Genomic DNA, 62,102 nt, shown 5'->3' with positions numbered 1-62,102 from the left:
CCCAGGCCATTCTATGATTCTATGATTCAGGAAAACTTCTTTATGTATTCCCTGGAGAAGAGGCAGCATGGCATCATGCATTAGAAGCGTGGGTTAGACATCAGATGATTATGACATGTAAGTTAAGCGTAGCTGATCTTGCAGTAGGCTAGTGGGGAGTTAAACACAGGTTTTTTTCATGCTTTAATCTATAGATTGAGTGGCTTAAAAGAGATGGGCTACAAAGCAATGTTAAAGGATCATAAAGATGAAGAGCTTGAAAAATGGACATTGACATTGTTCAGAGGGAAGGAAAATGGAAAAAGGATTAGTAAACAGTCTTAGTAACGTCATTTTGAATGGATAGAAGTAGGATGAATTTCTAAAATGTCAGGCAGGAAAAGAGATGCCTTACTTAGAAAAAAATACCCGAGTTCCTGAACTCTCATTTGCATTATTTGACTTTAAAAAAATATGCGTTTATGCAGTCACTCTGCAAACAGGATTGAAATAATGTCAGCACTTGAAATTTCTTATGCAGGAAAAAGTTAAATAGCTTTCCCTAACACTGTGGCAAATTCTATCTCTACTCAAGCTTATACTTTCTAAATCATAGGATTAGAAATTCAAAGCTTAATTGGAATTGACAGAAATTTGCCAAATGTTCCATAACTAAAAATTCTTATTGAAAATACTTTGCAAGTGCAAAACATCACTGTTTTATGAAAAAAATAAATTGCTATACTAAGCAAATACTAGGAATGATAGGAAGGAAATGGAAGAAGCTTCATGAATTATTTTGGAAGTTATTCCAAACATACAGGATGAAATAGGTCAGGGGAGCAGAACTTGTAGAAAGACATTTGTAATTTGTTTAGTTTTAAGGCAATTCCTTTTTATTTTTCAGATCTTTAGTTTAAGGTTTTGCCCAACATGTTTTCTCTGGCCAGGATTGAGGTAGGCTAGTTCCATGTCAGGATTACTTGTGTTTATCTGTGTAGTTCTCAAGGATGTATTTCACTTTCAAGCCAAATTACTTGCAGTCACCACGTGAAGTTCTTGCAGCTTCGGCAGTTTTGGACGAATGGAGGCCTCTGGCTTTGTACAAGGGGATTTTAACCTCTACTTGTCAGAAACAGCACAAAGTCCACAGTCACATTCCTATTCTCTTTTTATAAAGGATAGCATTATGAGGCTATTGAAAGAATTTACCATAGTCATTCAATAAGATTTATGTGAGTTCATAGAGTTTAAAAAAAAGAAGCAACTATGGTATTAATTTGGTTTCCTTCACAAAACTGGAATGTAAGAATTCAGGAAAAAAGTTTCATGAGAGTTGTACAAGCTGATAAGCTAATTGGTGTAGATAAATACTGACATGAAAATGCTTGTCAGGGAAGAACTGCTGCCAGAAAGCAGAACTTGGACTTGATTAATGTGAACAACGATTACTTTCTAAATGTGTAAGTCAGCAAATAACCTCTTTAAATTCTGCATTGTAAGATCATTTAAATTATTATTTAGCATGTCATTAGTACAGGTAAACAGGTATTACAAGTACTTCAGCTGACTTCCCCTCCACAGCTGCTCTTTCCTTCCAGCCAATATCCTGGATTTGTTTCATAAAACTTCAGTACTTTATGAACTTTTTAATTCATTGTTGACCACATTAATCAGTTGTATTTTCAGTGTGTCAATCAGCTAATACCTAAAAGGTAAGAAAGGAAATGTCAAAACTTTGGCGGAGGGACAAAGGACATGCTTCTCACATGGTATTTTAAAATATTCTGCTGAAATCTTAGAAGGAATGGAGTGAGGCTCTCAAATGCAAAAGACATAGTGTACATTAGAAAAGGAAAAGCCATTTTTTCATCAGGTAAGCTTCTACAATGGTCTGAAGGTTGGTCGAAAGAACATTTGTCACAAATGAATGCTTTTCACTTGAATCTGTATTAATAATCTTCCTGGAAGGGGCAGGGCGTTTGTCTGGGAGAGGGTTGGTTTGACACTGGCAGGAGAGGGGAGGCTGGAACCCACAGCTCACACTTCGGGCAACTGCTTTCATTATGAGGGGTTTCTCATCCTTTGCTGTAAGAGAACACGTTGTTTAGCCTCAGAAGAGACACTCCATTTTGAACAGAAGCTTTCCCCTGCAGTTCCCAGTGAGCTGTCCGTGCCATAGGGTTTGGCTTCCTCCAGGTACTTCCAGTGCTGGTGTCGGTGAGGTGCAGGCAGTGGCATGCTGCATACACTGTCCTGTGCACCCCTTGCTTAACTTTCTGGGTTTTGCCAAACTTTCTCAGCTGCTGTCTGTGGTGGTTTAGTGGTTCAGTGGTATAGATGGAAAAAGTTAACTTTTTGCTGTGCAAGTCCTTCAAATTTGAGGTAGAAGCTGTAGTGTTGAAAGTCATTATCTCTGGGTTTCACTAGTTATCAGTTACATCATCTTTGAAAGAAAAAAACAAAATGTTGGTTGATATGGGGGCGAGGGATAAGAGTGAGTGGAGTAGGTGCCCGTTATTTAGGAAAGACCACAAAGGTCCTTCTTCTGCTTACAAATATTAACTCTCTCTGTACTTCTTGAATTCATTGGGTTCTGATATGTTTCTGTGATTGGCTTAAACAGTTTAAATGTGGGCTGTTGCTTGAAGTAATCCTACTGCTGTCCCTTCAGGCCTCTCTCTCTGCTTTCTGCTGTGTGTACATATGCACTCAGCTGAATGAGGAGACCTAATTATTTTAAAACCAATCCTAACAAATATATAATTTCCATAGTCATAGCCGTGCTAACGCTAAAGCAAGGAGCAAAAAGCGCAGATGCATAACTTAGGGAAGCACCAGCGGACTTACACTGATTTAAGCCAATTGCGAAACAGTTCTATAAGTGTTGTGGCAGAGTGTTCAGCTTTGAGGCTTTGAAATCTTTATTGTTTTGACTCTTGGCCAGTTGTTAACTTAGTGTTGGTTAAACCATGTGAAGTTTAAAAGCCTCTGCAAAGCTGAAGAGTGAGGTCTATGTTTCTGGTCTGCCACCCTGTAATTTATTTTCATGTAAATAGTTTGAAATAGTGATATTTATAACATAATAAAAAAGAGCTATGTACGCCTGATTAATTTTTCCACAAAGGAGGATAAAAATGAGCAGTAATACAGACATACTGTGCATAGCCATGCTTCCCTTTAAGATGAATAGGGATAATGCAGGATGACAGCTTTGTAAGGCAAATATCTGATCTGGACTCCGTTGAAGGTTCTGTAAGTTTTCTTACTTATTTCAGGGTAGTGGATGCTTGGGGCTGGCTGTCTTCAGTATTGGTATTGGTTTTCATTTTCCTTGTCATGTTACAGTCTAAAGACTGTGTCAGCTAATATAAAGGGTTAGAAAATTGCACACAAGTATGCTACAGGTACCTCATGTTTCCTGCAGTTAAAACAGAATAGATAGCAAGGTAGCAGAGGGATAACTTAAGGTTCTTTGAGATTATTGTTTGTGGGTCTAACTTCAGAAATGCCTTAATTTGCAGCCTCTTATTTCATTGGAAGTAGATGGTAAAACCTGTCTTGTTTTTGTTATGGCTTTGTCATTGATGTATGGTCTTCCGAACAGCTGTATAAAATGTCCACTGAATGACAAGTGAGGAACTTTTTAGATACTTCAGTTCAAAAAAAATAAAGACGTCTACTGGTGGATTATTGCATCTGAGTTGAGGTGCCTTGTATGAGTTTTTCTTAAACAGGGATGTTTATATGTAAGGCTTCTGCCTGCTGTTTTGCTGTACTTGTGGGCTCATGCTGGACAGTAATACGTCACATATTTGCTTTGGTTTCTATGCTGGTGTTGTATCGGTATATTTGTAGTGAAGTCAGTGGAGCTGCCCGTAACAGATACCACACTAATCAAAAGCAGAAATGAGCATTTTCTCTACAGTGAAGTGAAGACAAGACACCAGAGTAATATTACATCCAGACCAAAGTAACTCCTTTAAATTTGTCAGCTATTTCCATGCATTCTTTCTTGGTTTTCCTCTGCAATAGCAAAAACCTGGAATGTATGGATTCACAGAACAACTTAAAAGTATATACATAAGAGTGACTCAGTGTGAAAATAATATGTTTCCTTACCAGAAGCAATGTGTTGAAATTTCAAGGTCAACTTGTGTTTTTAAGTCGTCTTTTTATTCTCTAAATTTTCATAAGCAGGCAGTTTTTCCTTATTAAATTATAACAGAAATCTGTCGTAGTTATGACAAGGGGCAATGGGTTCAGGCTGGAACATAGGAGGTTCCACTTGGATATGAGAAGAAACTTCTTCACGGTGAGGGTGACAGAGCACTGGAACAGACTGCCCAGAGAGGTTGTGGAGTCTCCTTCTGTGGAGACATTCAAAGCCCACCTGGATGCGTTCCTGTGTGATCTGATCTAGGTGTTCCTGCTCTGGCAGGGGGATTGGACTAGATGCTCTTTCGAGGTCCCTTCCAATCTCTAACATTCTGTGATTCTGTGACTTTAATTTCATGGAAATGTTACTGCTTTTAAGATAGAATTATTTTAAGTTTCTGGTGGAAGGGAGAAGGGTTTTTGGAGATGTGTATAACTGGTATTGGAAACTGTTTATTTATTCTGTCTGACCTTGCTGTGAATCTGCACTGTGCTTCCTGCACAGACCTGTCAGTCAAAAGGCACTTTTAGTTGCTTTTGCCATAGCTGTGCTAGCTGTGCTCAAGGCATAGGTGTAACTGAAGTCTTTGTGCCTGCAAGAGGTGGGTTTTACTCCATATCTACACTGTTCGAGCATGCTAAGCTTTAGTATTGCACCGTGTGCTGGTGGCAGGAAATGATCAAAGTAGAAAGTATGTGAAAGGTAGGTTTAGGAGAAACGGCCGAGCTGCAGTTCAGGTTTGTTTTTCTAGTGCAAATAACAGGAGAAGCTGTAAAATTCAACAGACTTCAAATTGCATAATTCTCTACACAATGTTGTGACCTCTGCACACTCTGGAGTTTGACAGCTAAAGGGAAACATTTCGGGGGGGCTTGTATAAGCCTGGTGGTTTAAGATTCTTTGGAGGAGAGGAAAGCTTCCAAGTCATCCCAACCTTCCTACATTTGCTCAAGACATAAAAAATAATACCAAGCTCCACATGGTTGTATGCAACTTCAGTAAAACAGTGTTCAAGTATTTCAGTTAAATCTTGCACAATGTTAGTTCATGACAAGTTTTAAAATTAATATGATGCCTTTTAAAACACTGATCAGTGACCTTCTATTTTAAAATTTCTAAAAGAGATACCACAGCTTGACTGTAGGACTAGCAGAAAGAGTTTGAAATGTTTTTTATTGGAAAACATATTGGCAGAATGTAAGGTTTCTGTGGGAATATGTGTCAGTGAAATTTCTTCCAAAAAGGCCAACTGAATTTAAAAAAATAATCTTTAGAAGCTGATTTCATTTTCCTTAAATTTCAGGAAGTAAAACTAGGAGGAGAAGACTTAAATTTTCTCAAAATAGGATGTAAAACATAGTGGTTTCATCAGAAACATTGAAACTTTGGGTTTGCTCTGTTTACAAATGTCTGAGAGTTTCTCACAATGGCAATTCAGAGAGGTTGAACAGAAAAGCACTTTGTTACTGAAGGATTTAACATTTTTCTTGTGGAAACAGCAGGATATTTGTAATTTAATTGTATCAAGGCAAACATAGGTTTTGATCCTTTGGTAATTGAATATGTCTTGTAAGCTAAGTCAGTTTTACTGCTTTGTTGATAGCTGCTCTTCATGTATTGCCTAATGTCAGTGATTTATTACTTCAGGGAGAGTCATGTACATTCTTTTCTGTATGTGTTGCAGTTTTTAATTATATGCCAATAGAAATACAACCAAAAGATAAGCGGTCAAGGAGCGAGTGTTGCACAGAGGAAGGAGACAGCAGGGGCCATGCAAATTTCTTGATTTTCATAAACACATCTACTCCCTATGCTTGGGAGTATCTGACCACCAAAAAAAAAAAAAAAAATCCAAAGTGTTCTCAAAATTTTGACATTCTTTTAATATATATTACTTTTAAAATTTTGTCATTTTAAAAGGAGGGTTGGCTTCCTCATTAACTTTACGAAGAACCAAGATCCATGTGTTGATGTCTCAGCTGGGCAATGTTGCTTTTAAGTCCCTGGTTGGGTGCATGCTTCTCGGCCAACATGGCTTTTGTAAGGCCTTTCTTCTTAGGCAGCTGGTTGCCCTTATGGGTCTTGCAAAGAGCCTCCAAACCCAGTCTGGCTTCAGGTTCTAGAACGGGTAGGCAAAGGGGCTGCAGATAGGAAAACTGGATATTGAGTATGGATCGTTTGCTGCATGGGTGTGTAGCACAAGGCCTTCCCATCGGGAAGGGAGTTTTTGCATCAGTGCTATTCAGATGTGAAGTGGGGAATCTGGTATGTGGTATCTCAGAAAAAACCAAACAAACACACATGGTGTTTGTCTTCTTATGACTTGATTTTCAAACTGGAAGAGGATTGACTTTGCTTTCCTAGATCCCTGTGAAGTCATCCAGATAGAAGTGCACTGAGTTTTAAAGGCAAATTTGTGTCATTTCCATGGGCATGAGCTGGATCTAACTTACTTTTATACCATTTTTGTCCACAAACATGTTTTCTCTAAAGTCACTTACCTTTATGCTCTACTCTGGTAGTTTATGTAGTTCAGATAGCTAAGAATAAAAAAATAGCTTGGTCCAATTTTTAACAAGCTTGAAGGAAGCTAAAAATGAGAAGGTTGAGTTAGCAACAAAAACTTTATGGTGCTGCCACTTGGCTATACTGCAACACTCTATCCATTAGTTGTTAGTCAAATAATTCAGAATGACAATATGCCACTATTTCCATCCGTTCTTTCCACTCTTTCTACTGTCCCCCAAACTGGCAAGGTGAATTAAAGTAGCTTTTTTCATATGAAGTAGTGACCAGCAATTGTCCTTGATGATATCCAGGAATCAGACATTGTATATTAGGCCATTTTATTTACATAGAAAAACATTCAGGCTTGAATTTATGGTGTGAACTGGAAACTTAAGTGTTTTAAAGCACTATAAATCCGTGATTTCCTGCATCATTTTGGTCTAAATATATGAAGGGGAAATGTTCTGCCTTCCAGCATGTTTTTCCAGAGCCTGAGCTAGCTTTCACTGATCAGACTTCAAAAAAAGAAGTTTTTGCTCTTCTTTGCTAGCTCAGATACATCTTTTGGTGTTAGAAAAAAAATTAAAGCAGATGTATTGCATTGTATTAAGGTTTCTTTAGTCTTTTTGAGGATCCTAGAGTAACTCCATGGATACTCCACATGTTTTAGTGTAAGGCACTTCTGACTCCATCATTTACTGAGGGACACTCATATGTTTGACAGTATTAGTTACATTTTTTCTGTGTCAGATCTATGATAAGCTAATGCTGGCATACTAATTTTAGAATTGTTTCTGGTATGGTTATACAAATTTGCAGTCTGTAGTTAAGGAAGCCAACTAATGCTGCAGATCAGCCCTCAATGGGGGTGGGGGGCCGGGGGGGAGGGCGTGTGAAGTGATAACCAGAAAAAAGCCAGGACAGTAAGGAGATAAGAACTTTTTTTATTAGAAAGCACTGTAATATCTGCCTCAGAACTAGCTGCAAAACCTTGAGAGAGAACAGTAGGAAAAACAGTAAATGTTAAAATACTAGATTTATAAAATTACTAAAAAATAAGTACAAAATGGGTGTAACATTAAAAAATAGATACCAGTATCCTCCAAGTTTTTGTTTCAGATCTGTTCAGACAAGTTATTGAAAAGTTTGGGGTGTTTTGAGTGATTTTTAAACTGTACTGTATCACACTGTCAAAATTTTTAATGAAGACTTAAATAATAGCCCAAGACTTTTAAAAATCTTCTCTTGTTAATCTGATTTCCAGTGCACTACTCCTTACCTCTGTTTTGCCTGTTTGTTAAATAACTGCTTGTACGGCAGAACTGTTTAATGGGAGACATCTTGTTAAATTCTGTCAGCTGAGCGCTCAGAAGCTCTGTGAAGCTTGGCTTTCTGTATTGAAAGCTAAGAACAACATGGTGACTGACAGATTTTGTCTGCCTTGAGCAAATACTAAGTATAGACTGAGGTAGCTGAGCTTGAGATATTCTGTAATGGTAGTCACAGAAATATTGGCTCAAATTAAGATCAAAACTCTTCTTAAGGGATAGGTTTATGCCCAAAATGTTGTTAAACTGATAGTTTTGTTAGAATTTGGTTCTTTCTTTCTTCTCTTTGTCATATGTAATTTTCTTCATATTGAGATATTTTCTAAAAGTGGTTGATAAATCCATCGCGTGAAACAGTTTTCATGCTTGTGTTGCCGTATTTTGTTATGAAACATGGCATATTGCATGATCTTTAAGGTCACTTACAACCCTAACCATTCTATGATTCTGTGATTGTATGTTTTGGAACTCCAATTTCTTTGTCCTGTTTTTCTCTTTTAGATTATGTGAAGCACCTTGCAAGATATTCATAGTCCTTTTTGCTTGTGAATATCATAGAGCAGTCTGCTCTTAATGGTTTCAGGACACATACCATTCCCTCGCTAATTTTACTTTTTCTAGAGAATTGGTCTTTCTGTACATGCAGTTTATCCACACCCTCTGCAGATTATCTGTTGTATCCTTTTTTGTTCAATTCGTAATTCATTGATTCCTTGGTTATGTTGGTAAAAGATACTGTCCAGCATATTTAAAAACTTTTGTCTACAAAGTTTGCTAGCACCACTTACCACTTTTAGCTGGATTAAGAGAATTGGTGGTGGTACATTGTACCTAAATTTGTCCAGCTAATGAGAAACTGGAAACACGAGACTTGAAACTGAATTACTGGCTTTAACTGAAAATCTCCGAGGCGTTTCGTTGTCGTGTCTCCGCTTGTACTTGGAAAAATAATTCCTGGAACTGCTCTTAATTGTTGTTCTGGGAACTGGGACTATGTAAATCAATTAGAAATGAAACTGCTAGAAAGTGTGATGTGGTATTGTGACAATCTGTTTGATTGTTACCATGGTGACTACATAAATAAATTCTCTTTACTCAGATAGGCATTTTGTGAGCCAAAAATTCTGCTGAAGAAAGTAGTTGAGTGGTATTTTGCTTCTGAGTGTAATGTTTCATGTATGGAAATAACTATAGAAGTATTGTTCTTAATACTATGTGATGTCAGTTAATGTAACAGTCCTGTAAAGCATCTCTTCTCTACTTCCTGTACTGAAAAAGTCTGCAAACGCTGTAGTGTTTTCACAGGTTAAGGTTGCTATAATTCTCAATCTCAAGGTTCTTGGCAGGACATTTTGTTGCTGGCTGATGTATTATCATTTCCAACAGTCAAATGGTTTGCATCGGGTGGGTTTTAGTTTATGTATCGTACACAATTTCTTGTGCAGAGAGGGGGAAACTGGCATCAGTACAGTTTGTCTTTGAGACCTTTGGCTTTCACTTAAAAATCTTGAGAAGTAAGATTTGTCCAAGAATTAGTCATACTGAAGCCTGGTTACAGTGGGGAGCTAGGCAATAAACATGCTAATTACTGCAGGTATAGATTGTTTTTGTAGCACCACTGCCAATGGAGACCACAAATCCATCTGGAAGAAGCTCGTAACAATTGCTTTGGGGAAAAAACCTGTGCAGGACTAGCCTACAATGCTATTTTCTTACATAATGTTCATCAAGAAATATATAGTAAAGATTATTGTATTCTGTAATGCTTTGTGGACCTACGTGTGCAGTTGGTTTTTGAAGTAATGTGTATTTTCCACATTCACAATGTTTTGTAGCAGTTATTTCTGCAGCTGAACACTCAGGCTGTATGAAAAACTAGTTGGTTTTGGCTTTCAATCCTATAGCCTAATAATTTAGTTTGGTGACTCTGATGATCCATGGGCTACTGTACTGGCATAATGATAACTCTGTCTTACTATTTTGCTAGCAATTCTTTGAGCTTTGAGTTGGTGTTTTCAGAATTACTTACACTAATTCTAAATATATTTTTAGAGCCCTTTTTAAAAAAATCTAAAGGTCATTTTTCCTTTGCTTATTGTTTTTGCTTTTATCATCATTGACTATTACAGTTATTTTCTCATCCAGACACTTAAAGACCTGAGATCTTTTTGCAGTGAGTTTTTTTCCTAAAACAGAATAATTTTGTGCTTCTAGCAGCCTTCTCTTCCCTGCCCCTGCCACATTTCTGTATAATTTGTGAATACTAAGCAGCAGCAGTCCCAGCAGAGAGCATGAGACTTCACTGATAACCTCTCTCTACTATGAAAATTGACCATTTATGCATACTTTAAATACCTGTTGTTTAGCCAGTTACTGCATTCCCGTCTGCCCTGTGGCAGCACTTTCCTTAAAGAGCCTTACCTGAAGGAGCCTGTCAAAGCCTCTGATCTGAAGATCTGGAGGTCTTCTGCAGGATCACCCTGTTCACAGATGCTTTAGAGGAGAAACCTGGGAATTGGTGAGGCATGACTTCCCTTTCTCAGCCCTGGTTCTGCTGTTGAAAGGTGGTGTCTCATGTCATCCACCAGCTGCTCGTTTCTGTCTCTTCGTTTGACCAGCATCAAACCACATGTATTGCCATAAGGTGAACTGGATATGTGAGTTGCTCTGAATGTAAAACTAAGGCCTCCTCTGCTATACCTGTTTCAGCAGAACAACAAAAAACCTGCAACTAAATAAAACCAACAACAACAAAACCACAGTGGAGGGGTTGAAAATTGTGGTATTGATTGTTCTGAAATTATGTCTGAATTTGCCAGGTCTCTCCACAGGCTTTTGAGGAAGGCTAGATTATCACAAAACTGTAAAGAGAGTGGCTTTGCAGAATCATCTAAAGCAACACAAGTTTAAGATGAATACCCAGGCTGTGGCAACCTGGCTTTCCTTCTCTGACCAGAGAGATGTGAACTCCTTTTTCACTAGGTCTTCAAGTAGCTTTTGATAGGAAATCTCAGTTTCTCCCATTAAATGGTAAGATGCTTGATTTCATATTAATAAGTATCTGTATTCACTAGAGGCTGCCTAAATCAGTTCTACATTTCCACATGTGTCCTATATGCCAGACCAGAACCAGTTATTCTTTTTCTGGTGCAATAACTATTTTTTTTTTATTTTAAATTTTATAAGAAACAGGAACACGAGAGAAATAAACTTGAAAATTCTGTACGGGGTTGAGGCTAGGACACTCATTTTCAGGTCAGCTGCTCATATGCTTTGCATCAAGGGCTTCAAATAATGAGAGTTTTCATGATTTTTATGTGCATCAGTATGTGCTTGTCACTTAACTCCGTAGCTTACGTCTTTCTAAGCCTCTTGTGTGAGGAGGAAAAGCCCGTCAAAATATGGCTCTCAAATTACCAGAACTAATTAACAGTCACTGTTTCTTTTCTGCCTTTCCCCCCCCCACCTCTGCATAATATGCATTTAGATAAAAGGAGATCCTCACAAAGCTTGATGACAGTATTTCTTGTTCTTAAATGCTGGAGATCAGTAAGGTAGGAATAGGACTTGTATTAAAAATATATTTGCTCTAAGGACATAAAAGTAGATCTGTCAGTATTCTTCTATGAATTAAATTATTAACACTGTGGTTGTTAATGTTTTTCTTTATAAATTTTGTAAAAACAAGCTCTAATAGGACTGTAACTTATATAACGTAACTCATATGTATGAAATTAAAACATGGTCCTTAATATTATTGTTTTTTCATAGTAAATGCTGTTTAAATTTAGACTATAAAGTATATTTTGTTTTGGCAGGCATAAATTATTTCAGAAATCTGAATACAAATTTTCATGTGGAGCTTGTGAAAATACAATTGCAAGCAGAAGTCAGCTATCTAGGCGTGTAATTCTGTGATGGGAAAGAAGAGTAGAAATAGTTTGTGCCAGTCCAGTTGCTGCACTTCCGTTCCAAAGCTGTCCATTCTAAATAGGCTTTGTTTTTGCTTGCAAAATCACAACCATCTTTTAGCATATTATGAAGAACACTTCTTAAAGTTATGTAATCGTAGAATCATCTGATGGCCTGGGTTGAAAAGGACCTTGAAGATCATCTAGTTTCAACCCCCTGCTGTGGGCAGGGTTGCCAACCACTAGAGCAGCCTCCCCAGGGCCCCATCCAGCCTGGCCTTGAGTGCCTCCAGGGATGGGGCATTTTGACTGATTCAGTAATCTGAGGTGATGTTGATTACATATTAAAAAAAACAAACCACAAACACCCCAAAACACACTCATAAGATATCCAGGCATTGAGATCCCCACATAGTTTGGTGATAAACTTTGCATTAAAATTTACTGTGGACCAATAACTAAAACCTGAAAATCTATTAGGAAGTTATTGTAAAGAATGGAAGTATAAAGCAATAGAAAATAAAGACAAAAGCAGTTTTTAAAATACTATGAACTGCTGACTAGCACTGCCTGAGAGTAAAGCTGCTCAGGGACTTCTTCTGTAGTCACGAATTCAGTACACCCAAACCCCAGGGCAGCTGTCCTCCGTATTTAAGGATTTAGGTCTTTTGTGTAATCTTTTAATGGAAAGCAAAGTCCATGTAAACATGCTGTTGGGACAGAGCTGATGTAAAGATCAGGAAGCTGGGAAGCACCTATGTGGTCTGTAGTTTCACTATAGCCAAATAAAGATTAGCCAACAAGAAGTTCTGCCTGTTTTGTCCATAAAAAGAGCTTTCAGTCTGGGGAAAATCACCGCAGATGCTTTTGATGCAGGTGTTGCTGCAGGGAAGCATCGTGCAGAAGCTCCCTTAATGAAGCCCTGCTTCTTTCATGGAGTTCAGCATTGCAGAGCTATAGTTAGCCCGGGATAGTGTGAGAGGGGACTGGGTCAAATTTCAGTCTTATTCTTCATTCTGATACCAGTGGCCATTTGTCCCTGAGAAATTTTAGGCCTTAATCACTTTCTCCCTTTTTGCACTAATAAAATGGGCCTTCTCTAGTCATCAGAGGGAAGTCTCATATGAGAAGCAACATTTTACTTAATTAGTAAAATTTATTCTATGGCTGCATCTAGTAACATTAATCACTTACTGAGCGTGAAGTTAAAGTAAAAACTTCAAAACTCCTTTCATGTGGAAGGAATGCGTTGGAGGTGACCTATTGACCTGAAATGCTGCTTAAAAGCTTTAAAAAGCAACATAAAATTTGTAAAAGATAGTGTGAATAATGTCGCTTTAGAAACTAGTTACTGGTAAACATTCCTGTTCGATAAAGCTGGACCCAGGGGTTAAAGTTCTTTTGTGACTGTTACTTAGAGGACCTGTAATTGTCTGGTTAATGACGTTATATTTCGCTCATTCAAGTGAGAAGCAGATTGTTGAATACCAAATAGTGGGACTAAAGCTGAACAGAGTTTGCCCTGATAAGCTTGAAACTCCCTGGAAGCTGCAGAATGTGCTTCGGATTCCCTAAATAGAAGTCTTTTTCATGTTTAAATATAAAGAAAGGAGGCAAAGTTGTAATTAAACCCATTGGTTTTGCAGGGGGGAGGGTAGGTGCATTTGAGAAAACCTGATTCTGCGTATTTTTACATCATGGCATACTCTTTTTTTTTGTGAGGCACCGGTATCCTCAGTGTAGCACCTACTTCTCCACCTGCATGGCATGTGGAAAGATACCAGCGACAGCAGTAGGGGTCTCTGGGGAAAGAGCACAGAGGGCTTCATCTAAGGCCCCCTCAGCTGTAAGATGGAAATTGTCATCGGCAGAATGCCCACCTTAAATTTCACGAGGTCTGAAAACCGTTTCCTGTTTGTGTGACTGCAGCACTAACAAAGTTTCTGCAGTCGGGGCAGGCAACCCAACCGTGATTTGCCAAGGGCACGCGTTGAGTCAGCGCTTTCACACATCCTGCCATCGCTGGTGCTGGCTGGTCTCCGCTGCTGGGTGACAGTGCCCCATTTATCTTGGCACTTTTCTAACCACAGTGTCAGTTAGGATTAGTGGGAGCCAAAAAAGGTGTTTTGGACTCGCTGCATCTGGCTCCTTGATCTCTGTGAGCAGATGTTTCTACACAAAGTATCTCCTTGTGATAACTGTAGTTCATCTCACTGATGGAAAGCAGCAGTTGGTTTCATGGATCCTCTGGGGTGAAATTTCACATGCCACTCAGCTGATTGAACAGGTTGTTGTCAGTAAATGCAGGGCATCTCATACTCCTCATTTTCTGCTCTTTCCTGCTGTGTTCCCAACCTCTGTGGTGTTGCTGCCCTGTCTTTTCTTAATGCCTGTTCTGGCTGTGCTTGTGATTCTCTGCAGAGCTGGCTTAAATCTGTTTTTTTGCTTTTTCTGTTAATTTTTTGCTAGTTTAGGGCATTGAATTTTGACTTACGTGGAGGTTGCTGATTGTCAGTGCAAGTAGAAGAGGAGTGGAAATGATGCAAAAGTGGGCAGGTCCCTTCCATAGGTAGCAAGCTACTGTGTCCCCTCTCCTTACCTAATGAAATCGCACTCTGTAGTGAAAATTGGAGCAGGGTTGAGAGAGGACCTGAAACAGCTGCTCTCAAGTGCTAGCTTTAAAAGTAGTAACTTTTGCTTCTGTTTCTTGACCTCTCATTCCCCTTTATCAATCCTTTTTCCTCCTATTGATGCTTCATTGAAGACAATGCTTTTTCAATCATTGATAGCTAAAATGTGAAATGAATGAAGCAGAATTCACTCTTAGTCAAGGAATCAAGAGATGTTTTAGGATTGAATTAGTGATTGCTCTGGGAAAGAAACTTGAATTCTTCAGAGCATAGTGAAATGCTGATGGGAATAATAGAAAGGAAGAGGCCAAGAGGCTGGAAGAATGAGAAATGGAGAAGGTCATGTCTCTGCATTTCCAGCAAGGGCTGCACTGAAAGAAACGAGTGAGAAGTGCGTGCACTTCCTAAGTAGAGGGAATGATGATGGAAACCAGCCCAAATGCTGATCTGGTTGAGAAATAACTATGTGGTTATGAGTCAGTAACTGATGTTTTTCTGTTATGGGTGAAACAGTGCCAGTATTGCCACAATCGTAATTTAAAAATTACACAATGTGAAAAATTGTAAATCTCAAGTCACTCTCATCTTGTTGCTCTGAAGTTTTGGTTGATGCATTTCAGAAGTGTTCTTTTTATAGAAATAAGGCTGAATGAGGAGAGTCTTAATGCTAGTTTTAATTCTAGTAAATTTAGTCTAGTTTTACTAGGCCTTTTCTTATTGCCTTAGCCAGGTGATGCAGCTTGCTTTACATGTGTGCTGTTCTCCTGTTTGCTATTGTAGCTACGAATTTGTCATCTGTGCCATCATATTTTAATATTAGTAACGCACATTTGTAGAATCAGATAGACCTTGGACAATCAGATGATGAATTATGTACAAAGTGTTGAGCTGATTGTTTTTACTGCTGTCTTTTGGGGGGATCATTTGGGGGAAAATGCTGAATGTCTGGTTTTGCCCACTTCATTCCCAGTCTTCTGGACACTGCTTTCCCCCTGAGAAGGCAGATATTTGCTAATCAGTTGTTCTTCTGTTGCTTCTGGAATTGTGATGCTGCACTGTTGGAAGGCAACATTGTGTTCAAGGATGAGTCTTGTGCTTAAAGAAAATTAAAAAAACAGAAGCCAGCAACCCTGTGTTTTCAAAATTAAGTATAAGTACGGTACCAAAATATTTTCCTGTGCAGTCTTGCTGTTTCTGCATAATTCTACTCTGTACGTGACATACAAGCAGCAAAAGCCTGGGACTTTTGTTTCTGCAAAACTGCTGTTTATTTCTAATGTCAGCAGTGGTACCAATGTTGTTTCAGCCAGAATCTTCTCCAATCCACTCACATGCTCTCTGCATCGCCTCCTACCTCAAGGTCTTGATAAGTTCAGATGTGTTCCAGATGCCTTGCCTGAAGTACTGATAACTGACCTAAAATCAGAATGGTTTTTGGTTTTGGGCATGAGGGCAGAGACTTAATGTGAGTGACTAGAACTCTTGCCAGAGGTAGCTCTGGAACATGATACAGTAGAGATCTGAATAGTCCCCAGTGCAGGTAGATGAGTTATGACTGTGTTTTGTGTATTATGATGTGTGAAATACTGGGTATTGTAGCAGAAATTGATTGACACTAGACAGAGCAGTAATTCTTAGTCAGCTGTGCGGCGTTTTTTTCTGTAAATGAGACGTTTTATGTATTTTCTTGAATTGTTTGCTCTTCTTTTCAGAATGCCTATTTAGTAGGATATAGTAAGAGACTCTAGAATACAACCGTGTCTCAACTCTGCAGTTAGCCTATATCTAATGGACTGCTACTGAAACAGAAAAAGTGTGTCGTGTATATAATTGTTAAAATTTGTCAATTAAATAGTTAAAATTTATCTGGTAAAATATGAGTGTTCTGAAGTATTCCAAAGCATTAATCTTCTGTTCAAGATCATATTTTGGAGGGCGCTTTTAGAGAAGGAACAAAATCCATCCAGCGTGGTTGTCTGCTCTCAGTATAATCTACTGTTGCTGTCATTTTTCTAGGGGTCACCTCTGTTCGATCTTATCAAGCAGTCAAAAGAACGAGAAGGCCAAACTGATCAACCTGAGCCTACTTCCACTTTCAATGTGCCTTTCCAACATAATCACACTGCAGCAGACCTGTAAGTGATGTGCATACTTGAGGTCTAGTAAAATGTGAAGTTAATATTGCCCTTAATAGTTAAATCCACTTGTGTTCTGTTTTCTTACTTGTTAGGCTTGGTACTTAGGTTATGTTCAACTGTTCTATTTACTGCTGCTTATTATACATGTAAATTTTGCTAAAACAAATTCTGAAATATTCTTTTCCAAGCCCTATCAAACTTGTAATTGCAAACTGTTATCTTGCCTAGGAATAAATAAGTCACTTTATGAGGTATTTAATCAATAACTTGGATTTTTAGTTCCTGATATGGGAATAACAGGTTACGGTAGCAATTAATTTCTTCTAATGGAGGAAGAGGGAAGAGTTCCTGCAAATATTATTTATGTAAAATTGTTCCTTTATCTTTAATGATAAGTGCTTAATATATGTTGACTCTCCAGCTATCTTTCTCCTGTGAGATCTCCTAAGAAGAAAACATCTGGACCTTCTCCAAGTGCTACATCCACTCCAGATGCTCAGCCAGGTGTGAACCCCCAGACACAGAAACCACAGAAATCTACCTCCCTATCTCTGTTCTACAAAAAAGGTTTGTTGCTTCTGTATGTGCTGAAATAGCAAAATTATATCTTGTTATTTATCCTTTTTTGGGTTTTGGAGTTCAACATTTCTTAAAAGGCTATAATAGAATTTGTAGTAAGCACCGTGCAAACCCTCAGCTGCCGTTGGAAGAAAACATAAAATGGTGCCAGCAGGCTAATGCATGCACTTTACACACTTCAAACGGAAAACTTATCTACTGATTGTAAGAATGGCCATATGGGCTCAGATGAAGGGTTCATCTATCATAGTTTCCTTTATTCAACAGTGACCATAAACAGATGTCATAGGAAGCTTAAGAACTGGGCAAGCATATATGGTGCTTCCCTGGATGCTTTCCCAATCTTTGACTTTCTTCAGCTTGGAGGTTTTCTTAAGCTTTTTGTGATGTGTCTGCTTAGTAACTCTCAGTAGATTTGTGTTCGAAATGCTTGTTCAGACTCTCTTTGAATCAACATAGACCTCCGTGTGCAGCATTGTTTGGTGTGGACTTCCATGTGTCCACTACCTGTTGTATGAAGAATCTTTTCCATTTATTTTGAATATGGCTTCTATTACCTTCATTTGATGGCTCTTGTAGTTCTTGTAGTGGGAGATGGTGAACGTTCAATTGCTGTCCATCCTCCATAGTGCTCCTTTTATTTTGTGTACCCCTATTTATTACTATTTTGATTTATTTTTCTTCTCTCTTTCTGAAGTGTATCTACTGGCCTATCTTCGACTACGTACCCTATTCTTTCGGCTTCTGTCTGAACATCCTGACCTGGAACCCTTGATCTGGACCCTCTTCCAGCATACACTCCAAAATGAGTATGAACTTATGAGAGACAGGCACTTGGACCAGGTAACATTAACGAAAAAGTTTTTAAAAGTTTAAAAATACTCTCTGGAACAAATGTTTCTTATACATTCTTTAGCCATTAGAAATTGTAATCTGAGTTTTTATTTCTCTATTGATCACTCAAAGGAAAAATTAATTTAGAGTGAAGTCTATCATCTCATTTTTTTTAAGTAGTGGCAGTTACTTACTATGGGATCTTCAAATAACATTTACAGCTATCTTCAAAATAATGAAGACACAACAAATTTTCCAAAAATTTGCATTAAAAAATACTGATTTTTCTGTGGGAAGACAATGTGGGTGGCTGATAAATGTTTTGTTATTCTGCTCTAAATTGCAGCATGTGAAATGAATTTGAGAAGATACTATCAGCTCCAAATGGTTGATTGTCATACAGAGCTGGAGGGAACAGTAGTTGATTTATATTCTGGAAGTTCTTATGAAGTTGAGTTGCATGCTATCTCACAGAGCACAATCAGTACTAGAAAGCTCATCTATTGATTTATTAACTTGAAACAAAGAAGCTGAATTAATTTTCTACATTTCCAGTTGTCTTGTCTTGTTTCTTTAATAGATCATGATGTGTTCCATGTATGCCATATGCAAAGTAAAGAATGTAGATCTTAGATTTAAAATGATAGTTTCAGCATACAAGGAGCTTCCCAACACAAATCAAGAGGTATGGAAATTCTCTAATGTTATCCCTCCATAAAAATGTTATAAACTAACTGTTTCTTTCTGTTTGTCTAAAACAAGAAAAACCCCAAACTACACTTGAAGATACAAAAGAAAACTGATTCACTGCATCTCCATTTTGTGGAGGAGAAAGCTGGCTCCAATACTAAATGTCTCTTTAAACATCTTGCACAAATAGTTTGGTAACTCTCTTCAGAAAGCAAACTTCATTCCAGTTTTCTACTTAAAGATACTAAATAATGGGTTATGATTCTCTTTGGAGACTAGATGAAAGATTCAGGTCTAGTGTTAATAGGATTTTCAAAGACAACCCAACTTCTTTTAGGAGTTGTCTACCTTAGTGTTAAGGGGAGATAAGCAGATAACTTTCTGTAGAAGCTTTCAATAGAAATAAGATATCAAATAGAGATGTATGGTTATGTGTCAATCACATATGTATGTATTAAAGTTGCAGGCTTAATTCTGATACTACATTCCTTTCTTTGTAAGGGCCTTAATGTACTTACATTTTTGCATAAAATGATAATTAAATCAATAGACAAACAGTTAATTGAATTGTAGACGTAGGCATCCTTTTAGCAGCAGAATTTCTCATAGTTGTGTTTATGTGTCTTGGCTAAACTCCAGGCTTTTGTCTCCAAGCCTAAAGAACTATTTTATCCACCTCGGGTCAGTAATGATGTTTTTAGCCTTCCAAGGCATGCACAGTAGCGAAGCCCTTGACAATTGTGTGTGTGAAAGTAAATGGAGCTTAAATTTGGAAAATGTTGTTATAGTACTGATGAACTGCTTTTGCAATAAGGGGCTGTTCCAGTTAATTAAGTAGGTGCCTCTACTGATTTTCATACATATTTGGGAAAAAAAAGTTAGAACAGTTCTAAATAGCAGTTACAATGGCTTGTATACAATACCCATGCCATCTTAGCTCTTACCTAACAGGTTTTTTTTGAATGGCTTTATAGCTTGTCAAATATAAAATTATCTTTTTTTAAAAAACTGTGTATGATCTTCTCACCCCATGTAGACTTTCAAACGTGTTCTTATCAGGGAAGAACAGTATGACTCCATTATAGTCTTCTACAACTTAGTGTTTATGCAGAAGCTGAAAACAAACATTTTGCAGTATGCCTCCAACAGGGTAAGCTGTTGTTTGGTATTAATTATTTAATAGAATAGGAATATAGAGACAATAAAACCTTATGATTATTTTATTATTTTTATAGCCTCCCACTCTGTCACCTATCCCACACATTCCTCGCAGCCCTTACCAGTTTTCCAACTCTCCTCGGCGTGTCCCTGCTGGCAATAACGTCTACATCTCACCCTTGAAGAGCCCATACAAGTTTTCCGATGGGTTTCAGTCACCCACAAAGATGACTCCAAGGTCTAGGTAGGTTGCTGACAAGCATTTATTTGACTAAATTAAAGGTATTTTGGGGATTTTAGTGGAAGCAAGTTAGAAAACAACACAGTCTAGTTAGTTAATAGTCTGTGATTATTATATATTTTCTGTCTGAAAGTTTGTGTCCTGTATTTGTAATCTTTATTCATCTTTGAGTGCTTTTCTGTTTCTGTTTTGTCAGTGTGCTCAAGGAGTTCAGGGGATTTTTCTTTTTTTTTTTTTTTTTCTTTTTTTTTAGAGTAGTCACATCCAAGAGGGTTTTTCTGACCTAGTTGCTTAAATGTTGTTGGCTTTGACTCTGGATCACACTCCTGGAAAACATAGATGAGCTTTGTACACTTGTTTAAAGGGCAAATACTTTTGGAACAAAATGGTTCAGAGTATTTAGTTGACTGAGCAGAACATTTCAAACTGTTGGTCACTAGTTCTCAGCAGATGAGGATGACAGCAAATGTGCAAGTCTCCAGTGGCTTTTCCAAACTAGGATCAAGTGAGTTCCATTGCACCTGGCCACCTTTACAGAAAAGTTAAAATATCATTGTATATTTCAGGCTGAAGTCCTGCATGGTTTTGATTAGCAAACACCTAATGATGGAAGGATGATTATCTGAGCACCCAGCACTGAAACGTCTTCCTGATGATAAGGGATGGACTGTGGAGGCCTCTGAGTCTTTCAAGCCACAGTTTCTTTTCTGTCTGTATGGGATGGTTGATTTGGCGATTCAGCATTCACTGGCCCAAATGGAAACCTGAACAATCTCAACACAGTGAAATGCAGTCTGGGTGCGCACTGTTAATGCCGAGAGGAAGAGACTTTGTTAATGTCTTATGCTAGCTGTGCACATTAGTGGATGCGTCTGTCATTGTTAAATGTATATTAATCTTAAACACTTCTTTATTTGGCAGAATTTTGGTGTCCATTGGTGAATCATTTGGGGTGAGTTTTAACATTTTTAATGTCTGGTCTTGAATGCATGTAACTTTTGGAGGAATGGGGTAGCCTGCTGACACCTGCAGAGCTGGCCAGTGAGTGTCTGTTTTAATGTAGTGTTCTATGGGATCTGTAAGCACAAAGATTACAGGGGTGTCCTGTTAATTCTTTTCAGATATCCAGTGTTTTGCATTTTATTTTAGTTGCTTTGAAAGAAGGTAGAGATCTTAAAATGCAGAGTTTTAGAACTTCTAATTTTTTTTAGTGGATAATCTGGAAAGTCTGAGTAGTTTCAGGATTTACTGGCAATTATTTCTTTATTTTCTTGTAACTTCAGACTTCTGAAAAGTTTCAAAAAATAAACCAGATGGTGTGCAACAGTGACTGCCAGCTAAAACGCAGCGCAGAAGTAAGTGCTGCTCCTAAGCCACTGAAGAGGCTGCGCTTTGATATAGAAGGGCAAGACGAAGCAGATGGCAGGTGAGAGATTGTTCTTGGCTTTTCAGTTAACTTACATAAATTTGGTTCTCAGGGCTTTCCATCCTGATTTCTTCCTGACACCCTAACTTCTGTTAATTTGTGAACTTGAGTAAATATATTAAATGAGAGATGGTAGCATAATACTTCTCAATTAGACACTTTGATGTCAGAAGCAATGATTTACTCAGTGCCTATACATCCAGCATCCAAGCGTTACTGTTGAGTGCTAAACCTTGCTGTCGTCTTTAGTCAGTCTTTTAAAAAAACAAACCCCAAATTTTTTAGATGTATGAGAAATCAAGCAACTCTTTACTGTGGAGGAAAAAAGAGTTTGCATCATTGTAAGAGAAGGCAGTAGCACTGAAATAAGCTAGCCTTGTATGGTTAGGTTTACTAGGATAAAAAGCTAGGTTTGTTGTTTTGTTTTTTTTTTTAACTTAATCAAATGTTTTCTGTCTGCAGCAAACATCTACCCCAGGAGTCCAAGTTCCAGCAAAAGCTTGCAGAAATGAGTGAGTATTATTTTTTTATTAACTGCACAGTTGTGAGTGCCTCGGATAAAACAGTTTGTGCCCACTCAGATAAAAACATTGCTTAACATTGATATCATTTCAGTAATTTGCTTGGTTTTTTGTACTTGCTCCATTTAATCTTGAAAATGCAGATGATAAACTGGAAATCCTCAAAAGCTTTTTTGAGGACATTAAATGTCACAGCAGCATGAAGGTGCTGTATTACATGTGAATAAGAAAAGGAGCATGACACATTCTTCCTAGAAACTCTAGAATTCTTGAAATGGAATTAAAAGCTTGACAAAGCTTTTCCATTTGTTCCAGTGACAGACCCTTAGCTGACAGCTTGCAGGTAGAAATCAGTAGTAATCACAGCAGCATTTAGTTGACCAGAACACTTTCTAGGTGATTACAGTAAAGGTAAGTTATATACACAGGAAAATTGCATGTAATTTTGTTTATTGCTTTGCTGTCTTACTAAAATGCTGGAGACTGCATTTTCTTCTACTGCTGATCCGCATTTCTTTCAGATTTTATGGGATCACTTTTCTGATTTTCAAATACAATTGAAATCTAGCTCATGAAAAGCAAAATGTCCTAGTCCCCACAACTGAGTTTGTATTTTCCACTCCTGAGAAGGAACACGCTTGGTCTGCCCAGGCATTCTCACTCTCTGGTAGAATCTGATCTCTGTAGCTGAGTGGGTTTCCCCATGAAAAATTCTTACCTAGCAAGTGTTTGTTCAGGTATGAGTACAGATCCAGGCACCTCTTGTTTATTTTAGGATAGGGGAAATGTTTCAGTGTTTACTTGTGGCAGATGTTAAGAAGGGATGTTCTGCTTCACGTCCAGTTGTGTTAGCGTGTCACTGGGGGGAAAAGGCATTTCCTGGGCAGGCTGGCTGTGGGATGTGGGGACTGGTCAGCACATAGCATCTGCCTGGCAACAAGATGAGATCCCTACGTGACACAGCCCATTGGCTTGTCTTAAGGATGAAAACAAAGTGAAGGTACAGAAGCAATAAGAACTTCAGTGAATGGTTGGAATGAATTTATTAAGATGTGTGAGATTGAGCAGAAGTTGCTGAAGCAACACACTAATTACATGTTTACTTTTAAAATGTGGGATTTATTTTATTTAGAATAGTGTAATTAAATTATTTGTGTCATTAGGAATTTTTACAAGAAATAATCATGTCCAAAGTAATTCTGAAGAAAGTATTTATTTTTTCATTTTTTATTTTTTAGCATCTACTCGAACAAGAATGCAAAAGCAGAAACTGAATGATGGAAATGATACCTCAGCCAGTGAAGAAAAGTGAGATTCTTCTCAGGACCAGGGGCTGCACTGCAGACCCTCTTAGATTGTTTTTGTTTTACAGCCTTCATTAATTGAGTTGCTTTTTTAGTTGCTTTTTATTCCAAACTGCTAGTTGAAAGCATTTGGACTTTTTAAATTTTTAAATGTTTTTCATGATACTTTTGCCTATGATGTAGCATGTATACAATGTAAGCCACTGAATTTAATTTATATATATATTTTTTGAGGATTTTAAAACAGACTTGGAAGGTGTCTTAGTTTCCTATTGCAACATTACTGATTTAAGCCAATTCAGTCTACCTTGACTGAATTTTTCTGTCTAAAGTCAAAATATTATCTAGAATGATTTGAAATGCACTAATTTTGTTTCTTAGATTTCATTTGTAGATTTTCATTACTTGCAAGTTTTGTAAATGAGGGGCCAGATACTGCAAAGATTTCTGTCTCTGTATATAATTAGCGCATCAAATTCCCATTAATTTAAACTGCACAGCAGTCGAAGACCTTGCAGAGTCAGGGCCTCACATTAGAAGTACAACGTGAATTCAAGGTGAACTCATTGCATAGCTGTACTACTGAAACCAATACTTAGCGTTTTGTAGTAGCCCTTGCCGCAGTGTAATTTCAGAGGGCAGTTACACTGTCCATCAGTTTGAATTTCATGGAATGTGAATCCCACAGAGATTCCTCCCAGAAGCTGAGGCTTCTTACCATATGCCAAGTACTTGATGTGCACTTTCTTACCTTGGAAAATCTCAAATATTTTAAAAAAAACCCAAACAACCCTATACCTAAATCATACCTGGTATATGTAAGATTTCAAAATTATAATGATGTAGAATTTTCTTGACTTCTTCAAATTTTTGCCTAACTGTAGGCAAGTGAAATAGCTTGAGACAGGCACCGAACCTGTTTCCTACAGCTGAGCACCAAGTGTCTCCAGTTGGGCTCCAGGTAAGAGTAGCCTGGTCTCTGAAAGCACAGGGCATCTCCCGTTGGCCTTACTGCAGCATCTGCACAAAAGCCGAAATTGATGAGCCCGTGTTGGGAAACTCATTCTGCCTTGTTTTACTGAAAAGGCAGTTTAATAGGCAACTTGTGAACTGTTACAATTAGCAAAAAAAAAAAAAAAACCCAAACCCCAAAACAGAAAAAAAAAAACCCAACCCAAACCCCAAAACTTTTTTCAGCTCATGAGTTTGTAAGTTACTGATTCAGATACTGGAGTTTTTCTTGCAATGATAAAGGGTTTACAAAATAGCCAGTTAAGGAAAGCACATTTTACTTCCAGTGGATTAAAATGTAAGTAAAGAAATGAAATTTAGCTTTTGCAGCTACTTAAATTAAAACAAGTATGAATAGCATGCTTTTCTACTATTACACAAACATTTTAAAACAGCATCTTCTCTGGGTAGCTTATTTAGAAATTGTTTAGCTGAACTTAGAATACTTACACTAGCACATTTTAAAGATTGGTTCTTGTGTTGACTGGAAGCTAATCCTAGAGCTACTAAAAATTCTACAAACAGCACACTGATTTGTCAATGAATTTTAAAATAAAATTGAGGTTTTTTTTTATTCTCAGTATGGCTTCAACTTTCTTCCTGAAAAATGTACAGAAGTGTTAGGGTACCTTACGTTTATTTTCTCACTTTTTGCAGAGTTTTACAGACAGAATATATGTTGACAGTGGGGTACACTGACTGTAAGCTCTGTTACAGCCGTTGAAGTTACTCCATGATCCCTTGGCTAGAGGAGTAACATTACAGAACCCAGTACCTAAACAGATTCATTATTTCTTTACTGTGACAATGCATTTTTTTTTTGTTCAGACTGAAGGCTTTCCATCAAATGTATGATAATATTTTATACAACTGATCAGTTTCTCTCCTTTCGCGATAAAATAGCTTTTAAAAGATTTATAGTTGGTAATTTTCTTTTATTAGATGAGAAGGTGACTTCATTTGGTAATGATGTCCTGCTGTATCACACTTCCACCATGATTCTGCAGCTGATAGGAGCAGAGGTCACTCCATTTCCAGTGATTCCCTCTTGGTGCAGAGCTGCAAATACTTGTTCTGTTGGGCTTGTAGTTACCTTCAGAAGTTTCCATAGGACGTTCTGGAAATGTTATTCTCACCAGACCTTTTGTTCTGGGGTCACCATTGGTAACACTCCTGGCAGACGCAGGCCCATATCGTGGTCTGGGTTGCTGTCACAGCCCTTGCAGAGGTGCTTGAGGCAGTCCTTCAGGGAAGTTAGTGGCCCCATTTAGAAGTGTTCCTTTCATTTCAACACCCTACTTTCATAATCAATTATTTTGTTCTCAGAACTGCTGAAAACAGCCCAGGATGTCAAAACTCCAGTGTTAACCCGCTGTGGCTTTCTGGGCCAGGTATCTGGCTGTAGGCATGTCATCCTGTACAGCTCCCTGCCATTGCTTTATTGGAGTTCATAGGTGCCAGGGATTCAACTCTGCTGAACTTGCTGTGTTATTTATAGCATGGGTGTTCATGACCATGCTTAGAGCCCAATGTGCACTGGCTAACTCGCCAGTCCCTGCCCCCTTTTCAGAGTCTTATTTTTAAGGTGATACATATGCAAATAAATGTATATTGAAACTAATGGCTTTTTATCAGAGTTGGAAAGCTATGTTTCAGAGTATCTTTCTGATAGCAAGACCTTGTTGTTACTCATAACGGGCTAGAGTATTGAAACTGTATTCCAGGAAAACAGGATTCAGAGGAGAACAGTTGAACAGAAAACATGACAGGCATTTTAGGTTTCTAATGGTAAGGACTGCACCACTGATCAAATTCTTCCTTTAAGCACTGTGGAGAAACATACGCTTGAGGAGAAAATTTGCCTCTGCCTAAGCTCTATGTGTAAAAATGAGGTCAAGTGAATTGCATCTCAGAAAGGCTTGTTTCTCTCCGTTGACTCTAAGGGGAATTTAATCTATTGGCTACGCATCTCAGGATGGATGAGCTGGCTCCCAGCTTCTTTATTTGCAGTTTTATACCTTAATCTCTTCCTGCTTTCCCCTCTTTCCAAATGCTGTTTGTTCTTATGTGTCACAGGAACATATTTCTTCCTCCCTGCCTGTGACTTGCAAGTGAAGAATTTTGTCCTTGTAAGTAACAAGTTCCTCACAGGTACTGGAGGAACTGCATGTTTTCAGGTACGGTGGCTGCAGGAAGATACCTCCTGTGTCAAACATGAAACAGCTGGAGAAGATTATGGCTGTGTGATACTGCTGCAAAGTAAAAGTTGAAATATTTTAAAATATAACAAATAAGTTGGTCATAATGTACATTTGCTTCAGAAACAATTCTTGGTGTTTTTGAGGACAGTTCTATGAATCGTTAGTTCACTGGGGCATTAATTTCTTTGAAAGGTGGAAATACACTTATGCAAATTTTCCAGCTTCTTTTTTTGCAGACTCACTTTTCATTCTGCTTACAAATGCTTTATCTGATGGCAGTTATTTCCTGAAAAACACAAATAATCTTTAAAATATGTTTCTGAAATATTCTGTTTTATTTATTTTTTCCCACACTACTAACTACATAGTCAACTCAGTTTACAAGTGTCAGAGTTTCTCCACTTTTACTGAAAAGAAAGGAAAAAACCCCACTCATGCTTTTAAAATATTATGGCATTTTTATTAATGGTCTATTAAAACCAGGCAAGTATATAAAGAAACAAGACATCAAAACATATTTTTATGTTCAGGCTGTAAACTTCTACATCATTAGGTGGTAGCCAATGAGTCCTCTCTCTATGGGGTAATTAAATGCTTTGTTTTACAAGCAAAGCCCATGGAAATTGTTCAGGTCATATAAAACCAGCTGTTTACATAGTTATCAGACGAGCTCTGGAGGTGGGTACTGGATGACAGTGCAATGCTGGCTCTCAGCTTCTGTAACTTAAGAGAAACTTTAAATGAACCCTTTGTCTTTCAAATTCCATTTGATTCATAAAATTATCTACCTGGTTGCCTTTCTGCAAAGTGGAACATCACTCTTTGAACCCCAGATACTATTTATCCTTGACTTTATTTCCACTTTTTAACTAATACTTTTTTGTCTGTGATGTCCTAAAACAGAACAATATTTAAATACTTAATGAAGTATTTAACCTACAAGACCCACAAACATGAGTTTGTTGCAGACCATCTCACAATGGTAAAATGCATCCCTAATTTCTTCTCAAATGTCCCATGATTTGGTTTCAAGCACATGTTGATACGCATGCATCCACATTTAACCACCTAAGCCAGTGTATTTTTTTTTAAACACTGACCTTTAAGTGCCAAGGAAAGTGCATGCAAATGAAAGTTAAAAACATTAAATAAATAGATGTCTCTACAAATGTAATGCTATCACATCCAGGTCAGATGATGCATATTACATGAATAAAAGCCAACACTGACATATTGGATCTTTAGAATCACCCTCATTCAGTCCAGAAATGCTTCTTCTCAATTACAGGCTTTATCAATTACTCTAAAAATGCAACTAGGCTTTAATGTGTACAGTAGGTTGGAAATTATGAGCAGGAAGGAAATAAATTTAAAAAAAAAATGTCACTATTGGTTATATGAAGCCAAAAACGCCTTGCTAAGAAAGCATGCCATTTTGACTACAGTAGCTGTTGAACTACTGTGTTATGAACTTGAGCCAGCTTAGGAGAGTGGATAGCTCCAGTGCTATCACTCCATGGAATGGTATCTCCAGGGAGCCAGGCTCTTAATTGAGCAGAGAACGTTTTTGATTAGATGTTGAGTTAGAAACAATCATACAGTTTTTGTTTGGTCTTTAAGTAAAACAACAGAAACATTTGGAGAGACCTGTTATAGTACATTTCTTGGGAAGGCCAAAGTGACTGAAAGGCCGTTACAAGTGGCCCAGGTGCCAGCTGGTTCCATTGCCAAGTGAGGCTGGCTGTGTGCCAGCGCGATGCCGTATCATAGGGGGCAGGATCCAGCACCAACTGCTACCCACAGGTTAGGCTGTGGCGGTACACCCTCTTTCTGTGTGCTGCTCTGGCTAAGAAAGTCCTGGCAGGTGAATCTGGCAGTTCTTAAGCCTAGGACTGAAAGGGACAGACTTCACACCAGCCATCGCTTCCTTACCCTAAACATCTGGAATTACCTAGCACTGTCATAGAATTACCTTGTGTCTATGCTTTGGTATGATTAGTGTTGGGCTCTGTCATATAAGGTTTGCAGTAAAGTTGTGTCCTCCAATGATGCTGTTTTAGTGTCTGCCCTGACCTCTATTTTTGTGCCTGCTTTTTAACACAAACTTATCAAAACTGATCTCGTCCCCCAGGGAAGCTGTGGTATTGATGAAACTGCATTATGTACCGGAAAGTTTTTGACCAGTTCTGTTTGAATACAAAATACTGACACAGCTGCTTAAGTATGGACTTATGCTGCTGGAGGAAGTGTACTGTCACTGAGGGGGTGGCAGAACATGCTTGTTGGCAGCAGATGATCCAATATATTTCTGCTGAGGGTCTGAGGCATATGTCTCAAACACAAGCAATGTTTTACCACAACATTTTCAAAAATAATTTGCTTATGGTCCTCTTCCTAAGTGAATTCTGCTGTCTGCAGAATTCACTTAGTCTGCCTCGCCCTTCCACTCGCACCAGCAGGGACTGAGGTAAAGAGAGGCACTGCTCGCTACTTCTCATTGTCTTCTCTGAGCATGTGCTTCTCCTTTTCCTCTTCCTCCTCCTCAAGGAACAGGATTGTTTGAGAAATGATCCTCCAATATAGTAAAGAACAGTTACTTCTACTTCAGAAATGAGGAAATGAGGCTGCGATCTTTTAAGGAATTAGGTTCTTAGAAACCACATTTGAGGATTAGAAAATGTCATTTAAGGATTCTGTGGCACAGCAAGGAACTGAAGGAAGGTTGCATGACTAATTATATTAATATGCTGAACCTGGTCATCCATCTTCTTCCATTCTCCATTTATAAAATACTACAAAAAGCACTTAAAGCCACTTCACCCAGTCAGAATTTTAAGAGAAATAATTTTTCAGGGTTAATTCACAGTTGCCTATTAGAAAATTCAAGTAAATGCTTCATGAGCTCAGCATCTTCTGTAATGGTGCAAACCTCCCTTCATGCAATACTGCGTAAGGTTTCATCTTGACTCACTTTAGTCACTTAGAAATAAAGCATCTGCTCTACCTTAGCTATCCTGTCCCCTCAATGGTCAGTGATGAGAGAGAGGCATGTCCAGAGGGTAACTCCTCTCACCTCAAACAAGCATGGAAGGTAAGTGGTACGGTCACCTCACCACACTGACCAAAAGGAGAACCTGAAACTATGTACTTGGACAAGGTGTCCTTATTGCCATGAGGAAAATAATATGAGTTTCACTCATTATTTAATTGTAAGACCCATTTTATCACTTCAGAACTATCTTTTTCTCAATTTTTCTTAAGATGATCTGTCTGGGGATGTATATTAAGACAGGAATAAGCAGACGACAAGTGGAACTTCGTTTTCCTTCAGAATTTTTTTTGTCTTGCTAACAAGCAACCAGATGGTTTTCTCAGTACCAAAACACACAACACAATAATTCACATTCAGACAAATACTGTGAATGCTTCCTGGCCCATTGGGGTGCAAGGGAATGTGCTTGGTGTAATGGAAAGGAAGATTCTTTTCATTCTGTCTAGAACAATGAACACACGTGCCAGGAACTCAAAACTGTACTATCCAGATGAAGTTCTTCATGGTTTATGTTTTTATACTCTAAATAAACACCAAGTGAGACACATCCTCCTACCAATCAGAAAGCCTCTTATCCTGAAGAATTTATATTGCTCTATTATATATTCAGAAAAACAAGTTTGTATCTTCACTGGATGATACACCAGGCAAAAAGAAGCCCACTATGGGATATTAACTTAGTTTGGTGATAAAAGTATATTATGAAAGTTTTTGAAACAAACAGGTCACTTTCCCATAAAATCCAAATGCAGGCTGTTTAAAAAAAAAAAAAAAAATTAAAAAAAACCAACTGAAATCAGACATAAGATAATGGCAGCTTAGTTTGCTTGACTTTAAGTGGGAACGGGTAGTTAATGTATTAGATTTTTGCTGGTAAATTCTGACCATTGGCAATGAATGCTCACCATACATCCATGCTGTAGCCATCTTTACAAAACCTATATGTTACCAGACTTTTACACATTTCCTAAGCTGATGGACACCAAGTCTTTCTTTCCAAACCTTTGCACATTCTGACCATGGATAAGTTCTCCAAAGGAGAAGTATTCCCAGGAAGGAAGAGGACGTGCTCTTCAGCTTGGTGGTCGTCAGACCTCAGTTTCGGAATGCTCCCACTCGGCTTGCTTTGCTAATGAAGTTTTTCAGGAGGTCGTGGTCCATTTCTGCAAAGCCTTGAGTTTGTGTAACAACAGTTAAATGGTTTATGCAAAATCTGAAGCAAAATTCTTCCAAGTCCTAGGAATAAATTGAGGTAATTTGTAACATGAATGACTGATAGCAAAATTATTATTTTTTCTGTTTCAAATCTGTCATTTAATTAGCAGAGAATATACAAGTTTTTTCACAGTTACTAATCCCTTTTCTGATCAGTTTGATTAGATCCCAAATGACAGGATGAAATTTGTTCATACAAACTATTCAATAAACCCCTTCCGAGAAAACAGGAGTAGGCACCTAAATCAACTCTAGAACTCCACCACATTTGCTGAGCTCATTATTAATGTTATTAATGTTATTAATGCTGAGTTATTAATAACTGAAGCCATCAACTTTCTCCACATAAAACTACTAGAGCATCAGTAACTCCTTTCTTTTCCTCCTTGCACTAAATTCAGAAGTGGTCCTGTGAAAAACAGCAAATATCCTAGTCTTGCTGAAAATAAAAGCAAAATATGACGTAACATTCAATGATGCTTGCTTAACACAAACTGGATGTTAGGATACATGTGTCTTTCATGGCAAACCTAGGAACTGGGATTCCTAGATAGCAAAAGTGGTTCTGTCCTGTACCGATGTTGCTCTAACAGGATGTTCAGACGTTCAGCACAGGATAGGTACAAGCCATTATGCCATGCAACCATGATTCACACAGCAAATTTTGCCCACTCAAACTCCTCACAATAGCAGCAATCCTTCTCTCCAGGTACTGGGTCAATCCCTTTTAGCTGGTGCCTATGCAACAACTTGCTGTTGAAGGAAAATGAATTACTTTCTGCAGAAAGCAGAGCTAGAACCATCAGCAACGCAAGTCTAAATTGGTGGTATGATCCATAAACTCTTCAAGAGTTACAGCAAAAAAAGGTCTCTTAATCTATGCCAGTTTTATTCTATGTTAACTACACAAACATTTCTGCCAGGGCATAATAGCAGAAAGAAATTTATCAGAATACATGTACGTTTCCCTTTGAAATCTTTTCCTTAGATTGAATGTTTCAAGTCTATTGCCCCCGTCAAGATGTACCTAAAGCTTTAACAGATGGCAAGCAGCATAAAATATCCTTTAAAAAGAAATAAAGTAGCAACAATGCACAGAAGCAAGTCATCTCTCTCATCAAAAAGTGCTGAAAAAGCAAGAAAATTAATGGGAATAGAAGAAGAAATAAAAACCACAGAAGAAATAAAAAAATGTAGAAGAACAATGTAGAAGATCAATGACACTGACAGCTTAAGTTTTCCTTTTTTTTTTTCTTTCTTTTGCAGTGTTCACATTTAATGACAAAAATTGAATTAATTCTATCTTTTCAAACTTCCAAAATATCAGGCTTTTCTCATAATCCTTCTTTGGACAGTTTTCTGCTGAAGTGCTGATACACTACACATGGTTCTCAAACCAATTTTTACTCTATTAATGTAGTATGCCAGAAGATCCTGTCTTATTTCACAATTCCATAGACAGAGACTATCCCATGTCTTTGATAAAGACATCTTTGCCACTCTTCTCTGAAGCAGTTCTACTATATCCCTTTCTGAGTAATGGATGCAAGGAGGAGGGTGACAATGCACTCCAGAGTTTGGCACATGCTGCAGCCTGGGCAGGTGAACCAATTCATCATCCGATGATTGTGTTAAAATACTATATGTTTTAAAATTGTACTAGGTATACAGAATAAAACACTGAATCATAGAAGGGAGAGGAGGATAACATATATTTAGTCATCTAGCCAATCCCTTTTATTGTGTTTCAGCCATTATAAACTCTAGTACTTTGTCCAGGCCAGTTTTACTACTTCACAATACACCTAAATGTTTGTTTAACTACTTCATCTGACACAGGTCAACTAAAGGCAATTCTACTTTGAAGATGTTAAAAACTGTTGAAAAGCTTGTAAGAGGAGAAACTCCAGAGTAAACTTTTAATGAAAACCGCTGCTGTTGGGAGAATCCAATCATTTGGTCCTCCCTTCCTGTCCAGTCTTCCCTGATATGCTGGGCTTCTCCCACCACAACACGCTGAAAGTATAATTCCTCTCTGCCTTGTAAGGGGCAGCTGATCATCTCATTATCTACTCCTCTGATGTTATCACTCTTCCAATTTACAAAACTCACTGACTTCCAGCCTCCTCTTTGCAAGTCCTACACAAATTCATCTCACTTAGTACGCTGCCACCATACAACACAGACTATTGCAACATTTTTAACTATTTTTTTTTGTTTCAGTTCCTTCTTTCTACTCACTTCCTATACCTGGAACTGTTTCTCAATCCATTCTATTACACTTCTAGTCTCTCCTGCTTTAAAACATCATCCTACATTTTGCAGCCAGGCAAAAGCAAAAACTAAGTATTTTTAAAAACATTGACACCAGCTACACATTTTGGCTCTTCTAATAGGCAGTCTTCTTTGTTTGGCTATATTAATTTTATTCTTATAAAGCAGAAGAAATCTTGAACAGAAACATGAGGACTTCTCAACTAAGATGCACGGTTATAACAACAGCTACTAAGTCTAAAATACATACACAGACTTCTTGAATAATAAAAGCCACCACATCATTATTTCCACAATCAGCATACCACTAAGTTGTTGAGAAAAGGAAAACAGCTTTGAAAGTATTTGTCTGTTTACAAAAAAAGTGCTTGCAGTACTGCTGATAACAGGTTGAGTGCTAGTGAAACATTCCAGAGCCAAGGGCAGACCAGATGACAGGATATGGTGAGAGGAATAACAATAGGTAATTTGTTGCATGTCAGCACGATTCATTGTAAACAACGTGGCAAAAGTGGATTTTTATATAAGCACAAGGGTAAATAGGGAGGGAATTTACCTGTAAATACCCACTGCCTGTAAAAGGCAGTACCAGGATGACTGTACCAGACACCAACAGACAAAACGATCAGACAGAGAGCTTGGGAAGTGAACAGACAGTGCAAAATCCAAAGGTGGAGAAGCAAAAGGCAGTGAGACATTTGCATGCGATGCCATGCGAGATGACAAGGCAGGAAGCAGATTAAGAATCTGATTCACAGGTGCAAGCCAAAAGGCCAGGAAGAGAACACTAGTAGCTGCCTTTTTTTACAGCTTAAAAAGCAGAAAACAAGCGTCTGAAAAGCCAGGAAGGGAAACTGCAGTAATCATGCCTCATCAGGTAAATGCATTTATGTTTATATTAAACAGCTTCATTTCTCAGAAAACAACCGATTGCCTGAAGAGAAGTTCTCCTTACCTCAGCTTCATATTTGACAGCGGCGGAAAGAAGAGCAATGGCATTCTCTTCACAAATGCCTTGTTTGATTGTTTGCTGGCAAAGCTTTTTCAATCTGTTTTCTCTATAAAGTGTTGCCAAATCTAGCAATCCTGTGAAAATTCATACATCTTTAAGTATCCTGGTGCAAAACATATATATTTATTTTCAAATTAATCAACTGCTCGATTGTTTTAGCTTGAATTAATCTAAGACTTGTTCTGTTCCTCCCCCTCCTCCAGATGACGTGTGCATTTTTAAAGGTCCTGAAAAGACACATCAAAAAAGGACCCTTTTATTACTATGCAAGTGTTCTGTCTTCTTGTTCACTGTGTTGGGTCTCATCAATTAGTGACTTACATCCTCTAAAATTCAGGTGGGGAACAGCTCCCTTTTCATTCATGATCAAGTTTACACAGCTACTCAAATAGAAAAGTTTTAGTATGGCATTCGTGCCTTTTTAAGAAAAAATAGTTCTTAATATGGGAAACAATGAGTTCTTTTTTAACCTCTTCCATCTTTGATCTTAGTGCATCCCCACCACTCATTCTCCTTGGGCATGTTTCCTGCTACTGTATCCTTTCTTCCTGACCCCTGCCATTGACACCTGCCAAACTCAAGATTTAAGTGCTAATAAAACTAAAATTAACAGGACCTGTTTTCCTCACCCTGTTATGACACACAAATCCAACAGCAACCTAGAGTTATTTCCATTTACAGCAAATACCTATTGCATCTTCAGGAGGGAGCCTAATGCTGTCTGTGTACAGGTATTCCAGGAAGGCTCGGTAAACAGGATAAGAAAATTCATTCATTTCTATAATTTCATCATCATTATTCAATATGGAACGAAAATGTTCACACCTACAAAACATGAACAAAGAGTGTATACTGTAAAGAGTTAACCTTGAAAGATGAGCTGGAACAAGAAGTTTGTAAAAAAAAAAAAATTAAAAAAAAAAAAAAATCAGTCATGACAGACTAACTACACAACCATAAACGCTGGGTACATGATTTCTTGGTTTGAACACGCTAATTTCTTTAAGCCTTATAAGGCCTATAAGCCTTATATATATAATTCAGAATTTTCCTTTATTTCTGTTATTAATATTTTATAGTAGGCTCCATTTCTACTTACAATATCTTTAAGGATGGTCCATTTGTTTTTGATGTCATTTTCTTAAATATGCTATACATTAATTATGAATTTTATTACCTGGCTTGCAACAGACAACTCTCACATTTAACATGATCTAGTGAGGAGGGAAATCATTAATATTTTAGATAACACTTATTCCAGTGTCAAGAGTCCATACGCAATTTAGTGTTAGATTTAATCATTATACTGAAGGATTAAAACATTTAAAGTGACGTCACTCTCACACAGATCTTTCATCACCTTTTTCTTGTAAATCCGAATATTTTCTTGACAGAGAAGATACAAACAAGGAAAAAGCACTGCCTTTGATGGCTATACTCTGCAGCTTACAACTCACTGTAACCTACTGCTCCCTAAAATCCTGCAACATTTGAATTGTTTTCAAAATTTTTGCTGATGCAAATGAACATCACAACCTCAGATAACTTTTCCTGTAACAGCCACAATTTAGTTGAACTCTTTTATACTATACTACTTACTTTCTAACTCTCCCACATCAGAATTTGCTTTTCTTTTACTAAAACTTTTACATAAAAGGTAGGTTGGTTTCCTTTTAATATCTCTGGGACACGCCTACATTGTAAAGACATCATAACTGAAATACCAATGAAATATAATTATTTATTTTATCATTTAACTTTTTCACATTTGATTATAGTGGTTAAAGATTTTTTTTCTTAGTATTTTTTAATAAAATAACTAAACCTCAAGTCAAATTCTGAAAGAATTAGAAAGTCATTATCTAGCTTCTGCCACATCTTTTACCACATTCTGGCATTGGATGAGGCAGACCAAACCCCATTGCTTTGTTTCCCAGAGCCTCATGTGAAGTGGTGATGACCATGCTCTCCATCCAGCTGTGGAACAGACCTTGGGAATGGTCTGTCGCCCCAATAGCACCACACAAAACTAAAAAGTCAGAGAGAAAGTGGTGCACATTGGTCCCTTCAAAATAAATAAGTAAATAAATAAAAATCATCCTTTAGTCTCCAAAGTATTTTGGAGTGACTCGGCCTTTGGAGTGCCCCCCACCCTCCCTCCCTCCCTGTCTCAGTAGACACAGACCAGACACCTAATTTTGGCTGTCTAAATGCAGAGCAGATGATCCCACCCCCATACCATATGTATCTGTTTCTGGAAGCAGTATGTTGCTTGTGCCCCCGCCCCCCACCTCTCGCTGAGCTGGGCCTTGCCCTGCCATTTCACCACCATCATAAGCTAATAACCACCAACAATATGGTCTAGTTCAACAGCAGGCATAGAACAAGATGGAAAAAAGTCTTCATAAGTGGTAAAGAAATGACTGGATAACGAATGGGAACTTGTACCAGCACTGCAGGCTGAATGCTGCATGACTACCACGTTAAATACATTATCCTCTGACCCAGTTGCATCATGAGACTATAAGGCTTAAAGAAAATATTAATTCTACAGGCTGTCCTCGATACTTTATTATTCCTATATATTATTTTGACAATGCCATAAATTTGAATTCATTTTAGAATTAGATACATTTCCTTCCCAGAATGTGACATAATCTGAGAAAAGTAGAGAAAAAAAAAAGAAATAAGGAAAAATTACATATAGTCTGATTATCAGGTAAAAGAACATCAGAATCATTTTGGGAATACACAAGATTTGAAGTGGTATCTGATGAAGGACACATGGAGTTCCAAACAAAGAGGGTAGACTATAGGTGCAAGTGTAATGTACAAGTAATGAAACCAGCAAAGGGAAGAAAGCAGTAATATATGTAATTGGAGTAGTAAGAGGAGAGCAGAAAAGACCAAAAAAAGGGCAGGCTAGAATTAACAAGGAACTTTACCTTTATGCAGTAATATACAAAAAATCACTAATGGGACTCGGGAACAAAAGTAGGAAGACAGAAGTGATAAGCAGGATGTGATAGCCAAGCATTTTGAGAAAGAAAACAGCAAAGAGAAAAAACTATTGTAACAATGGGAAGGATGCAGCAGAAGCAGTTAGAAAGACAGAAGAGATCTAAATAAGTGTCTCTAGAATATCCTAGTAGATACTGCATCAGCAATAACAAACTAATCTCTGCATGTTAATAACAATGTGATTACTCTGTAGATCTGTGTATGTCAAATCTCTCAGTAAAGTGGTGTTAACTTGCAAAAAGCTGTAAAAACAAAGACAAGTCACCTGAAAATTCAAATTTGCTGATAAGAATGCTTAAAACAAATAGGATTAGAAATCTGACAAAAAAGCTAAAAAAAAAAATAATCTGGAGAGCATCTACAGAAGTTGCTAAAATGACTGAAGGGTCCTGTGGAAGGAAAGAAAGGCAAGAATAAACACAAAACCCTCAAATCATTCCAGGAGGAAGCCAAGCACATAAAGAGGGAAAAACTGATTCAAACTACTGGGAAGGCAGCAGAAAGAAGTGAGCCTTTTCCTCAGCAGAAAAAGGTTATTAGAAATCAGGGTCGAGGCCGTTTAGGGAGCACAAAGGAGGATATATGTCAGAGGGAAGTGATGAAAAGGCTGGTAGTAAGCAGCATGTTTGGTAATTCAAAGCATCAAGGAAATGAGGAAAACAGAGCAACAGTGAAGAATAGCAGGTGAATCCCAGGGCTGAAGGAAAGGGGAGTTTTGTAAAAAATAGTCAAGAATTTTTAGCAGTAATCACTCAGCACAGTGGACTACACTATACAGTTTAGCTTATATTAAACTATACAGTTTGCGCCTTACCTAATTTTGAGAAGAACTTTATGAACATGAATGTATTTTCCATCCACTAGAAACTTCAGGTCTGCAGTTTCAGGGTTGTCAAATTCCTTCTTTAGTGACTGAGCTACTGTTAGATGGTCATCAGGCTCTACAATAAAAAGGGAAATGAATAGCAAGGAGTAAGTAATACAAGTATCTCTCATTATAACATCCTGGGTATCTGCTGGCAATGAATACCCTTAATAAACACGATATCTCTTTAAGGCTAATAAAAACCCCAGCAGACTATGTGTTCAGTATGAACCCCCAGAAAAGCAAGTAAAGGGCAGCTTTCTTCAGTCCTTACTAGTTTTCTACTCCAAAAATATATCCCTATTGAAATAAAAATAAGTCCTCATCTATATAAGGCTGGAAATAAGTCCTCATCTATATAAGGCTGGAAAAATATTTAACATAGTCTCAGATGTTTAATGTTGCATCTGATAGCAAATGCTATCAGTTGTTACTAGGTAGATTAGTCAATAAAAATCACAATAAGATTTTCTAAAATACTCCCACGAGGAGACATTATCTTACAGCAGAAATAAAGCTATTACATAACCAATATATTGGCGGCAGTGAACCTGCCCAGTACAATATCCCTAGGGGTAAATACCAACAGTTACGAGCCTATTCAGAAAGCATTTTCCCTAGCCTTGTGGTGTTAGAAGCACTCTTGTGAATGTCTGCTGTGGTGGGTTAGCCCTTGGCTCGGGGCCAAGCCACACACACCCACTCACACATATTCCTGTTTGTGTCATTGTATGTATATCCCACTATGAACGTGATATTTGCGTTATAAAGTCACCAGACAGCTGGGAAAAGTCATCTATTGTCTGCATACAAATTTTTATCTCCTGAACTGTTTTCAAATCTCCATCATATTTGATAGCCTCAGAGAACTATCTTCTTTAATACTACTGAAAACTTAAACCCCCAAACCTCATTCTTAACCCAGAAAACATTTTGTCTTCTTAACATATAAATACACATTATTTTTTTAAACAAATTTTGTGGGTCAGTAATAAGCTGTTCTCTACAGAAAATTACATAAATGCTAGGTCCTGTAACCTACCAAGCTAGAAATAGGAATAGTATTTTGCTGGAAATTGAAAGACCTTCACCACAAGCTCTAGAAGAAACTTAACACACGCAGTTTGATACTGCTACACTTTGTTTAGCACAATTAATTTTTATTTCATATAGAGGATGTCACTTATGTTCAGGTATACACAATTAGGGCAAAAATTATCCAAGCGTGTTGGATTACAGGTAAAAGGACTGAGGGATGAATGCAATGTAGGGATAACAAAAAATCCTTCTGAAATAATGGTACTGTAAAATACTTTGTTAGTTCTTATTTTGTAAAATGTGGTTTATTTATTCAGATCTCTGCTATCCGAATAAGTAATAACTTTAACAACCAATACAAAGCTGAAGCCCTTCTTCAAAGTCACCCTGAAGTTCAGATGTTCACCAATACACATCTCCAGATGACTTGTACATCCAGCAGAGGTAAACTGAATACAGTGGGATTCAGTTATGAAATTCTCAGAGGGAAAATAAAGTGCTTTTATTTGTTACAGCAGTGAAGGAGGAACCAGAGGAAGGAAACGAAGAGGCAGTTCACACTGACAAGGCACAAAGCCAAGAAAATGGCAGGCAGTGCTAAGAATTGTAATAGAAATGTTAGAGCTGCCACAAGCAGGGAATGAATGGGAATGCCTGGGTGTGGAAGCACCAGAATATGACAGACAGAGAAGGGCTGTAAGCATGGCAGATGTCCATGGCACCTAGTTCAGCAGATGTTAAGATCCTAGGATGCAGCTGCCTGATGATTCTCACCACACGTAGATCAGGAAACAAACAACAGTGAGTCAGTCCTGGTGACTCAAGTGGGACAGGATGAAGAAACCAGTCACTCTCAGCTCCTAGAGTGTGCAAAAAGGCACATCCGAAACCAGCACAGTCACCTAACTAAAAGGAATCCAGGAGACACGATGAGGGCCTGATAGCCAGCATCCTTTATCCTGTGTCATCACAAGGAGCCCTGCTCTGACCACCTGAATACACATTTTAGTGCCGGGATGCTGGACAGACCATTTGGCACATATGAGAATGGGGTTTGAAAGTGCATCTGAAATTAGTTTTGTTTAAAAATAAAATAAGGTTTTCCTCCTGTAAGGTTTCACCTTCTGCTTTGCTACAATGTTTCTACAGTGTTGCAACATTATTTCCAAATGGACCAAGAAGTCAAGGTCAAAAAGCAAAAATAAAAGGAAATGCTGCAGTCAGAAAAGACTCCCAAGGTGTGACTCAGTGCAGGGAGTCTGGGTGTATTGTTCACAGTGACAATGAAGGTGGGGGGACAAGATGTGTTGGGAAATAGCTACGAATGTAGTCTTTACCACACTGTGTCAAAGAAAGTGAATATCTATGAGTATTAGTGCGCAATATGCTTATTAATACATGGGTTACTTGGAAGTCTTCAGCATAAAGGTGATAATCACATGAATGACCATATATAATCCCACTCAGGACTCTTTTAGCTGACCTAAAACAGCATTTCTGACCTAAACCAGCATTTGTAAAAGATGATGAGAAAAGGTGAATTTGCAGAAAGGAGCATGGAAAAACTGTAACAGAGAGTTTCAGTCTCACTCAAGCAGTTGTTTTCTGTGTGAGGAACGAAATAAGGAAAGAGGCATTTTGCTTCTTGCCTTCCTCCACTCTCCTTTGAAAAATTCCTCAGTGCTAAACTGAGAAGAAAAGGCAAGAGAAAAAACCAAAGAGAATTCTGATAGCATGACATAATATTTTAACTGGGCAAGAAGAAATGGAAGCTGAAGAGCTCCAGAACTCTTCTAATGCTAATGTACATAAGAAGATACATATAACTGTATTTATGATGAAGCCACATATACTAATAACGCCCCATTTCCTTCATAAAATAACCAATTCTTATGGAAGAAAAATCTGAACATACTACAGACACTTTTAGGTAGAGCTTACAACTGACAAACAGATACTTACATGGATTGAACCACCCCATTGCCTAGGATTTTCATGCAGTAACACAATTTACATCTAATTAGTAGTAGGCAAGTATTAGGAACATTAAGAATTTCCACAGTAATTAAGCATATATCTTATAGTTCTGAACAAGCCACCCTAGAAAGCCCAACTCCCTCAACCTAGAGAAAATGGCGGTCTTTGGACTGTGCCCTAAAACATGAATTTTGGCAAAGCAGTTTCCTGAGAACAGGATTCTCCCTTTAATCCTCTGGACTCTCAAGCTGAAATATGATTACTATTAACAGAATTTCCTTACCTTGGCATCCAGAAGGCACCAAGGGAGCAAAAAGTGTTCTACAATTGTCAGACAAAAGCATACAGCAAGACAAAAGCAATTACAAAGGCAGTACAGAAAAGGAATGGAAGCACTATGGACTCAGTACATTTCAAATTACAAATTAACAAATTGCTGAATTCTAGCTTTTAGCTTAAGCTCCCAGGTGACACCTACAGCCAACCCCAAGAGTCTCATCTTTGATTAGGTCAGCAAAGCCAGTAGCTTTGTTAGCAACCAATATAGAATTGAATTTATAGCTGAAGAATGAGCTCTCTGTTAGACAATGCTATATACTTAACTCTTTCTAGTCAAGGCCAGCAAGACAGACCTTAATCAAATATCTGAGATGCAGCAACTTGTCTCTTCAGAAGCCCAGGTCCTGATCACTTGTGATGAGGTTTTAAGTGCCTGTGGCCAATTCTGAACATGGGAATAGTGCTCCCTCCATTCCTAGTAGTCTATTTAAGGGCATCAAAGAAAGCTTCAGGGTTCCTAAATGTTCTGCATGGCTCTCTCAAGTCTCCAAATTCAAACTCAGCTTCTCCACCTGTGGCCATTGTACACATACAAAAACCCCCTTCCCAAACCCAAGGCATTTCCCCACAAAAATAAACCACGTCAATAAAACAGACAATCATTCAGCATCGCCATCATGCCTTAGCAATTTTTACAATTCCATATCACTATTTACACATACATAATATATTATTATGATTATGCTTCGCAGTATAAATTTTTGCAAGAAACTAAGTTTAGTCTTCAAACACGTGCAACTGTTTTATGCACTAGTGATTCTATTTAGAAGATGTCAAAACAAAAAATATTTAAGCTCACCTACTGATAGAAGACGCCACATAACGGCAGGGGTAGCAAAGCAAGCAAACACATCGTCAGTGCAGGCAAAGTGAGTGAGGTGGGGAAGGATCACTGACTGCCCACGGCATTGGCCCCACATGTACACCTGACCGCTCTGGGTCCTGGCGGCCGACGTGTGAGCAGAGTGGCAGGCAGCAATCTCTATAACTCTGAATTTACAAGCAAACAAAGAAAAAAAAGCAAGTCACTCTCCTAAGAACAAAATGCAGTGAAGAAGCTCACTACCTCCCATGTTTCTCTGGTGCAAAAATTATTTGTAAGCATGCATGCACTTCCAATTGCGAGAATGTTTTTCTATCACACATAGCAAAATAAAAGGGCTGTCAATGTTTCTTCAAATAGAGTGCACTCAGAAAGTTTCTCAGTGAAAAACCAGTAGACACTGTTGCAGCAGAGCAGTACATTTGCTGTAGCACATGCTCTACTGACCCCCTCGGCTCCCTCAAACAAAGCTATGAGGAGTTTCAAGCCTCTGAAAGTCCTCAGTGGTGCTGGGCGGTGAGGTGAGTGGCTGCATTAAGCTGTAGAGAACGGGTACTCAAAGAAGATGAAGAAGAAAATGAGGAGCCGTTTAAAAAAAAAAAAAAGAAAAGGAATTTGCATTTTGGCTTATAACTGAAAAGTTAATGAAAAACCTTTTCCTGCTTGCTTATTGGTAACAGTTATAAGCCAACAATTTAAACATCCTTCTTTCAATTAAAATATTGAAATGTCTTTACTCATACAATTATTATTACTTACATTTAACAAACTCCCATTTTGAAATTTAGAATTGGAACCAAACAGCCCTAAAAGCTGTTTCTAAGTGTATTTTAGATAAGTTAGGATATCTCACCAACCCTGAAGCTGATTTAGGATTTCAAAACTCCCACTGCGTACAACATTACACAATCCACTGTTTTGTAGTCTGAACTACTCTTTGTTTACTTGTTTTCCCAGCTGCCTGGGGAAAATAGCTGGGAAACAACTTGTTTAAAGCTGTATGTACAAATCTTGCAGGCTTTAGTGAGGTAATATTCTCACTGACACCAGGAATGCAGATTCTCGCCAACAAAAGGGAAAGGCAGTGTACAACATTAAAACTCGTATTAAAATGTGGCAACATTTTAATTGCAGCCAAAGTGTCTGGAAACTATTCAGCTACATTTTAAGCAAAAGCACAAACGCACATAAAGAAACAGAAACATTCAAAACCAGGCCATGTCTCATCACCAGAGAGGAGTTGCCTCTTCCTTGCAATAACGTACACGGAACACAAGTTTAAGACGGACATCTCGCTTTTCTTATTCACAACAGGAGGCCAAAATAAAGACCTCAGTAGTAAGGAACAGATTCCATTTTCTGGCCACATATATATACATGGCTTTACATTAGGAACAGAAATAACTGCCCCACTACCCATCGAGGACCTACAGGAAAATACTGAACTTGTAAAAATCTAAGCTTAATCTTCAGGCAACAATACCAAGAAAGAATTCCTCCCTCTCTCTCTCCCCTGGGTTATGAGCCAGATTCAATAGCAGAAATAACACAAACTGCAGATGTCCACTCTCCACTTTTTCTGTGTGTACTTCTTGTCAAAAGGAGCATATTAAAATACAATTTATATTCAGAGACAATAAAGCTTTTATCATTGACTTCAAACAATGAAACTACACCACTGAAGAGTAACTGCAGTTAAGGCCAATACAGTACAGTGAGAGTGGAAGCAAAAAAATAGCACATTCAGGCTCAGAAAATGCAGTTTCACAAGGATGGTTATGGGGCAGACTCAATCACTTTCAGTGAAAATTCTGTTCATGGATAGCAGAAGAACCATTGCAAAAGAAATTATAGACTATTTCTTCCAAAAAATAGATTAAAAATGCCATAATTTTCTCTAGCTCTTCTGTCAGTATGCCAGCTAATGTCTGATTGCAAGACTGTAAGTATTACCTGTCCTTATCCACAATAACTGTTGTAGGGTAAGACTGGTTGCTTTTATTCCCAGTACCTAACTGGCCATATGAATTGGCTCCCCAGGCATAAATCTGACCTTCATCTGTTAGCACTAATGTATGTGCATAGCCACAGGCAACCTATAAGGAATAATAAAAAGAAAAAAAATCTCATTTTTATGTAACAGTAAGTTAATACAGATAAATATGTTATTGATTCTATACCAGTGTAAAAATTACAAAAATCACAAATACAGATAAGATTATTAAAAAGGGAAGCAAAGTAGATGAGGTGACTTTGAGGAAAAAATGAAAAGAGTGCTTTAAATGAAATAAATCCTTAAGTTATTTACTGATTGGATGCCTACAACTTGGTATTAATCGATATCAAGCAAATGAAGTGGGTGGAAATAGGATCTAAGTCAAACTTACTGAAGCACTCATACTCTTTAAACAGGAGAACAAATACAGGGGAAAGTAATACTCCTTTCATTACATTCTTGTCCAACAGCAATTGTTACCAGCCAAGCTACCGAATGCAAAACTGAATGGACTGAAGTGAATGTAAAACTATGTAATTAAATGAGTTTATTTTAAAAGATTTTACAAATGTATAACTTCCCTGAGTAAATACAATAAATAGGATACAAAGTTCAAAACACTCTCGTAAATTTTCAGTAGTTTACAAAACCAAGGTCTTCTAGCAGAATGTGTCATTTTCCTGACAGTATCCTCTATTTTGGGTAAACCAATTAAAAACTTTCAGCTTCAGTTCTGCAGTTACTTTAAATATTTCTTATCAGTCAAAACAAGTTGTCAGTTTGCTAATTACACTGATGGCAGTCCAGTTATTTGGTAAAGTGTAATAACCACCCAAGACTAACACCAACCATGGAATTATACAAACTGTTGACCAAAAGCAGCTGGAGACAATTTGTTCAGACTCCAAACACCAGTTAATTGCTGTGGCTGGAGTGCAATTCTAAAAATGATAGTCTACAAGAAAGACAAAATGCTAAACTGCAGCATTTTCCCAAAAAAGATGACGGGCTAATGAAGAATAGGGTAGCCTAAAAAGACTTTATTTACTAAAATAATAGGATTTATTTTAAAATTAAGTTTCACAGGAAAAAAAAAAAAAAAAAGACAAAATATTTCTAATTCCCTAGACTGCTTTAAGTAAAATCCTGATGTCACTGAAGGGCAAAATTCCCACTGAACTACACAAGGTTAGTTTCTCCCCTACTGAGAGAGGTCCATTTTAAGATATCTGGTTTCATTCTGATAAATGGCACTTTAAACAAAGAGATAAAGGATTATCTCTTATAAATGTAGAATAAGTTTTAACATATTTTCAAATGTTCATAAAGGGTTTGACATGGAGCATCACACACATACCCGCTGTACACGAATGCCTTGCAAAGCTGCTATTCGGCATGGTGTTGGCTGATTGCCGCTGCTGCCCAGCCCAAGCTGGCCATTACCATTGTAACCCCAGACATAGACCTTAAAAACAGAGATTAAAACCAGGGATTTTAATAGTTTGCTACTATCTACTTATTTTTGAAAACAATATAGCTACTTCCAAGTAAAAATAATAATTTTCTTCAATATTTCCTGTCCCCACACCTTAGGATCTGTACTTTATATGTAGTTACACACAAACACACACACACACCCCTAAATAAATGGATTGGATTGGACTAGATGATCTTCGTATTGGACTAGATGATCTTTTGAGGTCCCTTCCAACCTCTAACGTTCTTTGAAAGGTACATATATGCATACATATATGTGCACACATGCGTATGTGTTTTTCTGCACCGCAAATTTGGGATGCTGCTTCTGTTTCAAATACTAACTGCATGCTCATCTAAAATTCTAAACCTCCATACTCATGTTGCTCTTTAAGAGTTAGATTATGTAAGACTACAATATTTTAATATGAAGAGTAGAAAATAAGTGATTCATGTGGCTCTTATCCAGCACAGAGCAAATTCAGCATGAATACTTCCCTTTTTCAAAGAGCTGATTTCTCATTCAAAAATCCTCTAACAGAAAACACTCTAAACCAAGTATAAACTGGAAGCTATGCACAACAGTTTGAGTAGGCTGTTAACAGCTTTATGTTGCACATAAGAAAAAAGGAAAATATTGAGCTCTGATAACTTCAGTGGCATATGTTCTACTGCAAACAGTCAATAGCTACTTGGGTCTAAACTGAAATGCTTGGAGTGATGGAGCTAGAGAGGATGTAGGCTGCCCAAAATTTTCAGCTCATATGAACTCAAAACAACAAGAACACTACAACCTCTTCCTATCTTTGCTATGAGGATAAAAAAGTATGAGAAGGATTCAAGAGGTACAGCAGGACAACAAATATGTGCAATATACTTCTATTTTCTATTGAGATAAAGTGTGCCTACATGAGCAATGAAAATTAAAATAGCATTCACTGATTACTCTCACATTCCTGGTACTTAAGCTTCTACTATAGACTAATTTATTTTTCTGTGAATGCTAAAGACAGCAGTGGGATAACGTATTAATCAGCACTTTCATTTTTGCTAGAATATAATACCAGCTCAGTAAACCAGTGATAAAGACTTAGGTACTTTTACATACAAGAAAATGAAATTAACATTAAATGCTAAGTATACAAACACAGATCTGACAGAATTTAATCTCAAAATTTCTAAAATTTATATTTTCAAATAAATTTTAAATTTGACACTTGAATTCCTTCAACTCAAAGCCAACTTCAATAGCTGATACAAAGTAACAGTTGCTAAATTTTATGAGTAATCTCACAGACCAAAAAGCCATAAACCAAATGATAGCAAACAATTTTCCCTGTTTCACTCTATCTCCTTTCTAAAGAGAAAACCATAATCAATATGGATAGGAAGATGTGCTTAAGAATGTCAGAATGTGTAGACAATTTACGGCAAGGGCTTTTACAAGCAGTATACACAGATAGATTTGAAGGAAAGTGGAAAGATATACTTCTTTTGTGAGTAAGTAGCTCGTTACTGACAGGTTTGACATGATCTGTATCCAATTATATCACATAAAATAAAATTCAGTCAGAAAATTCACTTAAAATTTCTTACCTCTCCATTTTGCACCACAGCCATAGAGCACATCTGTCCACAAGCTATATTAACTACTATTTTATTTTGTAGGCAGCTGGTAACTCTTCGAGGAATTGGTTGATTAGCTGTTGATCCAGATCCAACTTGGCCTGAGTTATTATAACCCCATGTGTATACCTGTTGTAAGAGAATTGTCATAAAAGAAGGCTATATAACATACAGTTCAAAGTAGATACTCAAGAGAGAAGAAAGTCATATGCATAAAAAAGATATATTTCTGACTTCAAGTGGATGTATTATTTTAAAGATCTAGGAAGATATATAGGTTTACAATTTAATTGTTTCTAACAAAAAATCACCACTCATAACATTTATATGTTTGATTCTATTACGTTCCCCCAATCAAAGGTAAGAGGCAACATGACAGCTGCATTAATGCTGGAAGAATCCATTGCTAGTTTTCCAGAACCCAAAGTAGAATGCCTGACTGGACACAAAAGGCACCTCAGAGTAAATGACTGAAAACTTTTTACTTTGGTAGGTAGAACTCCTTACATGAATGTGACTTATATTAATGTCAGCTTTCATGCCATTACGCATTTCCAGTAGAGTATAGCATAGGAAGGAACTGGCTGCCCTCTACAAAGAAATTATAATTTTCTATTATAAGCCTATGTGGCACAAAAATCAACATTCTGCATGCACTTCAAACCAGCTAGACCCTAACAGGTTTTCCATTTTTATCAAACATTTGTGTTGCATTAGCACTGAGAGGACAGCAAGAAGCAAGGTCTAGTGCTATAGATGCAGAATGTTCTCCTGTTTCTCACATACATGAATTTCATTAAGAGAAAAGAGAGATTTATTACAGATATTCTCACCTCTCCATCACATGTTAACACCATAGAATGATGAGAGCCACAGGCAACTTCAATCACTTTCTTGTTCACCAAGTTAGTAGAGACTTGACAGGGAACGAAACCATGATTTGTTGTACCATTGCCCAACTGACTGTAAGCATTATGACCCCATGTATATACTTCTCCTTCTATAATAAAAATGTAAAAAGCTGGTGTAAAAATCTCTATTTTTTCCAATGAGTACACAACATAAAATCACAAACTGAAAAGTCAAACTCAATAACAATATACGTACTTAAGTGTATACTTAAGTGTATATATATTTTATATAAATATATATCTATATACACAAACACCCTTTGGGGCTCTTAAATCTCATGGACATAGCAATGCTACCTTCACATAGTGTTGGCTGCAAATCCAAAAGGACAGTAGCACCATAATCTTAGTAAAGGAAACCATATAGCTAAAAGAAAAGACATAATGCAATACAGAAGAGAAAAAGATGAAATGACAGTCAGGAGTCCTCATTTCAATTTCTTTGTTACTGACAATCAATCAAAATTTCTTATCTATGCCTCAGCACTGTTTTCCACTTTGGAAAATTGAAGTAACAAGCTTTCTTTCCTTTACAATATACATGAAGATGCTTGTAAGAAAAACTTATTATTACTTATTAAGCAATATACTTTTATTTACTTACTATTTAAAAATACTACTCATGTCCTGCATTTTGAGAAACGTGCTAGTAAAATCAAGGATGCAAGAAATGTCTGGCTGGGTTAGACCAATGGTCCACCTAGTGCAAAATTCTGTCTCAACTGGCAATAGAAAAAAGATGTGCTGTTTAAGGGAAACATGAGCCTGTTCAGTTTTTGCAGTTCCCAAGCATTTAAAATCACCAGAGTACAGATATTACCAGGTACTTCTGATTCTCTTTAATGTACTTATATTGGCCTGTTATCCATGAAGCTAACACCTTTCTGTACTCACTTTCTGTCATCTATTTTAAATCAAGTGTCCTCTAGTCACAGTAGTGCAGGATTTGATGAACAGCTCTCCCATATTCATCTTGTCCATAGTCATCATCATCATCATTTTCTACACCTAAATTATGCCGTTATTGCAGGAGAGCTAGGTTTGACATACAATTCCATCAGATTTCTAAAGAGATCACCAAACGCCCCATCCCTAAGAAGGGTTCCCTCAAAACTGCAAAAGTAAAATGTGCCACACTAAACCAGTATTTCTCTGCAAAAACAGGTTAAATCTAAGGACTTTATCCTGTCAAAAGCAAACAACTTTCCCTTTGTTTCACCAACATGAGAATAAAAATTTCAATTAACAGATGAAACAGCCACATAGAAACACATAACATAACTTGGAAAAGATAGTATTTAACACAAGAATTGTGAAATATATAAGAGCTGTCTGAAAGGTAGGTTAAAAGAGGCCACGCTAAATGGAAGTCAGTCATGTGAATGAAGTAATGAGTAAAAATCATCAAGGATCATTTCTGGACCTGTTCTTGTGAAATAATTCAGTTCATCATCTGGGTAAAGAATATGAGTGTGCCAGTGAGATCTGCCAGCCACAAAGCTCAGAAGAATACAGATAAGTATATAAAAAGCATCCAGAATGGTTTACCCTGAAGACTGGAGAAAATCGTGGAATATAATTGAATATAAAGAACAGTCATACATTTATAACACAATTCCCCTCACCTGCTAGTCACCTAATCTAGATTACTCAAAAAGATTTATTCTCATTAACAAAGAAAGAGAGACAAATGTTAACACCATCAGTCAGGCTCTAACAGAACCTCACTGGGAAAACACATTAGTCATTTGTCTTCAAGAATAAGGTATTAAATTATTAACAGAAGCGCCACTCAGATTACATGGATAATAGAGCGTCAGTGAGACAATAGAAAATAAAAAGCTGAGAGGAAATATAACTGGTCTTTAAAGCACATCCAAAAGGAGGTGCAGGAGGGAAGATACGCATTTTATCTCAAGGGCAAGGTTGGCACAAGCATATATGGGCACAATGTAGCCACTAATGCGTTTCAAAAGCAATCAGAAGTTTCAAACTTAACTGGTTAAAAAAACCAAACTTCTAAAAGCAGTAACAAGATCAAAGCAGAGCTTGAGAAACTTTTGAAAAGAACTAGCTATGAATGGAGCAAGGTGACATCTCACGTTCACCAATGAAAATACATTGGACTCGATAGCCCAGAATGTCTATCTCAGTTCTCTCTCTTGTATTACCAACACAGGCCTTTCACACCTGCTGGACTAATTAAAGTGGACCTCTCTGAAAAAGTAATATTCAGATCATACTTTACCTTCTGTAGCAAGAACAACATGAGGGCCGCTTCCGTAACTCAGACAGGCTATCTTTTTGCCACACAGAGTATCTAACCTCCTGGGTTCAATAGTGCTCTGCATGTCACCTGTTCCCAAACACCCACTGCAGTTCATGCCAAGCACAAAAACCTGTTATAAAAGAAACACAGAATCTTAATTTAGGTTGGAATGGAGGTCCTCCAAAGGTCAACTAGTCCAATGCCCCGCTCAACAAAGGTCTAAATAGATCAGTTGACTCAAGGCCATGTCCAGTCAAGTCTCGAACATCTCCAAGGAAGAGATCTCACAACCTCTCCAGGATTTAATCACTCCCATGATAAATTTTTTTTCCTAGTACTGAATCAGAATTTTCAGGCTTCCAGCTTGTGTCCATTGCCTCTCAACCTGTCACTATGCACCTCCAAGAAATGTCTAACTCCAACTTCTCTTTATCTTCTGATTGTGGTAGGAAGCCACTAATTTGAATTGAAAATATTTTAATAGAAAAATGATTAGGCACTTTTGCATGCAACTTTTTCTAGGTATACTATCACAGTCCTGACTTACAGAATAACTTGATACATAAAAGACTAAATATGTCATGTTCATGCACACTCTTGGACAATTACCTCATCATTTTCAGTCACATACAACACTTCATTACCAGCACTGCCAAATACACAGGCTTGACGAATTAACTTGAGCTCTTCTTGGGAACAGAGAGAAAAAATCGGCCATTTCCCAACATCCAGCATCTTCAGGGCTGACAACAATGTTGCCTCCAAGACCTGACATTATAAAAAATTGTATTAAATACCTAGACAGAGAACCTTGGCACAGTAAAAAGGATAAAATTAGAGAAATCCCACCATCTCCTTTCTCAACCAGAAATCAGAATTTTAATTCTAGAACAACACTTGGGGGAAAGCCATTAAAATAAATAAAAAAACCCCAACCCTATATCGTGGTCCAGAAAGAAAGGATCTATGTGCATGGAGAAAAGTACCATAGAAGAACCTAAATGGCGAGGTCATATGTTCACTATATTCATACAACATAACTTCATAATTCATAAAATTACTGTTAAGAGAAGAAACCATAAAAAATACGCCCAAGAATATACTTATCTTTGAAAAATACATACATTTGCTTTCATGCACTGAAAATGGAAACTAGAGAAAACGTGAGAAACTTTTTCCTTACTCCTTTACTTCTGAAATTTACTTATATGTTTCAACAATTACTGAATCTTTGGAAACTTCCTAAGAATATCTGCATTTTCTGTAAGCAGACATATAATAAAAGAAAAAAGCTAATTGAACATTTTCTGGATTAGCCAAGGTCAGGTGACAAGTTTATAGTTACAGGAAAAGAAAATCATCTCTCCAGACATTAAAACTAGTCAAGCTCATGTCTGAATCTCACGTAACATTTCTACTGCTTTAGTACAGCATAAATGAGAAAAACTTTGCAGTATCAAAATTTAATAGCAAATTTTGCATGGAGCATGCATCAAGTTTTTCTTTACTGAAATTAAAACAGGCTCTGGATGTGAAAGAAAAGTAACATTACTTCCCAGATTAGAAGGTAAGTAAGAATAGATTTTGCCTATCACAGGCATTATATAGTTTACCATGTAACGGTGAGGATTGCATTATTAGTTTATTTATAGCAAGTAGCAGACTTACAAAATGATCTATTATAGAACATAATTTTTTCTAACTCTGACTGAAACAAAGATGTGAATAAAGTCTAGTTTGGAGTCTGAAATATGTTTTGTCAGTTGTAAGGATATGGCTTTTTTGATTAGTATCACTTACTGTGAAAAAATGTACACAGAAACATAAATAGTATTTGAAACTAAAGGAATAAACCCTAAATTAATCTTGAATTAAAATCTTTAAACAAACAGCAGTTAATCACATATTTCTTTATAACATATTTCTGAGGAAGGGAAAGGAGGGTTGGTCATCTTCACTAAAGAAAAGCTGTGGTTTTGATCACACCATTTTTTTCCTCATCTCCTCCCACGAACTAACTGACCAATTTTAGCCAATTTGCAAGTGAAAGGGAAGTAAGATTCTGCAGACACAATCCATTTGGCAGTAGGCAGCTGGACAATCAGACATGTATGTTATGAAGTAAGTCAGCAAGCAAGCGGGTCAAAGCCAGTCCTAGCAAATGCTGTCTTCCATGACACATAGCGGGGTTATAACAGACGAAGGGCACAACTCCATATGGAATCAGGCTTCATTACCTACTGTGTGCAGAACAATTTGTTTTATGTCAGGAGGTTAGCATTAATTCTGTGGAGGATTTTAAGCACTTTTAAAATATGATAATGAATAGTGAAAGCATCACAGACTAGTCTTCCAGTTGCATCAACAACACTGTGTCCCACTTTTGCTCAAGACTGATGAAGCCTGAGGTCTGAAAGGATAGTCAGGGTGTCCTTCAATCATACAGATTCCCTTACTGGAATAACATATTGGTTCCTGTAAAACGTAGGCTCTAAATGCCAAGAGCACAGTGGGTCAGAACTCATTCACCTTAAATAGAAAAGTTTTTTTCCTGTAACCTTTACAAAGCACTTGTGTTTTTACCCTTATAATTACCAGGTCAAAAAACCCCAAACTGTAGCATTTCTTAACACTAAAATAACACACTGAAGGAAAAAAACCCACTATTACAAAAAGCACCCAAGGAAACAGTTATGATACTGATTTTTTTTTTAAATAAAACAAATAACAACTAATTTTATCAGACCAAAAAATATCTATAATCTAAATCCTGTCTCTGGAATTATTATATTCAACTCAGTAAGAGATACTCTCTCACCTTTCAAGATTTTTTGCCCTCCCACATTTTTCCAATATATTTTGTCCAAAAAATACAAAAACCAGCTTGAACAATCAGCCTGCCAATATTTATGTCCCATAAGTGATCGGTTCCCTCATTATATTGCATAAAGTCATGAAAGACAGAGTTAGACCAGAATTTGAGACTTCATATGGTCCAGCTACCTATCCCAAAGGTGTACCAGTTATATCTCGAGAATTCCTAAAACTTTTACACTTCACTTGACCTCAGCAATCAGTTTGAAAGTTGGTTATTCAGTTTTATTTGTCATACAGATCACCTTAAAAGGTATCGTTAAGCTCAAAATCTGAACGGCATTTCATTAAGTTTCACACGCAGAGCATCCAAAGAAAATAAGAGAAAAATGAGAGGAAGATTTTGCATCAGATTATGCTACAAAAGTTAATTCTAACAAGCTTATGTTGTTGAAACATTAAGCTGGAACATGTAACTTTAGAACTTAATACTAAATTAAACCAGCCTTGTAAGCCAAAGGAGCAATTCAACCTAATTAAAATGAATATATTGCTCTTCTAATATTTTGTGGATCACATAAGTAACATTTCTTTTGCTAGTATCATTTTCCTACCTATAGCTTTGTTTTTCTGTTTATCTTGAAAGCTACTAGCATGTACTGAGCTACTGCTAAATGGAACAAAGCTGCTTCCTTTTGAGTAGAGCACTACAGAATCCTCAATACAAATTCACACTCTGACCTTGACACTGACTCCTTGAGAAGGAGGAGATTCATCCTCCATATGGATTTGTGCTTGTGTTCCCCTGCAGAGAGAGAACCGCGATTAAAATCACCGTATCATATTGCTGCAACAATACTTTATGGAACTATACATACTTAATATTAACCCAGAACTATCTGCTTCTGTGGGGTGAGAAAACAAGAAACATGAAGCTCAGCCAATTTTGTTTTTATATTCAACTGTACAGCGATCAGTTACACAGACTCTGTTCTGTATTCTTACCTAAACAAATAATTCTTGCACAAAACATTTTTTGAAAACAAACAATACAGTTAACCAGACTGTGATTCGAAAGGAAAGTTTTATTAAACACAATGCTCCAATGTCTTTTTATTGCAGTACGAGTAAATTTAGAACCTTGCTGACATAATTTTTCCAGACATTTCTTTCAGCACAGAAAAAGCACACTAGTCGGAGCTTTTCATTTCTAGCTTAAGCCTTCAAATATTCCAGTTCCGTTCTGAAAACCAATGTTAGAAAAACATTTCAGGTTTACTGAGAATCATTAAAATGTTCACTCTGTTTCAGAAATATTGCAGCACTGTCAATGACTTGTGTAATACTGAAATAACTTGAAGCTAAGCCATATTCCCTTTCAACTAGGAAAGACTAAAGGGCTGATTCGGTTGCCCAAACATTAGCACCTACTGCTATTTGAGATGACCTTGGGGATCCTCCACATGAAATTGGGCTAGCAGATCTAATACAGGATCCATAAGATATCCATGCCATGCTGGAACAGCAGCTAAGAACTAAACAGCAGTAGCCAGTTATGCGTGTGCAACTGAGAAGAGCCCTGGATAAGCACGCACAGCCATTTACCAAGCTTTACAACTTCACGAATGCATGGTAACTTGTTAAGTTGCTGTTAAGCAAGTTTTTATTTTCTTATTTTCTTCAACATACTTACTGTTCAAACAACAAGAATGCAACCAGTTGATTTTATGTACATTATCTCTATTTAAATCAGAAACAACTCGCCTAATTAAGGCCTTTGGCATGATCACAGCCCAAGCAGGACTGTATTACTGAACTGCAATTCTGAAACATGGGATTTCAAGTAAGTCAGTAGTCCTGCTGTGACACTGAATGTCAAGGCTGTCCAATATTTTGCAGCATCAATTTGCAGCGCTCCCTAGCAATGCTTCTTAGCCATCCTTAGCCTACACTTAGCACACGGGGCTGACATGTTCCCCAAGAGAATAACTATTAATTTTCTAATGTAAATAAATTGCAGAATTCTGTGTTTCCTTCCTCAAGCCATTTGATACATAACTGATACGCATAATTCTTCAAGTTCTGATATTTCAATTGAATTGCTTCTGTTTACACAAAAGCATAGTTTGACTTCAAAGCATTTTGTTAGTACAAAGAAAGACGCGTTAGGATGGACCACTTCATTTACCTAATGAAAGGTTCTCCAGCACACTACTTTTTCAGTCTCAGCAACATGCTGACAGTTTTGCACTAACCTTGCAAGAACAACGATCGCTTACATGTCCTCACAGGTCAAAAGTTATAACATGGTTTATCTTACATATAACTAAGGGAAAATTACCCTGCAACTCCATTCAAGCTGTTCTGCAATATAGACACCTTATTTCTGGTCCTACGGGAGTACACGGCAGGACTGAAATTACACCAGTTTATTCTTTTATTCAAATTCACGCATTCTAATAAAAGTACATACTGATTGACACATGTCTGCACTGCAAAGGTGTTATTTCTAGAAACCTGTAATCGATCTAAGAGTACATATTCACCCTGGGATCCTGAAAATAAAGAAAGACCAAAAAATATTATTAATCCTATCTAAGAATCATTCTTATCTGTATACCTTTAAAATACTGGTGATGATTCACACTTTTCTACTTGTAGGATTTTTCCCTCCAGAAAAATAATCATTGTATATATGGAGTGAATCAAAGAAAAAACATTATTTACATCAAAAATTAAAAGATAAAAACCTGTATATTTGGGTACTTCAGGTACAGAAGAAAAACATACCCTGGCTATTTCAGACAAGTTATTGGGGTGGTTAATCTACTAAATCTTATAATATGCATATAATTGCTAAGAAACCTTACTTTAAAATAGCTACCCATTACATATTTTTTAAATGCAATACTTACTTTAGAAAGTAGAAAGGTAAGCAATAAACATTTCTCATATATTAAAACTTTATACACATATTCACTAGCTGTGCTGCCAAAAAAATTCTAAACTGCAGATCCGAAGCAGAAAACTTCATTGTTGTATACATCCATTTCTTGAGGAAGTGCACGGCATTTTAATACAAAATTATTTATGTTAAACTTTCATAAATCTCTTATCTGGAATCCAAGAACAATTTAGAATCTGGACAGCATACCCTGGCAGTCTGAGTTAAGGTCTTGGAATCTGAAAGTTCTGACCCTGGTTTCGGTCCAGCCACGACAGGTCTTTGGGTAAGGCACATATGCTTCTGCATTACAGATAAGATCTACTTAAGGAACACAAATACTAGTCCTAATAGCTAAATTCTATTAGCAGTGTAAGACCACTTAATCTTAAATATTTGAACAGGTTCACTGACTCATTTGAATGTAAACACTCTTGTATCTCTCTAGGAATTTGGCAAGCAAACAAAAATTTTCAGAACTCCATTTAGTATTTCCTCCTACTTAATTTCAGGATTTATTAATCCCATCTACTGAATCAAAGGTCTGTCTGGACCTTCTTCACCAAGGAAAGATTCACCAGGCTTAGGAAAGATTAATAGGAAAAAGTCACAGAAAAAAAAGGGACATGCTGACATCTTTAGGAAAAAAAACCTAACCTTCTCTGATATTCTTGATTTCTCAGCAGTTTCCTACCAGAGCAGTCATGAAATGATGCTAACCTGTCCAAGCAATCTTGCAGGAGAGAACAGACCAGTAATACCGTCAACAGTTATTCCTATTGAACAGGTCACATTCCCCTTCCAGGAAGACATGAGTATATTTTCAAAATTATCTTCCTTTTTCATGTACAAACAGTGAAATGTCACTACTCCACCCAGTGCTGACAATAAGCTGACAGAATTCAGCTTCATTCCATTGATGCAGTATTTTCTATTACCAAGAACCTGCAGATCTTGAGAAACAGCAAGTTATTATCCAAAAAACTGATATCTCCAACTAAAGCATAGTCTTCTCTTCTTCCCTTCTTGCTTCTTGACACCAGAGTGTGACTTCTCAGGTCTTGATGCAAGCTCCGCTGGCTGCCTACGAATTGCCAGAGCAAATCTACATGCAGTTTGCAGGCTAGATCCAAGACACTCTGAAAGACTGGAGTATTTACAGTCTGGAGGACTGACATCCTTGACCTTGCAGGGTAGGTAACTGCTACAGAAATTTCTGTTTGAAATGATCTAAGACAGCTTTATTGTCTCACTCTCCAGAGACAAAACTCTAGCCAAAAACATCTTGTCAGACACTACCTCTCTTTTGGCATGACATCCACTTCCAGGGATGGCCCTCCAGCACGACCCCACTGAAGTTACCAGAGGTTCATGCCCTACATGCAGTATGCTTTATTGGAGCTGCATGCTTGAAACCTATTTACGAGGCCTTTTTTTCAGTAACATCATCACCCCCAAAAAGAAAGTGGCTGCCAAGAACGAAAGCAGTGAAGGATAAGATACAAACAACACACAAAAGAAAACATGGGCACACAAAAAGCCAGGAAGATAGTGGGAATATTGTTCCGTTACCCATGCTCAGCACTATCTTTCAATACAAGTTCAATACTGCTGCAATAAAGAGCAAACACATCAGAGAAAAACATTTTGAAAGAAGTGACATGACAGGAAGGAAAATAGAGGGCACAATAACTTCCCAATGTGTTAAAATAAAGTGTGAAGCTCTGGTGTGAAATTTCTGCCCGAAGTGACAAAATTGCTTTAAAAAATTGTATGTAGGTTCCTGGGACACCTTCCCCTCACCTCCAAAAAACCCTACCTTGTCTAGCAGGACAATTTGACTAATTTGATATTTATAAAATAATCTGAGAATTCTTAAAGTCCTATATGATGGTAAGACACACTGCTCATATGAAGTTCCTTTTTTCTCTCATTCCTATTCCAATTACTTTTTTTCCCCTTAGAACTGCTGTCTATCATAATCATTGACGTAGAATGGTGTACTGTTTACCAGCAAGCAACAAGAGTGGAAGGGACTGAAAAAATGCATCATCACCCACCAGATGGAAAGTGTTTAAAATAGAAGGAAAAAAAAATCTCGAATTCTTTTCTCATTCTACAAACCCTACAGTCACCCTGAAAAATTAATTTCAAAGCTTTGGCTATCCATCTACTTGACTGAAAAAAAAAAAGATTTGAATAAAGCAACTAACAACTAGTAAGAAAGAGAAATTATTAAAGACAGAAATACAAAGACTAGAAAACAGTATTGAAGTTTATACTAAAATTATGCCTCATTAATAGACTTACTGAGATGTCAAGGTCAGCTGCTAAAAAAGCCTGATAAGGTGTCAACCAAAAATATTTTCTGTTAAAAATATTTACACTTTCTACAAGTGCAAAAATACCTTTTGAAGGCAATCAAATGTTTCAGATCACAGAAACTGAATGCAAGAACTACCTTAAAAGCTGAAAAGCACTATAGGAGCATGCTGGAGTCATTTTCACATAATTAGTGGTTTACTTCTGCAGTAAAAGAAAAAAAAAGTATACTGAGCATTATCTCCAGGCCTCAAAGTGTATTAAAATAATTGAACATTTTGTTAGACAGTCTCCTGGGAAAAGGATGTCATTCCTGTATCTAAATCTAACCTAATGTATCTAATGTAACCTGAATCTAACCTGAGATGCTGAAAAAAAAAAAATTGTTCACATTTTTTAATGTGGCTAATTCAAGATTTTTCAGAAAATTAACTTGAAAAGCTTTTTCTCTTTGCTGAATTGTTAGCCAAACTCTAAATACAGTTCAGTTCCTGTAATCCATACATACACACAAACATAATAAAATACAACTAACGCAATTGTTAGCTCTTGCCTATTTTAAATGATACGTAAAATTTAAGTTACTGTACAACTGATTTGGTAGAATTGAAACTTATACTGATTCTTCATTTTGACCTTCCAACATGAGAATTCAAGGAACTGGCTTTAGGGAAACAAAAGCATTCCAAAGATTTGGTTTTAAAAGAACTTTATTAAAAATATTAACCATCTAACAGAGCAAAATAATTCAAATTAATGCAATCAATATATGAAAAAAATAGCTACTACATTTGTACGAACTTAAAAGATCCTAGTACAGAAAATGTTAAAGCTTTAAGAATTTAAGAAACACTGACAGGTCATCAAGTTGCTCAGGATAAACCCTGCACAAGCTTCATATGTTAAGTGGCATTGTGCCTGCATGTGGGAGCCTGACTGGACACCGGTTCAATGCCACAGGAACAGCAAGTCTGGGAAGAACCCTTCTGTTATTATGTAATCATAAATACTCCACTGCACTAACAGAAATAAATAGAGTCCACAAAATGCACACATTTTGTTATGCCTCCTCTAAGCAGATCTGACCTAGCCTAAACTTTTATCAGTCTGCAGATAGGGGACCAGCCAAACGCTGAGCCATGTATCAGGCCTAGCTGTTGGATCTTTGACCTCACAGTCCGCTCTAGCTGTTACAGGCAAAATATTCACAGCTTCTACAGTCCTAACCTTTAATCGCTTCCTTAGATGTCCAAGGAAGGTCATTCTAGCCCCCTTTAGACTAAAAGCTATTATTTATCAAATTTACCTTCTAAAACATTCTAAGCCTTAATAAAAAGTGTAAACAAGCCCATAAGCACTACTAAGCCAAACCTGACTTTCTTTTCTACATTCCTGGCTTACTTCAGTTTAGCACAGTCTGCACATCGGAGCCCTGGTCCATGACAAGGACTCCTGCCTACAGCTAAGACAGCTACATGTTGGGTCACCAAGAGAAGGGATTTTTCAGGACAATGTCTAGCAGGGTTCCAGCACAAATCTGGCTGTAGCTACGCTTCCCTGTGACACTGGGCACTTGCCAGAGCACTTCCCATGTAATGCCGGGGTGGATGGGAGGATGGTGCAAACTTTCCCTGACACAAAGTCAGAATTTGCCTAGGTATATACATCAAACACGTATATATAAACACATATATAAAAAAAACATAAATATATATATGCACACATACAGACTTAACAGATAGTATATACCTGAAGCTGAGAATTCTGACAGTTTAAAATTTTATACTTATAGCTGTCTGCATAAGAAGTTACTGTATGTTATAGAAGAGAGAGACACAACAGTAAATAGAATGTATATATGAAAGAAAAGTCAGCCCACTTCCTCTATGAGTCAGTGACTGTGTAACTGTCCATTTGGATATTTCTTTAACAGTTTTCTGATACCGGAACTGACAAACCTTAAGTGGCAAGAGCATTGGATCAGACATAACACATAGAAGTTTCCCAACTCTTAGAAAATAAGTAGAGAGACAAAACATTGTTCTCTGTGGTATAAGTCTAAGTATCTAATATTAAATCTACCCACTGCAGTAGTTTCCTTCAAACTGCAACAGATCATATGCATCACGATGACGAGGTTATTTTACCTCATCACTCAGTGGTCTTACTTCTGTTCTCGTTTTTACTCAAATGATTAAAAAGCTTTAAAAAATAATTGCCTATAACTAACTAAGAATTACTTTTGTTAATTCTCACTTTAGAACTGCACTTTTTCTCCTATATTTTTCTTTGCTTACCTGCTATTTTTCTAGTCTTTTTACCTAATGTCCTTTTTGAGATGGGCAGAAGTTCTTTTCAACAGACCTCTTCTCATTATTTGGACATAAATTCCAAACAGATTCTACCTTTGGCATAAAATAGCTTCATACCTTCTTTGCTTCTAGGGCCGTCAGGACTCTACCACTGCTAACATCACTAAGCAATCCTCTTCATTTTTCAAAGTTTGCCCTTCTCAAATTAAGAATTTCAAACCTGTCTCCATTTAGTCCTCTATTTTATTTCTATTTATTTAATCTAACTAAAAATGTGATCCAAGCTGACTATTAAGCCAGTCCTTCTCACATTTTTTTCACACTACTTACTGAGAGTAAGCCTAAAGCAATTCAGTGCTTACTTGGTAAGCTTACAGCAGCTGTATGTAAGAACAACTGGACTGCAGTATGTCCTTCCCAAATGGTGCTGTTATCTGCATCTAAGAAAGAAAGCCACCTGTAACATAATTCCTGATAGTACTTCTCAGTAAGCGATATCCTTATCCAAATCCAACTCTCGTGGTCTATGGCAGACACCATCAAAAACTCTTACAATATTTTCTCAAATCAGTTATATGCTTGACTCTTATCCACGCAATCTCTTCCTGTTACTTTACAGTCCATCCATCACACCAATCACATCCAGTGTCATTCTGTCACATTTATTTCTCATAGCTGGACAGTATTAGCCCTCCTACCCCGCATTCAGTAGGATCATTATTTCTCCATGTTTCCCTTACTTCATGTCTGCTTTCACATCCTTCACCACTAGCTCAGCCCAAACGGTTTCCAGTGGTGCACATACAGACCCCACTCAGTCCATAACCTGCAGTAAAATCCCTTTGCTGACTGTGCCCTCTCTTTTAATCCATCAGTATCAGAGCTTTCAGCTCCACACGGAAATACAATGCAACCCTCCCATCTCCATACATTAACAATCCTTGGCTTCCCAGCTATTCTTTCTCTTCCTTACTGGCCATCAAGCCGAGCTTGTCTAAGGCACTGCGAGCTTCACACCTCCTCTGCACGCTCTCCACCACTGCACACACTTAACTCCTGACAGAACTCGCAAACCCCGTTACCAGCCATGCACAAACCAGCTGCCTGGCAAACATAACCCAAGGCGGCAAGGCACCACCACAGCGGCCCGGCATACGCAGGACCGCCGGGCGCACCCTTCCCCGGCCCTCCCTCCCCG

General features: G+C 37.4%; 2 protein-coding genes across 3 annotated transcripts; one reads left to right on the top strand and one right to left on the bottom strand.

Annotated features, from left to right (window-relative positions):
• The first annotated feature begins 3,177 nt into the window (after positions 1 to 3,177).
• On the top strand, positions 3,178 to 23,618 carry LOC104468704 (retinoblastoma-associated protein-like). Its single transcript, XM_010082929.1, has 11 exons — positions 3,178 to 3,234; positions 16,532 to 16,650; positions 17,075 to 17,220; positions 17,930 to 18,075; positions 18,647 to 18,751; positions 19,793 to 19,906; positions 19,992 to 20,158; positions 21,077 to 21,107; positions 21,439 to 21,581; positions 22,044 to 22,093; positions 23,341 to 23,618. Exons 1-11 carry the CDS (start codon positions 3,178 to 3,180, stop codon positions 23,412 to 23,414), a joined length of 1,152 nt encoding a protein of 383 aa, XP_010081231.1. The 3' UTR covers positions 23,415 to 23,618.
• A 7,125-nt stretch (positions 23,619 to 30,743) lies between these two features.
• Positions 30,744 to 60,744, bottom strand: RCBTB2 (regulator of chromosome condensation (RCC1) and BTB (POZ) domain containing protein 2). 2 transcript variants are annotated; one of them, XM_010082927.1, is made up of 13 exons: positions 56,242 to 56,279; positions 54,068 to 54,131; positions 51,122 to 51,280; positions 50,492 to 50,642; positions 48,166 to 48,332; positions 47,303 to 47,461; positions 45,588 to 45,695; positions 44,188 to 44,330; positions 42,211 to 42,401; positions 38,007 to 38,133; positions 34,860 to 34,996; positions 34,115 to 34,245; positions 30,744 to 30,906 (listed from the first exon to the last, which is right to left on the bottom strand). In XM_010082927.1, the coding sequence occupies exons 1-13, from the start codon at positions 56,277 to 56,279 to the stop codon at positions 30,766 to 30,768; spliced, it is 1,716 nt and encodes a 571-aa protein (XP_010081229.1). In that variant the 3' UTR covers positions 30,744 to 30,765. The 2 variants fall into 2 exon arrangements, with proteins under 2 accessions (XP_010081229.1, XP_010081230.1); XM_010082928.1 differs by lacking the exons at positions 54,068 to 54,131; positions 56,242 to 56,279 and adding an exon at positions 60,727 to 60,744 and having other exon boundaries at positions 51,122 to 51,247.
• Positions 60,745 to 62,102: the final 1,358 nt, after the last annotated feature.

Source organism: Pterocles gutturalis, unplaced genomic scaffold, assembly GCF_000699245.1.
Source record: "Pterocles gutturalis isolate BGI_N339 unplaced genomic scaffold, ASM69924v1 scaffold10890, whole genome shotgun sequence".
Classification (NCBI taxonomy): domain Eukaryota; kingdom Metazoa; phylum Chordata; class Aves; order Pterocliformes; family Pteroclidae; genus Pterocles; species Pterocles gutturalis.
The sequence above is the reverse complement of the archived record's forward strand: the minus strand, read 5'-3'. Positions and strand labels throughout refer to the sequence as shown.

What these genes read in the sequence shown, in the direction of transcription:
- LOC104468704 (XM_010082929.1), top strand. Translation starts at nt 3,178, where the DNA reads ATGCAGGATGACAGCTTTGTAAGGCAAATATCTGATCTGGACTCCGTT. An exon ending in TGGACTCCGTTGAAGGTTCT is followed by an intron (nt 3,235 to 16,531) that starts GTAAGTTTTCTT and finishes TCATTTTTCTAG; the next exon opens with GGGTCACCTCTGTTCGATCT. An exon ending in CAAGACGAAGCAGATGGCAG is followed by an intron (nt 21,582 to 22,043) that starts GTGAGAGATTGT and finishes TTCTGTCTGCAG; the next exon opens with CAAACATCTACCCCAGGAGT.
- RCBTB2 (XM_010082927.1), bottom strand. Translation starts at nt 56,279, where the DNA reads ATGAGAAATGTTTATTGCTTACCTTTCTACTTTCTAAA. An exon ending in TGTTAACATGTGATGGAGAG is followed by an intron (nt 47,462 to 48,165) that starts GTGAGAATATCT and finishes CTCTTACAACAG; the next exon opens with GTATACACATGGGGTTATAA. An exon ending in AAAGTTCTTCTCAAAATTAG is followed by an intron (nt 34,997 to 38,006) that starts GTAAGGCGCAAA and finishes CATGTTTTGTAG; the next exon opens with GTGTGAACATTTTCGTTCCA.